A 64,360-nucleotide genomic window follows, 5' to 3' on the forward strand; every position below is an offset into this window, starting at 1 on the left:
TGTGTAGCCGTGATGGTCTCTTCTCGGCGGAGTCCGGGAAGTGAACACGGTTTGAGTTATGCTTGACGTAAGTAGTTTCAGGATCACTTCTTGATCGCTTCTAGCTTCTCGACCGATGTGTTGCTTCTCTTCGCGCTCTCACTTGCGTATGTTAGCCACCATATATGCTTAGTTCTTGCCGCAGCTCCACCATATTACCCCTTTTCCTACCTATGAGCTTAAGTAGTCTTGATCTCGCGGGTGTGAGATTGCTGAGTCCCCGTGGCTCACAGATTCTACCAAAACAGATGCAGGTGCCGAGGATACCAGCGCAGATGGCGCGACCGAGCTCAAGTGGGAGTTTGATGAGGCCCTTGGTCGTTACTATGTATCGTTTCCAGATGATCAGTAGTGGAGCCCAGTCGGGACGATCGGGGATCTAGCATTTGGGGTTGTCTTCTTTTCATTTGGATTTGACCTTAGCCGGTCTATGAGTGTATTTTGAATTATGTATGATCTTAATTATGTATTGTGTGAAGTGGCGATTGTAAGCCAACTCTCTTTATCCCATTCTTGTTCATTACATGGGATTGTGTGAAGATGACCCTTCTTGCGACAAAACCACCATGCAGTTATGCCTCTAAGTCGTGCTTTGACACGTGGGAGATATAGCCGCATCGTGGGTGTTACAACCATCTACGATTAAACTGGAGACTATTGACATATGGATCCAAATTCATGATGTGCCAGACTTATATGCTCATCTAGTCGGTCCTCTAGCAGCCAAGGTGGGTGAAGTCCTGTTTGCGGAAGCTCCGTCCCATGATTTCAAAGGGAATTTCTACCGTGTGTGGGTGCACATCAATGTCCACTAACCCCTCAGAAACACGGTATCAATGATCAGAGACGGGCAGAGACAGATCTACAAAGTAAAATATGAGAGGTTACCGGACTGGTGTGCGGTATGTGGGATGCTGGGACACCTCTATAAAGAGCATGGTAATGGAGTTCACCCTCCCTCTGCGCTAGTCTTCAAAGAACTCCGGGCTGAGTGGTTCATGAACAACCGAAGGGGCCTTGGTGAGGAAGGAGGCCGTCGTGGTGGTCGCCGTGGAGGCCGCTCTGGTGGCAGATCAAGAAGTGTGCCGGAGAGAGAGCCGGATAGCAGTTATGAAGAAACAGCAGGCCAGGTAGAGAAGACAGATGTGGACATGTATGATCCCAGTAGGAAAAGGACGAACACTACTGTCATTAATGAAACCAATAAATCGGTTGGGCAAGTGGTGGGGGCGCTGACTAATAACAGCATGACAGTGACCGGGCTGGAGCTCGCTGTTGTGCACCAGAGTTCTACTCCGATGAGCCCTCCACCGAAGAGGGAGGCAAAGCGAAACAAGACCGAAGAAGATGGCAAGACTGACAATCCAATGGCAAAGAAGAACTTGGTGGGCTCCCTGGAGGAGCGCCGCCGGGCCCAATGAGTGTGTTAAGCTAGAACTGTCGTGGTGTGGGCAACGCTGCGACAGTTCGCGAACTCCGTACTTTCGCGGAGACTTTTGCCCCTAGCCTTCTATGTATTGTAGAAACACAAATTGATAGAGTAAGGGTAGAGAATCTAGCTGCTACTCTTGGTTATGACAATGGCTACGCTGTAAGTAGTCAAGGTAGAAGTGGAGGATTAGGGATTTTCTGGAATAATACAATAAATGTTGAGATTTTGGGCTACTCTCCGTATCATATTGACTGCTCTATTCTTGAGGAGAACATGGATCCGTGGAGGATGACTTTAGTATATGGGGAGGCACAGACCCACCTACGGCATCAAACATGGGATATCATGAAAGGGATCAGCAGTTTGAGCAGCGATCCATGGTTGTGCATAGGAGATTTTAACGAAGTTCTACGTCCGGATGAACAAGAAGGAATAGGAGAAAGAAGTAATGCTCAAATCCAGGGATTCCGGGATGCTGTGGACGTTTGCATGCTCATGGATATGGGATACCAGGGACACTTTTGGACATATGAGAAAAAAGTGGCTGGAGGAAGCTATACTAGGGTAAGGCTTGATCGAGCTATGGCAACAACTGAATGGAATGAGAGGTTTCCGACGGCCTTCTTAAAACATCTGACGGCTGCCTCCTCTGACCACTGCCCTATATTGCTTAACATGCTTGATGCGCTGGTCCTGAAGATACCGAGAACTTTTAGGTATGAGGTCATGTGGGAGGCGCATGAAGACCTGGGCGACACCTTGCTGCAAAGCTGGGCAGCGGGCGGGGCGATAGCAAGAATGCAAGAGCTCTGTGATAAGCTGGGCGTGGTTGCAGCTGATCTTGGGCGGTGGAACAGGAATACTTTTGGCTCCGTGCGCAAGGAAATCAAAGGCCTTAAAACCGAGCTTGAACGGTTGAGGGCTAACCCAGCAAGGACGGGGCCGTCTCACATCGAGTTGAAGATCAACGAGAGATTAATCAAACTTTATCATAGGGAGGAACTCATGTGGAGGCAGCGGTCTAGACTGGAATGGTTATCGGCGGGGGACAGAAACACTCGCTTTTTTCATCTTCGGGCAAGCCAGAGACGTAAAAGGAATATGATTAAAGCGCTTGCGAATTCTTTGGGTGTAATCATTGATGATCCAGGAGCATTGAGAACGATGGTGTCAGATTTCTATAAGAGTCTATATACCTCCGAAGGTGCAAATGTATTGGACCAAGTCATCTCGAAGGTGCCCGCAAAGGTAACGCAGCACATGAATGATATTTTGTTGGCCCCATACAGTAATGAGGAGGTTAAGACTGCCCTTTTCCAGATGTTCCCGATGAAGGCACCGGGGCCCGATGGTTTCCCGGCTCATTTCTATCAACGACACTGGGATATCTGTGGTGAAGAGGTCACCCGTGCTGTGCTCAGGATAGTCAGAGGTGAGGAAAGTGCTGAGTGTGTGAATGACACTATTTTGGTGCTCATCCCGAAGGTTTTGAACCCAACTCAGCTTGCACAGTTTCGTCCAATAAGCTTATGCAATGTCATATACAAAATTGCTTCAAAGGTAGTTGCCAATAGACTCAAACAGATACTACCAGATATAATATCTCATGAGCAGTCAACTTTTGTTCCAGGCAGGCTAATAACTGACAACATAATATGTGCTTACGAGTGTCTTCACTTTATGAAACGGAACAAATCCAAGTCCAACAGCTTTTGCGCTTTGAAGTTGGATATGATGAAAGCCTATGATAGGCTTGAGTGGGACTACCTGCAGGCCATGATGGAGAAGTTGGGCTTTGCAAAACCTTGGGATTGACACAGTTATGAGCATGGTCCGGTCCGTCTCTTTTTCAGTTATGTTTAATGGTGAGAAGCTAGAGCAATTTGTTCCATCAAGAGGAATTCCGCAGGGAGATCCCATCTCTCCTTATCTTTTCTTAATCGCAGCAGAGGGCCTTTCGTGCCTTTTAAAATCCAGTTCTGAGTCGTCGGGTCTTGAGGGAATCAAGGTGGCTCCTACAGCTCCAATTGTGAACCACCTCCTTTTTACTGATGACAGCCTGTTGCTATTTAAGTCAAGCTCTGAGGGCGCGACAGCGGTATCAAACCTGTTGGAGACATATTGTAGTGCATCTAGCCAAAGGATCAATCATGACAAATCATCTATCTTTTTCAGCAAGGGATGCCCACAGCAGAGACGAGATAGTGTCAAGAACATTCTGCATGTGCACAATGAGTCATTAAGCGACAGATATTTGGGGATGCCCACAGATGTTGGCCAAGCCAAGATGGGGAAATTTAAGTATCTCAGAGACAGGATGTGGGAGAAGGTAAGAGGATGGATGGAGAAACTTTTATTAGCTGCAGGAAAGGAAGTTCTAATAAAATCCGTGGCTCAAGCTATACCGGTATACGCCATGGCATGCTTCCGGTTGCCAAGAGGACTTTGTGATAATATAACGTCAGTCATTCGACAATTCTGGTGGGGGAGCGAGCAGGGCAAACGAAAACCAGCTTGGGTGTCTTGGGATGTGATGATACACCCCAAATACTTGGGAGGCTTGGGATTTCGAGACATGGAGATCTTTAATCTGGCGTTGTTGGCCAGACAATCGTGGAGGCTTTTGCATGATCCATCGGCCCTAAGCGCACGCATCCTAAAAGTTGTTTACTACCTGCAAGGCTCTATTCTTGATGCTGAGTTGGGCAGCCACCCATCACAAATATGGCGGGCTATCATCGATGGGAGGGATGTTCTGAAGCAAGGTCTTATTCGAAGAATAGGCAATGGTGCGACCACTGACATATGGGAAAGCAACTGGCTCCCCAGATCGGGTCCGATGAGGCCCATCACGGCGCTAGTAGCCAGCCCTCCCAGGCTCGTCTCGGAACTGATTGACGCCACCACGCCTACTTGGAGAGAGGACCTCGTCCGCTCGGTGTTCATACCGTTTGACGCAGATGCTATCTTGGCTATCCCATTATGCACACGCAATATTGATGATTTTTGGGCTTGGAGTGCGGAACGCCGAGGTATCTTCTCAGTTCGATCGGCTTATCAGATGGTGTTAAACACCAAATTTCAGAGGGAGGATTGGATAGATGAAAATGCAGGGATCTCAGATTTGTCTTTAGAAGGACATGCATGGAATTCGTTATGGCATACTAAGGTACCTTCGAAGCAGAAAATCTTTGCATGGCGGCTAGCCCATCACTCGATGCCTTCCGCTGATGTTTTACATCACCACAACATGTCACAGACTCCCCATTGCGCTCTCTGTGGAGCTCAAGACTCATGGAGACATGCTTTGCTGGATTGCACTATGTCAGAGATGCATTTGGGCTTTGTTAGATGAGCGCTTGGTGGAACAGATTAGTCTAAACGACGATGCAAACGCGAAGAACTGGTTGTTCGCTCTGCATGAGGCTCTAACTCCAACAGGATTTGTGAGACTAATCATATCCCTCTGGGCGGTGTGGAGAGCGAGGAGAAAGGCGATTTATGAGGATATATTTACCAGCCCAATGTCAACACATCAGTTCATCGAATCTTATGTGAATGATCTCAAGGTAATTGAAACACCTCGACGAGTGGTGAGTGCCCAGCCTCAGCCTAAGCCTACGCAGTGGCTACATCCACCGGCGACTTTGGCAAAAGTAAATGTGGATGCAGCGACAAGAAGAAATCAGAAGAGGGGAGTGGTAGCCGCAGTATGCAGGGATCAGAACGGAGTATTCTTGGGTGCCTCGGCGATCAGTTTCAGGGGAGTTGATGACCCTACAACACTTGAAGCGATGGCAGTCCGGGAGGCTCTTGCCCTAGCTCAAGATCTCAATGAACCGAAGATACATGTAGCTACTGATTGCAAGGTGGTGGTGGACGACATCAAGCAACAGTGTCTGGCAAGCTACGGTGCGATTATACATGAAATATTAGAGGCAAGTAGATCTTTTACTATCTGTAATTTTGTCCACGAGTTTAGGACCTCGAATTTCGAGTCTCACAATCTAGCGAAGCATGCTCTTACATTAGGGGTGGGCCGCCATGTTTGGTGAGGACACCCCGTAAATCTTTTATTCGTCCCTGTAAACGTTGTGACGTCTTAATAAAGCTTCGTGGGATTGCCTCAAAAAAAAAACTTGGTGGTGGCGTAGAAGAAAAGGATTGCTGTGTTGGTCAGTGGCAGCGGGGCTAGCACTGCCTAGTTTTGCACATACTCTGTTGCTTGCACCTGGAAATAACATAAACTGGCATCGAGCGGTCTGCTGTTTGGAGTGACCACGGCGACAAATTTCTTGACAGGGAGTCCAATATCTCCAGCGGCACATACCCAATTCGTCCTTCTGCATTGGCAACCATCATAGTCTGTGTTCTGTCCGGTGACAATGTCACCCTGATTTTTTAGGAAGGCAAACTCCGCAAACACGAACTAGTTAGAAGCATCAGATGCTATTTTATTAAATGTGTTGTCACCTTATTACAATCTCTAGGACCTCTCCAGTAGATAACTTGCAAAATTCAGAATAAGGAAAAATTGGTGCATCTCAGAATAAAACTCCTCCCAGCGTGAGGTCCAGTCTTGTAAGTTGTAACTGAAGCTCTAGGTTCAGGGTATCATCAATTAGACTAGCATAGCAAAATTAACATAGAACCCCAATGTATATACTCGAAGGAACTCTTATCTGGTCAGTCCAACAGCTAGGTAGTGTAACCTTCCTTCCAGCTGGCCAAGCTTTCAGTTCCAAAGTGAGCTACTGGCTTAGACACGTACACATATACGGTACCATGTTGTACAAATCTGAAGCACCCACCCATTGCTTTGACAGACACATTGGCACAACTCATCTTGCGGCGGTGTTCATACAAGTCAGCACAAAGATTTGACCATGGATGAACTTCAGATGAGAGACGCACTAGTTTGTGCACAACAAGATTATTACACCCTCTCGTACATAACTACTAGTACTACTCCATAGTTTGAAAAACATCAAAAATTAACCAGAGAGGAGAGAAGTGAATATGTCTTCAAAGACTGTGCACATTTCCCTCTGTCAGTTTGGATCATAATCAGTCCATGGCTTCAGGTAACTCATATCAGCAAGAAAACACATACTCTTACCTTGTTCTTCCCTTCTTGGTTCCTCGGGGCTCTCCGGGTGTTCCTCCCGGCCATGGCAGGACAGTCCACATCTTATTTACCCGTGGACGTCCACCAAGATGATTTTTTTTTAGGGTTTCCACGGAGACGATTTGTGGTGGGCTTGGATGCGGGCTTGGATTTTACGTCTACCTGCAGCTTTCTTGGAGACAGCCCATTTGATGAAATAGACGTTCTGTGCCAGAGAGATCGTTTTTCTAATGAACTGGGCCTGAGCACCGAAAGCCCGTCGGAATCAGGCCCACGACCTTGCACCAGCTGCACCACGCCGCTGCGCTCTTAGTTAGTTTGTTTAGTACCACCTCGCCAACAAGAGGAGGCAGTGGAGGGGGAGCCTGCTATATAACGATCCTTCGGTGCACCCTTGCAACATACTTACCTGGACGGGGTCGATGGCTGATCAAGAAAAGTCGTGGCCTATGCTAGTGGTTCACATTGCACTTGGTGGATGCGTTGGGCCTACCTACCATCTCCTCAAGTGGAAGAGTGGACGTCATAATTTGTGGTAGAGGGGGTACGCGTTCGCGCGCCCCCTGCCAATTCTCTAATTTAAATTTTTTCCTTCCTACTTTAGTGGTTCTTTGTGCTGAATTCACGTTCAGTTTCAGTTACTTTATCATGGCCTTGCAGAGTCAGCTTATATGGTGTTTCAAATTGCTGACAGGTCACTCAATCCAGTGTGACAGTATAGAAATAGACTGTGATGAGACGCATATGCAGCATTACGTGAAGTTGATGTTCAAGTGGCCTTTACAGTCTACGCTTTTAACAAAATTAGCAAACCTTGCACTTTACAGGCTCCAAAATCAGTGTCAGGATTTCTTTGAAGCTCAGACAGTCACTGTAGCGACACCGCAGTGCTGAAGCACCAACAATTTTACAAGCACAGCTACATCTGAATGTACAACGTAACGATGACTAGAATATCTATGTGTAGTTTAAACTGCTAAGCATCTCTTGGTAAGGTATCCCACCATGCATTTGGGATTCAGTGTTAATTAGCATTCTCGCATCAACGACCAGTTCTGCGAATCCGAATTCCAACCGGGTTACAGTCTCCTCAATGCACCATCAAAAAAACAGTCTCCTCAATGCAGCAAAGAAGACTAAAGTTCTGCTTGGAATCGGTGTATTTTTATACACCTGTATTTGTTTTACAAGTGTATCTTACCGTCCGTGTGCAAATTCCACCTGAGAATCAAAACGACGGATTGTGGTCTGTATATTTTACAGGGGTAAAAGCGCTGTATATTTTACAGGGGTAAAAGCGCTGGAAACGACAATCCAGTCAAGGCCTAACTTGGTAGCAGAGCTAGAGAATCAGTGGCCGTTCTGGATAGAACATTATACCTGATATAGTCTTGGAAGATAGTACTGAGCAAGAAGTATAAGCAACAAGAATGTTATACCTGATATTGTGGCCACATGATTTATGCGGGACAAGTGGGTTTAGCGGGATGTCCACATATTTTGGTTGTATTTGGTCCTGTAAGATTTAAACACTTAGCGTCACACAGCGATGAACGTAAGTTTCAGAGTACTCGTTTCTGTCTTCAGAGTTCATGTGGATATCCTTTCTGTCTACAGAGCAAAACAAAATTTTAGAACACCAACTGTATACGTGCATGACTGTCGATTGCTAACATCCATGCTCCAAGAGTGCATGAACTAATTAAAAGCATCAGATGCTAGTTTATTCAACGTGTGGTCATCTTATTACAGTCTCTAGGACAATAGATAGCTTGCAAAATTCAGAAAAAGAAAATTAGGAGCTTCTCAGATTAAAACTCCTCCCGGCGTGAGGTCCTACTTGTGACTGAAGCTTCAGGTTCAGGGTATCATCAATTACACTAGCATAGCAAAATTAACAGAGAACCCCAACGTATATACCCAAAGGAGCTCTTATCTGGTCGGTCCAACAGCTGACTGGTGTAACCTTTCTTCCAGCTGACCAAGCTTTCTGTTTCAAAGTCAGCTATACTAGCTTAGGCACATATACATATACGGTACGTATTATGCAAGTGTGAAGCACCCACCCATTGCTTTGACAAACACATTAGCGCAACTCATCTTGCAGCGGTGTTCCTACAAGTTAGTACAAACAGTTGACAATGGATGAACGCAATGCACAACAAGATTACATTCTCTCGTACTACATAAACATAACCTGAAAAACATCAAAATTAACCAGAGAGGAGATAACTGAATATATCTTCTAAGACTGCGCATATCTCCCTCTGTCAGTTGGCCATGGCCGGGGCGGGGGCTCTCCGTTTTCCTTTTTTTTTCCTTTTTTTTGAGGGGAGGGGGCTCTCCGGGTGCTCCTCTCGGCCATGGCAGGACAGTCCACATCGTTTCAGCACCTTTTTTTTTTGTTTTTTTGAGAAACACGAAGATGATTTATGTGGGCTTGGATGTGAGAGATCGTTTTTCTAGTGCCAGAGAGATCGGTTTTGTAGTGAACTGGGCCTGAGCACCAAAAGTCCCATCAGAATCAGGTCCACGACCTTGCACCAGCCGCACCACGGTGCTGCGCTCTTAGCCAGTTTGTTTAGTACCACCTCGCCAGCAAGAGGAGGCAGGAGAGGGAGAGACTGCTACATAATGATCCCTGGGTGCACCCTTCAACATACTTACCTGGACGGGGTGACTGATCAAGAAGAGTCATGGCCTAGGCTAGTGGTCCACATTGCACTTGGTGGATGTGCTGGCTTACCATCTTCCCAAGTGAGAGAGTGGACGTCATAATTTGTGATAGAGGGGGTACGCGTCCGCGCGGCCCCTGCCAATTTTTAAATAAGATTTGGCTTTTATAATTGTGAGGATTTATGTGTTTGTTTGGCCCCTGCCAATTCTCTAAATTAAACATTGGGCCTTTATTATTGAAATAGTACTAGCATTGCAGCTGCTGAAGACATAAGTTGTACTAGCAGATGTCTTATTTGGCGTAATATCACAGTCGAGGTACCTAATATTACACCCAGTTTCATTCTTGCAACTCATTTTCCAGCAGGCTGTTTGGTCATCAACAGATACTCCTAGCAAGCACCATACTGCACCTAGTACCTGAATGAAGAGGAGCAGGGGATCCTAAGAAAATTGCAATACATATCAAACCATGAAAGGTTGCCTATAAAAGCATATATATACCGTACATGACTAGCTAACAAGTAAAGTAGCAGGTTGTATTGTATACAGGCCCTCCACAGGCAGCCTTTGCAACAACTCCAGTAGCTTTGACAAATTCATAAGTTAGAGGGAATATGAGATATAGTCTTGGAAGATGCTGAGCAAGAACTATAACCACTAGAATGTTACTGTTATGCCCAGCAGTAGAGTACTTGATGCCTTGATAGCTGGTATCACATCTGCACATCTGCACATTAAGTAAAGATACATAAGCAGAATAAATACATGAGAAATTGAGATGAAATGCTTCTAGGCCGCACGGAACAATACATATGCACTAGATATATAGCTATGTGTGCATGGAGAGGCCAGAGTGGCAGATCAAAACCTATGGATTATAATTAATTACTGCCGGTCTAGTACGGCAGGAAATTGTGGTAATTTATATTGTGCCCGCACGTGCCCACATATGTTTTATGCGGGACAAGTGGGTCTAGCGTGATGTCCACATATTTTGGTTATATTTGGTCCTGTAAGATTTAAACACTTAGCGTCACAGAGCGATGAACGTAGTGTTAGATCCGTCGGAATCGGTTAGGCTAGATATTCCGGTAGTTCTTACCTTCTGCTTGTGGCTCAAGGAGGTCCCGGTTCCGGCCATGGTGGGGTGGCCGGTGATGGCAGAGAGTGGTGGCGTCGGTGGGCTTCCCATCGCTTCAGCGCCTCCCTTTGGATCATATAGGGTTAGGAGTGGGGAACAGTGGCGGTGACGAACCTCGTACCCTGTGCCCCTGGTCCCCACCTCCTCTTTATAGCACTGCGCGACAGGGGCCCACCAGCCTTGCTTGGGCTGGACGCCCCCGATCAGGGCGTGGGTCAAGGGCCCAATGAGCCGTTGGGCCCATTGGTGGAGAGATCAATCTAACATTCTCCCCCTTGATCTCATCATATACTTTTAACTTTATACTTTGAAATAACTCTTTTCAAAGTACTCGTTCCATCACAGATTTGCATGTAGAGCATGTCTCATCATCACGGTCTATCCCGATAGAATCAACACCTACAACACACACCTCTGTTTTGAAATAGTTTCTTTAACCTTGGGCCCTTTTATTGTCCGGAAGTGTTAGACTATACCATAAAACCCATGTAGACTGCGTGTTCTCCGAACACACTGGGCGGTAAGCCTTTAATAAGCAGATCTGCAAAACAATTGTCTGTTGCTTATGCTTCAAGCATTTCTACATAATTCCGGACTTTCTCCTTTACAACGCATAACTCTGTGTTAGTGTGTTTGGCATCAACACTTGACTCGTTGTCATAGGAGCACAAACTTTAAAATGGTTATCGTTGTTGCAACCATTATCAACTCCGGGTACAGGTCTCCTTAACCATTTTGCCTGTCCCTCAGCCTCATATCAAGCTATAAAGTATCTTTGCATCACATTTATGATAATTGTTTCATTCTTTGGAGCTTTTCCACACAAAAATCTCCAAGTATGAAAGCTAGCGACAATTGTGGATTTCGCTATACATTTCACAAGTCCTGTCTTTGTACTCACAATCTTTTGAGATGACTTATTTCTTTCAGCATGAGGCCAATATCCTTGACTCCATTCCAGTGATCTATATCTGGACTGGACATTACCAAAACAACCCGGTTACGTGAACTGTGTCACGGTAATGTTATACTTTTGCATTCATTAAGCTTCCAACAGCTGAAGCATATGGTACCATATTCATTTGGTCTATTTCGTATTGACTTTTGGAACACTAAAGTTCCCAAAATCATTACCCTTTACTATAAGAACAGGTGTAGGTTTTCTCGCATGCATACTTTAGAAACTTTCCTTAGCATGCCCATGCGACACTCCTAATACCCCTTTTATTCTTTTCTCGGTGAATCTCGATCCTTATAACGAGAGACATTCTTTTGAACTTTGAGGACAAAAACTTCTTTTCCTCCTGCAGTCGAATTAACATCACTACTAACAAGCAGAATGTTATCCGCATGTACAAGATATAGGAAATGAAATTACCATTCTATAACTTTATACAAACACAATTGTCCTCTCATTTTCTTTAACCCAAAACAACATTTAATTACTTTAGTCCATAAAGACTTCTTCAGGCAGTATCCCCTATGTTCTTTACTTTCATCTGAAGTAACTCAGATTATAATATCTTTCATCTGATGTAACTCAGATCATAATGTGCTACCAACACTCATTGTAATCTATTAGTGTAAAATGCGCAAAAACCTTTCGATCTTAGTCGTGTTTTACACCTTTACATATTTCCTTTGGAGTCACATTGACCTTGTAGACTCTTTACAGCCTACTGTTTTGGCTCCATTGGAAATTACTCATGAGTCCCGAACATCGTCAGAATTCATCAATTTCATTTCATCTCATAGTCTCTTATCATTTAGATAAGCAGACACTTCTCAAAAACTCGATTGAGCGCTCTAGATGAGGTGGGATCAACCTCCATTTGAATTTCACTAACATAGACTTTATAGTAATCAGAAGTATCTGATTTTCTCATTCCTTGAGACCATCTGTGTCTCAGGTACTAGCACTTCTTTCATATGGGTCTGTTGTTGCTCTGTCATTGCCAAAAGGCAAATTATTGTATAGTCTTTCATTTCCAAGAGGCAATAGGTTTTACAGGAACCTTTATCATAAGATCCATGTTAAATCATTCCTCCTTTATAGAGCTAACAATGGGTGTTGTATAGGTCATACAACGTGCTCCCCCAGATACAATCTATTTGAGTCTTAGGTATCTTCATACCATGCTCCCTCAGATTACTCCATCTTCACTAAGAATGGTGTATCTTTAAACTTTATTATTTGGGTTTATTCTGTTAAAACTTTTTTCTTTATGGCACTTTAAGCACCGTCTTAGTATTCCTTAGTCTTCTTTTCTTTAGGGGTATTATTATAATCATCGTACTCCCCCGGACGATCACATTCTTCATTAATGGGTATCTCATATTTCTTTCTCCCCCTCGAAATGTGGCAAGAACTTTTCTGCCACAATTTTGAAAAACCATTCACAACTCTTGTGAATTGAGGAAACTTTGAGTATCTACTTCATTTATCTGATTACTTCATATGTAATGAAGTTATCAGTTAACTGGTATGGGAGTACTTTTTCTTTATTCCATTTCAGAAACTCAATAGAATTCTTTATCATTAGTACTTTTGCAAGTCACACTTGCATATCATTCTTATCTTTAGGTTCGTCTGTAACTTTTATTCTCTTCGGATTTATTGAGTGCTTAATGACCGTTACACATAAGATGTACGGTCGATACGAGGAAGGCATAATAGCTACTCCATACTTTTCTCCCAGAGTGGGACACATTAAAAGCACATGAGTCATCATGTTTTTCTCCTGTCATACATGATAAGTCTGAGAAAATTTCTGCCGCCATACGGGTTACGCAAGGATTTTCCCAGACTTTTCCTGCCATGCTGGTTTTATCATAATCATCTTTCCCCGCCATGCGGGTAATTCCCTGTAAGGGACATAAAGGCCAGAATTGACTCTTTTTCTGCATATTCAATCATCAAATTTAGGAATAAATCCGAATATTCTTTAATACACATGCTTAATCCGACGTTGGTCAAATTAATCACGCATATCACTTATTGCATCTCATAGAAGATGAGAATTCTTTTCCATGGAGAGTACATGAAGACATTCGTCGAGCAAGACTCTCAATTATATATCTCTTTTCTTTTGAAGTCATTCTTTAGAGAGAACATACTCCCTTACGTTGACCTTTCTTTGTCATCTCTCGGGTCACAAGTACCCAGCCATTTGCTTTCACGAATGAAGGCATGGAAAACTTTTAGTGTGAGAAAACTTAACCAATAATCAACAATAATGAGCATAAAAATAACCCCATGTTTATCTAGTTAAAAAAAATATGCACATTAAACTTTTATAACTTTATTTTATATTCTAAATCACCGTTGGGCAGAATTAGAACAAAACATCATTCTTCTACATTAATTCCATATCACCGTTGGGCGGAAATGAAAATAATGCATATAACTCATAAACAATGTGATGATAGTATAAACTTTTTTTTCATAGTATGTCTATTAAACAACTTTGTTAAGAAATAACCATCATCACCAACTTTATTACAGCGGAAACAAGAAATATACATTTCTCTTGTTCAAGAGCATTTCTTGATCTTTTATCGGTTCTCTGAAAATTTTGATACAACTTTTATCAGAGATTTAAGCTTTGAACATAAGACTCATAGAATTATAATATCGTCATCATCAACATTGGTCAGAAAATAACAATACCATAATTAAACTTTAATCAAATGTCTTTCTACTGTTATAGCAGAAGCTATCTGCATCTTATTTCACCCACAGGGGAAAAACATTGCTAAGAACAGTTCTTCCAATTAATTTTTTCCGTTGGTTCCAATTTAATTGGAGGATACAACTTTTATTTTGCAGCGGAAAACTTTACAATATTCTATTCAGAAACAATTCTATACTCTTTTACTCTCTAAGCAATTTTAACCGGTTGGTTCAAAAATGCATTAGAATATAATCTTTTTATTTAGTTCTATTCACTTTTTCAAAAAAAAGAAATTTTATTTTTATTTGCAGCAGATAAACATGAATAGAAAAATCATGGACTTTTTTATTCTTTACAAAAACTTTTCTTTGACCAAATAAAAATTCATGAACTTTATTATTTTCTTTGTAAAATTCATGAACATTTCCTTTTCTGAAAATTTTCTATTTTAATTTTCAGAAACTTTTTCTGTTTACTTTTTTTTTCTAAAACAAAATTTTCGTTGGAAAATATTTGCATAGAAAAACTATTTAAAATATGCCCAAAATCTGGAGAAATAACAACAACAAAAAATGCAGCTGGCCCCGCGCGCTGCTACGGCTTCGGCCCAGCGCCCCGCGCGTGCGCCCGCGGCGGCTGGCCTGGTCCGACTCAACTTTTGGCCCAAAAAGCCCGGGGCGAGGCTAGGGTTTCGATCTCAGCCGTTCGATTGCATCTAACGATCCAGCGAACTTTTCTCTCGAACAAAACCGAGGAGAGCCCCCGATCTGAAAACCTAGCCCCCATTCTCTCGATGCTTCTTTCCCTCTTCGTCTCTGTAGTCGCCCGCGACGTCGATGGCCCAGCCGCCGGCGACGGCGCCGAGGGCCACCGCGCCGCGCCCGGCCGCCGGCGACGGCCACCCTGCCGCGCCTCTTTTTCCCTTCCTTTCCTCCCTCCATATCTCTAGTGACAGAGAAAGAGAGCAGCGGGGTCGAGCCCTCTCTGATCCCCATCGCCGCGGACCTCTCTAGCTGCCGGCGGCTGGCCGGTGGCTAGCGAGGCTCCCCGGCGCGGTGAGGCTCCACCTTTTCCCTTTCCCCTTCTGTTTTCTTCTTTTCTTTTATCCTTAACACACCGTGGCAGAGAGAGAGAGAGAGAGCGAGAACCTGCTGCCTCCTTTGCTCCCATTCGAGTTCAACGATGGCAGAGCGAACGACAGCGGCGTCGTGGCCTTCCCCCTCGCTGGTTGCGCGTCCACCTTGCGGTGAGCGCGCCGCCGTCGAGCGGATTGGTCGCAGTGCCCTTTGCCCCTTGCGGGGTTGTTCTTCGACCGGATGGCTCGGCTTGCCGATGCCCGTTCGGATCGAGAGGGGCTGGCGCGGCCGGAGTGGCGGCGCACTTTGCCGGCGGGGGCCGAGGCCCTCTGCCGGTAAACTTTCTGCTTTTTTGTTGTTGTTTGTCTCTGCCCTGCTAGGGTTCTTTGGGAAGGGGTGGGGAGGGAGGGATTTTTTTTCTGTGTATGCACTTTGTACCGAAATTCTTAGCCTAGATGGCCTGATACCATTGTTAGATCCGTCGGGATCGGTTAGGCTAGATATTCCGGTAGTTCTTACCTTCTGCTTGTGGCTCAAGGAGGTCCCGGTTCCGGCCATGGTGGGGTGGCCGGTGATGGCAGAGAGTGGTGGCGTCGATGGGCTTCCCATCGCTTCAGCGCCTCCCTTTGGATCGGATAGAGTTAGGAGTGGGGAACAGTGGCGGTGACGAACCTCGTACCCTGTGCCCCTGGTCCCCACCTCCTCTTTATAGCACTGCGCAACAGGGGCCCACCAGCCTTGCTTGGGCTGGACGCCCCCGATCACGGCGTGGGTCAAGGGCCCAATGAGCCGTTGGGCCCATTGGTGGAGAGATATCCGTTTCTGTCTTCAGAGTTCACGTGGATATCCTTTCTGCCTTCAGAGCAAACGAAATTTTAGAACACCAACTGTATACGTGCATGACTCTGTCAATTGCTAACATCCATGCTCCAAGAGTGCACGAACTAATTAAAAGCATCAGATGCTAGTTTATTCAATGTGTGGTCACCTCATTACAATCTCTAGGACAGTAGATAACCTGAAAAATTCAGAATAAGGAAAATTGGTGCTTCTCAGAATAAAAACTCCTCCCAGCGTGAGGTTCTACTTGTAACTGAAGCTTCAGGTAAGACTAAATATATCTTCTAAGACTGTGCACATCTCCCTCTGTCAGTTTGGATCATAATCAGTCCATGGCTTCAGATAACTCATGTCGGCAATCATGTAAAAAAAAAAACTCTCGCAGACCTCGTCGATATCTCCAACCCCTGGGTACAATTGCTCCTTGTGCCACACCCGGTGCTTGCCGTCGATGAGCATCAGAAGCACCTGGCCTTCCGGCCCCAACACCCTGGTCTTACGTCTACCATCCTTGATTTCAGCTAGCTATTTTCAGTGACATGCTTACTCCTCTTGGATTTTATTCCATGATAAGTTTTTTTTTTGAGTAACATTCCATGATAAGTATGTATTGGAAGTTGAAATGCCAGCTTTCGTGGAGACAGCCCATTTGATTTTATTTTTTGAGGGGTGGAGACAGCCCATTTGATGAAATAGACATTCTGTGCCAGAGAGATCATTTTTCTAATGAAGTGGGCCTGAGCACCGGAATCAAGCCCACGACCTTGCACCAGCTGCACCAGGGCGCTCTTGGTTAGTTTGTTTAGTACCACCTCGCCAGCGAGAGGAGGCAGGGGAGGGGGAGCCTGCTATATAATGACCCCTCGGTGCAACCTTGCAACATACTTACCTGGACGGGGTCGACGGCTGATCAAGAAGAGTCGTGGCCTAGGCTAGTGGTCCATATTGCACTTGGTGGATGCGTTGGCCTACCATCTCCCCAAGTGGGAGAGTGGACGTCGTAATTTGTGGTAGAGGGGGTACGCGTTCGCGCGGCCCCTGCCAATTCTCTGAATTAAATTTTGTCCTTCCTACTTTAGTGATTCTTTGTGCTGAATTCACGTTCAGTTTCAGTTACTTTATCCTGGCCTTGCAGAGTCAGCTTATATGGTTTCAAATTGCTGACAGGTCACTCAATCCAGTGTGGCATTTTAGAAATAGACAGTGTGATGAGACGCATATGCAGCATTACCTGAAGTTGATGTTCAAGTGGCCTTTACAGTCTATACTTTCAACAAAATAGCGAACCTTGTACAGACAGACAGTCAGTTTATAGGCTCCAAAATGATACAGACTATGGCATCAATGTCAGGATTTCTTTGAAACTCAGACAGCCAGTGTAGCGGCACCCTGTGCTGAGGCACTAAGAATTTTACAAATGTACAACGTACAGATGACTATTATATAAGTGTACTTTAAATTGTTATAAGCATCTCTTGGTAAGGTATCCCACCATGCATTTGGGATTCAGTGTTAATTAGCATTCTCGCATCAACGACCAGTTCTGCGAATCCGAATTCCAACCGGGTTACAGTCTCCTCAATGGACCGTCAAAAAAACAGTCTCCTGAATGCAGCAAAGAAGACTAAAGTTCTGCTTGGAATCGGTGTATTTTTATTGTTTTACAAGTGTATCTTACCGTCCGTGTGCAAATTCCACCTGAGAATCAAAACGACGGATTGTGGTCTATATATTTTACAGGGGTAAAAGCGCTGTATATTTTACAGGGGTAAAAGCGCTGGAAACGAGAATCCAATCAAGGCCTAACTTGGTAGCAGAGCTAGAGAATCAGTGGCCGTTCTGGATAGACCATTATACCTTACTCGTAGGGTTCGACCGAGAAATCTGGCTCGTCCGGCTTCTTTAGTGTCGGCAACTCTTTTATGGCCTGAAGCCCTTTCCTGTTCCTAGCCATGACTTTACCGGCCACCATTCTTATTTCTTAGAAAGATATTCCTCATGGGTGGAGGAACATCTTCACCATCCGAGTCTTCTGATCTCATGGACGGGCTGCAGGGTTCAGGGTATCATATCATCAATTAGACTAGCATAGCAAAATTAACAGAGAACCCCAACGTATATACTCAAAGGAACTCTTATCTTGTCAGTCCAACAGCTGAGTAGTGTAACCTTCCTTCCAGCTGACCAAGCTTTCATTTCCAAAGTGAGCTATACTAGCTTAGGCACACACACATATACGCTACCTGTTATGCAAGTCTGCTTTGAAAAGCACATTGGCACAACTCATCTTGCAGCAGTGTTCCTACAAGTTAGTACAAACATTTGACCATGGATGAACTTCATATGAAAAACGCACTAGTTTGTGCACAGCAAGATTGCATTCTCTCGTACATAACTACTACTACTACACAATCTGAAAAACATCAAAATTAACCAGAGAGGAGAGAACTGAATATATCTTCTAAGACCGCGCACATCTCCCTTTGTCAGTTTGGATCATTATCAGCACATACCCTTACCTTGTTCTTCCCTTGGGTCGTCGGGGCTCTTGCAGACCTCGCCGATATCGTCAATCCCTGTGCCACACCAGGTGCTTGCCCGTCGATGGGCATCACAAGCACCTGGTCTTGTCTTCCGGCCCCAACACCCTCCGGTGGTGCTCCCCGTGCGGCCATGCCGGCCTTTCACTCCCTTTGTTTCCACCACTGTTTTTTTTTAGAAGAATTTCCACCGCTGCTTTTTTTTAGATGAATTTCCACCGCTGCTATGATGGCAGAAGTTGCAGCCTGATCCATCTAAGCCGCAGTGGATGATGGCAGAAGCTGCTATGATGGCAGAAGCTGCTATGATCTTACCAATTTTTGATGAAATAGACAAACACTATGCCAGAGCGCTTTTCTAATGAACTGGGCCTGAGCACGAGAGCCCCATCAGAATCAGGCCCACGACCTTGCACATGCATAATTGGTTTGCTACCAACATTTGGTATTGCCAATATTTGTCAAGCCAACATTTGGTAAAATCAAAAATTGCCAATATTTGGCAACTTCTTGTGAGATTGGCAATGAAAATTGGCAAGCAATCAATCTCTAGCCAAAATTTGGCAGTTAACAAAATTTGGCATGCTAACTTTTAGCATCAAACCAATTATGCTCTAAGTTAGTTTGTTTAGTACCACCTCGCCTACGGGAGGAGGCTGGGGAGGAAGAATCAGCTATATAATGAGCCCTCGGTGCACCCTTGCAACATACTTACCTGGACGGGGTCGACGGCTGATCAAGAAAAGTCGTGGCCTAGGCTAGTGATCCACATTGCACTTGGTGGATGCGCTGGCCTACCATCTCCCTAAGTGGGAAAGTGGACGTCGTAATTTATGGTAGAGGGGGTACGCGTTCGCGCGGCCCCTGCCAATTCTCTAAATCAACTTTTGGTCCTTCAGTGATCAATATTCAGTAGCTTTCTGCTAAATTCATGTAAAGTTTCAGCTACATCAACCTGGCCTTGCAGAATCAGCATGTTCCAAATTGCTAGCCGCCAAAAAATAATATGATGGCAGGTCACTCCTTCAAATTGCTAGCCGCCAAAAAATAATTTGATAGCAGGTCACTCCATCTAGTGTGTGACAGTTTACTCCAGCCCAAACAAATGGAAATAGACAGTGTGAAGGGGGATATGCAACAATTACATGATACTAGTAGGCGGAGGCGTGGCGCCATGCCGCGCCTGTGTTTAAGTCCGTTGTCGATTATTTTGTGCCTTAGTCCACTGTTACTCGATATTGAGATGATAGGGTAGATAAATATTGCAACAAAATATTTGGTAAGTTTCATTGAGTAGATCAATGGATATGGTGGCATACATGCATGGTCGATGGGCATCTTTTATCCGTATTATTCTTTTGGGTACTGATCCTTAAATATTTTCTACTTATGACAATAACCTTTTTTGTGTCTAGCTTGAACACATTCTTCGTTACAAAGGAAGCAAAACGACATACCTACATACCAAGTCCATGGCATAGAAATTCGGTTAAACTGAGCATCAAAATATTCTTCTCCATATACCAAAGAGGACCCCCGCAAAAAAAAAATACCAAAGAGGAGTAAGTGGTCATACATAATTGCCTTATCTGCTTCATTCAAACAGGATTATTTACATGATAGCAATATGTGTCATGAAGAACAGCTATACATAAACTCATTGAAGCTGGGCCAACTAAAAGAAGCCAAAAAGGAAACGACCATGGCGAGACCACTGGATGCTCTTCTCTGACCATTTCATCAGCACATCTAATAGTTTTCCCCTAGCATCAAGAAACATGAATAGCGTCAATGATTCAGACACTATTCATGAAGATATTTTTTTTCAAAAAGGGGGCTCCCCGGCCTCTGTATCAGAACGATGCATACGGCCACATTTATAAATAAAATAGGTTCAACAAGGTCTTAAAGTCTGGAAATAAAAAGAAAAGCTAGCTCACAGAGAGCCTCAACGCCAAAGACAAAAAGGCCATAGAGCCACAACCGGCTGGCAAAACAAAGATAGGAAAACTAATCGCCTATCCTATTACATGACCGCCATCCAAACCGGTTGAAAATATCCCGTGCTACCATCTCCCACCGGACAGATTCAGTAACCAAACGCTCCCTGGCCTCCGTCGGAGTGAGTAAGGACCACATACGGATCACCGCCGTAGCTCAGAATAAAACCTGCAAAAAATGAATAGTTGTTGTTCTGTTAAAAGCCAAATCATTTCTGCAGTTCCAAATTGCCCATAACAACGCACATACTCATACACGAATGTGTCTAGCTGTATCGGACTCTATCCCAACAAGCCACGTTCCAAATAACGTACCGACCGAATTCGGAGGAGTAATGTTAAAGGCAATTTGCACGGTGAGCCACAAAACTCTCGCCAACAGGCACTCAAAGAAGAGGTGCTTAATGGTCTCATCCCAATCACAGAAACTGCACCTAGTAGATCATGTCCAATTGCGCTTAACCAAGTTGTCCTTTGTTAAAATGACTTGTTTATGTACAAACCACATAAACACTTTAATCTTCAAAGGAACTTTTACTTTCCAAACATGTTTGGAACTAGAAATGACACTATAGTTAATGACATCGATATACATCGTCTTAACCAAAAATTCTCCAGACCTAGTAAGTTTCCAACACAACTGATCGGGCTGATGAGCTAACTGAACCTCCATCAGTCTACGCACCAAATGCCCACCTATCACCAACAAGCACCCTCCGAAACTGGATATTAAGGGGAATGGACTGCATAATCGTTGCAACTAGCGCATCACGTCGTTGAACAATACGATACAGGGACGGGTACTGGAGCGCCAATGGCGTATCACCAAGCCAAGTATCCTCCCAGAAACGGGTATTGTTGCCATTACCGACTATAAACTTTGTTCTATTAAAGAAGGCTGCCTTAACTCTCATAAGCCCCTTCCAAAACAGCGAATCAGTTGGTCTCACTGTCACTGTGACAAAGTCTTGGACTGCAGATACTTGTTACGAAGAATCTGCGCCCACGTTGCGTCAGTCTCAACTGATAACTTAGACAACCACTTACTGAGAAGGCATCTGTTCTTGACCTCAAGATTCTCAATACCCAGACCCCCTTGGTCCTTTGGTCTACAGATGATATCCCATTTGGCGAGTCAGTACTTTCTCTTTAGTTCATCATTCTGCCAAAAAAATCTTGATCGGTAGAAGTCCAGCCTTTTCCTAACCCCAACTGGAACTTCGAAGAAAGATAGTAGGAACATCGACATACTCGTGAGCACCGAATTGATAAGAATCAACCGGCCTCCATAAGAATGGAGCTTGCCCTTCCAGCAACTAAGTTTCTTCTCAAACCGATCTTCGATGCATTTCCACTCTCTGTTTGTTAGCTTACGATGGTGAATGGGTATACCTAGGTAAGTAAAAGGTAAAGCCCCTAATTCACTGAAGGAAATATGCCCTAGAGGCAATAATAAAGTTATTATTTATTTCCTCATATCATGATAAATGTTTATTATTCATGCTACAATTGTATTAACCGGAAACATGATACATGTGGGAATACATAGACAAACTTAATGTCACTAGTATGTCTCTACTTGACTAGCTCATTAATCAAAGATGGTTATGTTTCCTAACCATAGACATGTGTTGTCATTTGATTAAAGAGATCACATCATTAGGAGAATGATGTGATTGACTTGACCCATTCCGTTAGCCTAGCACTTGATCGTTTAGTATGTTGCTATTGCTTTCTTCATGACTTATACAAAGTTCCTACAACTATGAGATTATGCAACTCCCGTTTATCGGAGGAACACTTTGTGTGCTACCAAACGTCACAACGTAACTGGGTGATTATAAAGGAGCTCTACAGGTGTCTCCAAAGGTAGATGTTGAGTTGGCGTATTTCGAGATTAGGTTTTGTCACTCCGATTGTCGGAGAGGTATCTCTGGCCCCTCTCGGTAATGCACATCACTATAAGCCTTGCAAGCAATGTGACCAATGAGTTGGTTACGGAATGATGCATTATGTAACGAGTAAAGAGACTTGCCGGTAACAAGATTGAATTAGGTATTGGATACCGATGATCGAATCTCAGGCAAGTAACATACCGATGACAAAGGGAACAACGTATGTTGTTATGCGGTTTGACCGATAAAGATCTTCGTAGAATATGTAGGAGCCAATATGAGCATCCAGGTTCCGCTATTGGTTATTGACCAGAAACAGTTCTAGGTCATGTCTACATAGTTCTCGAACCCGTAGGGTCCGTACGCTTAACGTTACGATGACAGTTTTATTATGAGTTTATAAGTTTTGATGTACCGAAGGTTGTTCGGAGTCCCGGATGTGATCACGGACATGACGAGGAGTCTCGAAATGGTCGAGACATAAAGATTGATATATTGGTGTTGGGGAACGTTGCATGAAATAAAAAAAATTCCTACGTTCACCAAGATCCATCTATGAGTTCATCTAGCAACGAGAGAGAGAGACATGCATCTACATACCCTTGTAGATCGCGTGCGGAAGCGTTCAAGAGAACGGGGTTGAGGTAGTCGTTCTCGTCGTGATCCTATCACCGGAGATCCTAGCGCCGAACGGACGGCACCTCCGCGTTCAACACACGTACGGTCAGCGTGACGTCTCCTCCATCTTGATCCAGCAAGGGGGAAGGAGAGGTTGATGAAGATCCAACAGCACGACGGCGTGGTGGTGGATGCAGCAGGACTCCGGCAGGGCTTCACCAAGCAACTGCGGGAGGAGGAAGAGGTGTAGCAGGGGGAGGGAGGCGCCAAGACTCAGGGTGCGGCTGCCCTCCCTCCCCCCTCCTTTATATAGGCCCCCTGGGGGGGGGCGCCGGCCCTGGAGATGGGAATCTCCCAAGGGGGCGGCGGCCAGGGGGGTGGAGTGCCCCCCAAGGCAAGTGGTGCGCCCCCACCCTAGGGTTTCCAACCCTAGGCACAGGGGGGCCCAAGGGGGGGCGCACCAGCCCACTAGGGGCTGGTTCCCCTCCCACTTCAGCCCACGGGGCCCTCCGGGATAGGTGGCCCCACCTGGTGGACCCCCGGGACCCTTCCGGTGGTCCCGGTACAATACCGGGTGACCCCGAAACTTTCCCGATGGCCGAAATAGCACTTCCTATATATAACTATTTACCTCCGGACCATTCCGGAACTCCTCGTGACGTCTGGGATCTCATCTGGGACTCCGAAAAACATTCGGTTTGCTGCATACTCATATTCATACAACCCTAGTGTCACCGAACCTTAAGTGTGTAGACCCTACGGGTTCGGGAGACATGCAGACATGACCGAGACGGCTCTCCGGTCAATAACCAACAGCAGGATATGGATACCCATGTTGGCTCCCACATACTCCTCGATGATCTCATCGGATGAACCACGATGTCTAGGATTCAAGCAACCCCGTATACTATTCCCTTTGTCAGACGGTATGTTACTTGCCCGAGATTCGATCGTCGGTATCCCAATACCTCGTTCAATCTCGTTGCTGGCAAGTCACTTTACTCGTACCATAATGCATGATCCCGTGACCAGACACTTGGTCACTTTGAGCTCATTATGATGATGCACTACCGAGTGGGCCTAGTGATTACCTCTCCGTTATACGGAGTGACAAATCCCAGTCTCGATCCGTGTCAACCCAACAAACACTTTCGGAGATACCTGTAGTGCACCTTTATAGTCACCCAGTTACGTTATGACGTTTGGTACACCCAAAGCACTCCTACGGTATCCGGGAGTTACACGATCCCATGGTCTAAGGAAGATATACTTGACATTGGAAAAGCTCTAGCAAAACGAACTACACGATCTTGTGCTATGCTTAGGATTGGGTCTTGTCCATCACATCATTCTCCCAATGATGTGATCCCGTTATCAACGACATCCAATGTCCATAGTCAGGAAACCATGACTATCTGTTGATCAACGAGCTAGTCAACTAGAGGCTCACTAGGGACATGTTGTGGTCTAAGTATTCACACGTGTATTACGATTTCCGGATAATACAATTATAGCATGAATAAAAGACAACTATTATGAACAAAGAAATATAATAATAATACTTTTATTATTGCCTCTAGGGCATATTTCCAACAGTCTCCCACTTGCACTAGAGTCAATAATCTAGTTACATTGTGATGTATCGAACACCCATAGAGTTCTGGTGTTGATTATGTTTTGCTCGCAGAAGAGGTTTAGTCAACGGATCTGCGACATTCAGATCCGTGTGTACTTTGCAAATATCTATGTCTCCATCTTGAACATTTTCACGGATCGAGTTGAAACGACGCTTGATGTGCCTGGTCTTCTTGTGAAACCTGGGCTCCTTGGCAAGGGCAATAGCTCCAGTGTTGTCACAGAAGAGAGTGATTGGCCCTGACGCATTGGGTATGAATCCTAGGTCGGTGATGAACTCCTTCATCCATATTGCTTCATGCGCTGCCTCCGAGGCTGCCATGTACTTCGCTTCACATGTAGATCCCGCCACGACGCTCTGCTTGCAACTGCACCAGCTTACTGCTCCACGATTCAACACATACACGTATCCGGTTTGTGACTTAGAGTCATCCAGATCTGTGTCGAAGCTAGCGTCGACGTAACCCTTTACGACGAGCTCTTCGTCACCTCCATAAACGAGAAACACGTCCTTTGTCCTTTTCAGGTACTTTAGGATATTCTTGACCGTTGTCCAGTGTTCCTTGCCAGGATTACTTTGGTACCTACCTACCAAACTTACGGCAAGGTTTACATCTGGTCTGGTACACAGCATGGCATACATAATAGATCCTATGGCCGAGGCATAGGGGATGACACTCATCTCTTCTTTATCTTTTGCCGTGGTCGGGCATTGAGCCGAGCTCAATCTCACACCTTGCAATACAGGCAAGAACCCTTTCTTGGACTGATCCATTTTGAACTTCTTCAAAATCTTATCAAGGTATGTGCTTTGTGAAAGACCTATGAGGCGTCTCGATCTATCCCTATAGATCTTGATGCCTAATATGTAAGCAGCTTCTCCAAGGTCCTTCATTGAAAAACACTTATTCAAGTAGGCCTTAATGCTGTCCAAGAATTCTATATCATTTCCCATCAAAAGTATGTCATCTACATATAATATGAGAAATGCTACAGAACTCCCACTCACTTTCTTGTAAACGCAGGCTTCTCCATAAGTCTGCATAAACCCAAACGCTTTGATCATCTCATCAAAGCGAATGTTCCAACTCCGAGATGCTTGCACCAGCCCATAAATGGATCACTAGAGCTTATGTACTTTGTTAGCATTCTTAGGATCGACAAAACCTTCCGGCTGCATCATATACAGCTCTTCCTTAAGATAACCGTTAAGGAATGCGGTTTTGACGTCCATCTACCATATCTCATAACCATAGTATGCGGCAATTGCTAACATGATTCGGACGGACTTAAGCTTCGCTACGGGAGAGAAAGTCTCATCGTAGTCAACCCCTTGAACTTGTCGATAACCCTTAGCAACAAGTCGAGCTTTATAGATGGTGACATTACCATCCGCGTCCGTCTTCTTCTTAAAGATCCATTTGTTTTCTATCGCTCGCCGATCATCGGGCAAGTCAGTTAAAGTCCATACTTTGTTTTCGTACATGGATTCTATCTCGGATTGCATGGCTTCTAGCCATTTGTTGGAATCTGGGCCCGCCATCGCTTCTTCATAGTTCGAAGGTTCACCGTTGTCTAACAACATGATTTCTAGGACAGGGTTGCCATACTACTCTGGTGTGGAATGTGTCCTCGTGGACCTACGAAGTTCAGTAGCAACTTGATCCGAAGTACCTTGATCATCATCATTAATTTCCTCTCCAGTCGGTGTAGGCACCACAGGAACATTTTCCTGAGTTGCACTACTTTCCGGTTCAAGAGGTAGTACTTCATCGAGTTCTACTTTCCTCCCACTTACTCCTTTCGAGAGAAACTCTTTTTCCAGAAAGGATCCGTTCTTGGCAACAAAGATCTTGCCTTCGGATCTAAGGTAGAAGGTATACCCAATGGTTTCCTTAGAGTATCCTATGAAGACGCATTTTTCCGACTTGGATTCGAGCTTTTCAGGTTGAAGTTTCTTGACATAAGCATCGCATCCCCAAACTTTTAGAAACGACATCTTAGGTTTCTTCCCAAACCATAATTCATACGGTGTCGTCTCAACGGATTTAGACGGTGCCCTATTTAAAGTGAATGTAGCTGTCTCTAGAGCGTATCCAAAAATGATAGCGGTAAATCGGTAAGAGACATCATAGATCACATCATATCTAATAGAGTGGGATTACGATGTTCGGACACACCATTACGCTGAGGTGTTCCAGGCGGCGTGAGTTGTGAAACGATTCCACATTTCCTTAAGTGCGTACCAAATTTGTGACTTAAATATTCTCCTCCACGATCCGATCGTAAGAATTATCTTTCGGTCACGTTGATTCTCTACTTCATTCTGAAATTCCTTGAACTTTTCAAAGGTCTCAGACTTGTGTTTCATCAAGTAGACATACCCATATCTACTTAAGTCATCAGTGAGAGTGAGAACATAACGACATCCTCCGCGAGCCTCAACGCTCATTGGACCACACACATCAGTATGCATGATTTCCAATAAGTTGGTTACTCGCTCCATTGTTTCGGAGAACGGAGTCTTGGTCATTTTGCCCATGAGGCATGGTTCGCATGTGTCAAATGATTCATAATCGAGAGACTCTAAAAGTCCATCAGCATGGAGCTTCTTCATGCACTTGACACCAATGTGACCAAGGCGGCAGTGCCACAAGTATGTGGGACTATCGTTATCAACTTTACATCTTTTGGTATTCACACTATGAATATGTGTAACATTACGTTCGAGATTCATTAAGAATAAACCATTGACCATCGGGGCATGACCATAAAACATATCTCTCATATAAATAGAACAACCATTATTCTCGGATTTAAATGAGTAGCCATCTCGTATTAAACGAGATCCAGATACAATGTTCATGCTCAAACTTGGCACTAAATAACAATTATTGAGGTTCATAACTAATCCCGTGGGTAAATGTAGAGGTAGCGTGCCGACGGCGATCACATCAACCTTGGAACCATTCCCGACGCGCATCGTCACCTCGTCCTTCGCCAGTCTCCGCTTATTCCGCAGCTCCTGCTGTGAGTTACAAATGTGAGCAACGACACCGGTATCAAATACCCAGGAGTTACGACGAGTACTGGTAAGGTACACATCAATTACATGTATATCACATATACCTTTAGTGTTGCCGGCCTTCTTGTCCGCTAAGTATTTGGGGCAGTTCCGCTTCCAGTGACCCTTCCCTTTGCAATAAATGCACTCAGTCTCAGGCTTGGGTCCATTCTTTGACTTCTTCCCGGTAACTGGCTTACCGGGTGCGCAACATCTTTGCCGTCCTTCTTGAAGTTCTTCTTACCCTTGCCCTTCTTGAACTTAGTGGTCTTATTGACCATCAACACTTGATGTTCTTTCTTGATTTCAACCTCTGCTGACTTCAGCATTGAAAATACTTTAGGAATGTTCTTCACCATCCCCTGCATATTGTAGTTCATTACAAAGCTCTTGTAGCTCGGTGGGAGCGATTGAAGGATTCTGTCAATGACCGCCTCGTCCGGGAGGTTGATCTCTAGCTGGGACAGACGGTTGTGTAACCCAGACATTTTGAGTATGTGCTCACTGACAGAACTATTTTCCTCCATCTTACAACTATAGAACTTGTCGGAGACTTCATATCTCTCGACCCGGGCATGAGCTTGAAAAACCATTTTCAGCTCCTCGAACATCTCATATGCTCCGTGTTGCTCAAAACGCTTTTGGAGCCCCGGTTCTAAGCTGTAAAGCATGTCGCACTGAACGAGGGAGTAATCATCAGCACGTGACTGCCAAGCGTTCATAACGTCTTGGTTCTCTGGGATGGGTGCTTCACCTAGCGGTCCTTCTAGGACATATGCTTTCTTGGCTGCTTTGAGGATGATCCTCAGGTTCCGGACCCAGTCCGAATAGTTGCTGCCGTCATCTTTCAGCTTGGTTTTCTCTAGGAACGCGTTGAAGTTCATGTTGACATGAGCGTTGGCGATTTGATCTACAAGACATATTTTGCAAAGATTTTAGACTAAGTTCATGATAATTAAGTTCATCTAATCAAATTATTTAATGAACTCCCACTCAGGTTGACATCCCTCTAGTCATCTAAGTGTTACACGACCCGAGTCGACTAGGCCGTGTCCGATCATCACGTGAGATGGACTAGTCATCATCGGTGAACATCTCCATGTTGATCGTATCTTCCATACGACTCATGTTCGACCTTTCGGTCTCTTGTGTTCCGAGGCCATGTCTGTACATGCTAGGCTCGTCAAGTTAACCCTAAGTGTTTTGCATGTGTAAAACTGTCTTACACCCGTTGTATGTGAACGTAAGGATCTATCACACCCGATCATCACGTGATGCTTCGAAATGACGAACTTTAGCAACGGTGCACAGTTAGGGGGAACACTTTCTTGAAATTATTATAAGGGATCATCTTATTTACTACCGCCGTTCTAAGTAAACAAGATGCATAAAACATAATAAACATCACATGCAATTATATAAAGTAGTGACATGATATGGCCAATATCATATAGCTCCTTCGATCTCCATCTTCGGGGCTCCATGATCATCTTCGTCACCGGCATGACACCATGATCTCCATCATCATGATCTCCATCATCGTGCCTCCATGAAGTTGCTCGCCAACTATTACTTCTACTACTATAGCTAACGGTTTAGCAATAATGTAAAGTAATTACATGGCGTTAAATCATTGACACGCAGGTCATACAATAATTAAGACAACTCCTATGGCTCCTGCCGGTTGTCATACTCATCGACATGCAAGTCGTGATTCCTATTACAAGAACATGATCTCATACATCACAATATATCATTCATCATTCATCACAACTTCTGGCCATATCACATCACATGACAATTGCTGCAAAAACAAGTTAGACGTCCTCTAATTGTTGTTGCATCTTTTACGTGGTTGCAATTGGGTTCTAGCAAGAACGTTTTCTTACCTACGAATAACCACAACGTGATTTTGCCAACTTCTATTTACCCTTCATAAGGACCCTTTTCATCGAAACCGCTCCAACTAAAGTAGGAGAGACAGACACCCGCTAGCCACCTTATGCAACTAGTGCATGTCAGTCGGTGGAACCTGTCTCACGTAAGCGTACGTGTAAGGTCGGTCCGGGCCGCTTCATCCCACAATACCGCTGAAGCAAAAAAAGACTAGTAGTGGCAAGCAAGTTGACAAGATCTACGCCCACAACAAATTTGTGTTCTACTCGTGCAATAGAGAACTACGCATAGACCTAGCTCATGATGCCACTGTTTGGGAACGTTTCATGAAATAAAAACATTTCCTACATTCACCAAGATCCATTTATGAGTTCATCTAGCAACGAGAGAGAGAGGTGCATCTACATACCCTTGTAGATCACGTGCGGAAGCGTTCAAGAGAACGGGGTTGAGGTAGTCGTTCTCGTCGTGATCCTATCACCGGAGATCCTAGCACCGAACGAACGGCACCTCCGCGTTCACCACACGTACGGTCAGCGTGACGTCTCCTCCGTCTTGATCCAGCAAGGGGGAAGGAGAGGTTGATGAAGATCCAGCAGCACGACGGCGTGGTGGTGGATGCAGCGGGACTCCGGCAGGGCTTCGCCAAGCAACTGCGGGAGGAGGAAGAGGTGTAGCAGGGGGAGGGAGGCACCAAGACTCAGGGTGCGGCTGCCCTCCCTCCCCCTCCTTTATATAGGCCCCCTGGGGGGGCGGCCCTGGAGATGGGAATCTCCCAAGGGGGCGGCGGTCAGGGGGGGTGGAGTGCCCCCCAAGGCAAGTGGTGCGCCCCCACCCTAGGCGCAGGAGGGCCCAAGGGGGGGCGCACCAGCCCACTAGGGGCTAGTTCCCCTCCCACTTCAGCCCACGGGGCCCTCCGGGATAGGTGGCCCCACCCGGTGGACCCCCGGGACCCTTCCAGTGGTCCCGGTACAATACCGGGTGACCCCGAAACTTTCCCGATGGCCGAAACAGCACTTCCTATATATAATTCTTTACCTCCGGACCATTTCGAAACTCCTCGTGACGTCCGAGATCTCACCCGGGACTCCGAACAACATTCGTTTTGCTGCATACTCATATTCATACAACCCTAGCGTCACCGAACCTTAAGTGTGTAGACCCTACGGGTTCGGGAGACATGCAGACATGACCGAGACGGCTCTCCGGTCAATAACCAACAGCGGGATCTGGATACCCATGTTGGCTCCCACATGCTCCTCGATGATTTCATCGGATGAACCACGATGTCGAGGATTCAAGCAACACCGTATACTATTCCCTTTGTCAGACAGTATGTTACTTGCCCGAGATTCGATCGTCGGTATCCCAATACCTCGTTCAATCTCGTTGCCGGCAAGTCACTTTACTCGTACCGTAATGCATGATCCCGTGACCAGACACTTGGTCACTTTGAGCTCATTATGATGATGCACTACCGAGTGGGCCTAGTGATTACCTCTCTGTTATACGGAGTGACAAATCCCAGTCTCGATCCGTGTCAACCCAACAGACACTTTTGGAGATACCTGTAGTGCACCTTTATAGTCACCCAGTTACGTTGTGACGTTTGGTACACCCAAAGCACTCCTACGGTATCCGGGAGTTACACGATCTCATGGTCTAAGGAAGATATACTTGACATTGGAAAAGCTCTAGCAAAATGAACTACACGATCTTGTGCTATGCTTAGGATTGGGTCTTGTCCATCACATCATTCTCCCAATGATGTGATCCCGTTATCAACGACATCCAATGTCCATAGTCAGGAAACCATGACTATCTGTTGATCAACGAGCTAGTCAACTAGAGGCTCACTAGGGACATGTTGTGGTCTAAGTATTCACACGTGTATTACGATTTCCGGATAATACAATTATAGCATGAATAAAAGACAACTATCATGAACAAAGAAATATAATAATAATCCTTTTATTATTGCCTCTAGGGCATATTTCCAACAATTGTAAGCCTATATTTAGATATCGGAATCGTTCCGGGTGAAATCGGGATTTTACCGGAGTACCGGGGGGTTACCGGAACCCCCCCGGGGGTTAATGGGCCTACATGGGCCATAAGGGAGAAGAGGAGGGCCGGCCAGGGCAGGCCGCGCCCCCCTCCCCCCTAGTCCGAATAGGACAAGGAAGGGGGGGCGGCGCCCCCCTTTCCTCTTTCCCCCTTCCCCCTTCCTTCTCCAACAAGGCAAGAGGGGGGAGTCCTACTCCCGGTGGGAGTAGGACTACTCCAGGCGCACCCCTAGGGGGCCGGTCGCACCTCCCCCTCCCTCCTTTATATACGAGGGCAGGGGAACACCCCTAGACACACAAGTTAATCTTCGTGATTGTTCCTTAGCCATGTGTGGTGCCCCCCTCCACCATATTCCACCTCGGTCATATCGTTGCGGTGCTTAGGTGAAGCCCTACGTCGGTAGAACATCATCATCTTCACCACGCCATCGTGCTGACGGAACTCATCCCCGACACCCTGCTGGATCGGAGTCCGGGGATCGTCATCGAGCTGAATGTGTGCTGAACTCGGAGGTGCCGTACGTTCGGTGCTTGAATCAGTCGGATCATGAACGTACGACTACATCAACCGCGTTGTCATAACGCTTCCGCTTTCGGTCTATGAGGGTACGTGGACACACTCTCCTCTCTCGTTGCTATGCATCACCATGATCTTGCGTGTGCGTAGGAAAATTTTGAAATTACTACGTTCCCCAACAGTGGTATCAGAGCCTAGGATTTATGCGTTTATGTTATATGCATGAGTAGAACACAAGTGAGTTGTGGGCGATACAAGTCATACTGCTTACCAGTATGTCATACTTTGGTTCGGCGGTATTGTTGGTGAAGGAAATCTGCCCTAGAGGCAATAATAAAGTTATTATTTATTTCCTTATTTCATGATAAATGTTTATTATTCATGCTAGAATTGTATTAACCGGAAACATAATACATGTGTGAATACATAGACAAACATAGTGTCACTAGTATGCCTCTACTTGACTAGCTCGTGAATCAAAGATGGTTAAGTTTCCTAGCCATGGACAAAAGAGTTGTCATTTGATTAACGGGATCACATCATTAGGAGAATGATGTGATTGACATGACCCATTCCGTTAGCCTAGCACTTGATCGTTTAGTATGTTGCTATTGCTTTCTTCATGACTTATACATGTTCCTGTAACTATGAGATTATGCAACTCCCGTTTACCGGAGGAACACTTTGGGTGCTACCAAACATCACAACATATCTGGGTGATTATAAAGGAGTACTACAGGTGTCTCCAAAGGTACATGTTGGGTTAGCGTATTTCGAGATTAGGTTTTGTCACTCCGATTGTCGGAGAGGTATCTCTGGGCCCTCTCGGTAATGCACATCACTATAAGCCTTGCAAGCAATGTAGCTAATGAGTTAGTTACAGAATGATGCATTACGTAATGAGTAAAGAGACTTGCCGGTAACGAGATTGAACTAGGTATTGGATACCGACGATCGAATCTCGGGCAAGTAACATACCGATGACAAAGGGAACAAAGTATGTTGTTATGCGGTTTGACCGATAAAGATCTTCGTAGAATATGTAGGAGCCAATATGGGCATCCAGGTTCCGCTATTGGTTATTGACCAAGAATAGTTCTAGGTCATGTCTACATAGTTTTCGAACCCGTAGGGTCCGCACGCTTAAGGTTTTGATGACAGTTATATTATGAGTTTATGATTTTTGATGTACCAAAGGAGTTCGGAGTCCCGGATGAGATCGGGGACATGACGAGGAGTCTCGAAATGGTCGAGACGTAAAAATCGATATATTGGACGACTATATTCGGAGTTCGGAAAGGTTCCGAGTGATTCGGGTATTTTTCGGAGTACCGGGGAGTTACGGGAATACGGGGAAGAGTATTGGGCCATAATGGGCCTTAGTGGGAAGGAGCCAGGAGGTGGCGCGCGCCCCTCCCAAGCCCAGTCCGAATTGGACAAAGGGTTTGGGGCGCGGCCCCCCTCTCCCTTCCTTCTCCACTTCCCTCCTTTCCCCCCTTCTCCTAGTTGGACTAGGAAAGAAGGAGTCCTACTCCCGGTGGGAGTAGGACTCCCCTTGGCGCGCCCTCCTCCTAGGGCCGGCCTCCTCCTCCCTTGCTCCTTTATATACGGGGGCAGGGGGCACCCCATGACACACAAGTTGATCTACGGATCGTTCCTTAGCCGTGTGCGGTGCCCTCCTCCACCATATTCCACCTCGGTCATATCATCGCGGAGTTTAGGCGAAGCCCTGTGTCGGTAGAACATCATCATCGTTACCACGCCGTCGTGCTGACGGAACTCATCCCTGAAGCTTTGCTGGATCGGAGTCCGGGGATCGTCATTGAGCTGAACATGTGCTGAACTCGGAGGTGCCGTACGTTCGGTGCTTGGATCGGTCGGATCGTGAAGACGTACGACTACATCAACCGCGTTGTGCTAATGCTTCCGCTTACGGTCTATGAGGGTACATGGACAACACTCTCCCCTCTCGTTGCCATGCCATCACCATGATCTTGTGTGTGCGTAGGAAATTTTTTGAAATTACTATGTTCCCCTACAGTTGGATGATGCGGCCCAGACCGACATTACGCGTACGCTTACGCGAGACTGGTTTTACCGTCGTGCTTCGCACACAGGTGACTAGCGGGTGTCTGTTTCTCCAACTTTAGTTGAACCGAGTGTGACTACGCCCGGTCCTTGCGAAGGTTAAAACAGCACCAACTTGACGAACTATCGTTGTGGTTTTGATGCGTAGGTAAGAATGGTTCTTGCTCAGCCCGTAGCAGCCACATAAAATTTGCAACAACAAAGTAGAGGACGTCTAACTTGTTTTTGCAGGACATGTTGTGATGTGATATGGTCAAGATGTGATGCTATATTTTATTGTATGAGATGATCATATTTTGTAACCGAAGTTATCGACAACTGGCAGGAGCCATATGGTTGTCGCTTTATTGTATGAAATGCAAACGCCCTGTAATTGTTTTACTTTATCACTAAGCGGTAGCGATAGTCGTAGAAGCAATAGATGGCGTAACGACAACGATGCTACGATGGAGATCAAGGTGTCGTGCCGGTGACGATGGTGATCATGACGGTGCTTCGGAGATGGAGATCACAAGCACAAGATGATGATGTCCATATCATATCACTTATATTGATTGCATGTGATGTTTATCCTTTATGCATCTTATCTTGCTTTGATTGACGGTAGCATTTTAAGATGATCTCTCACTAAATTATCAAGAAGTGTTCTCCCTGAGTATGCACCATTGCGAAAGTTCTTCGTGCTGAGACACCACGTGATGATCGGGTGTGATAGGCTCTACGTTCAAATACAACGGGTGCAAAACCATTGCACACGTGGAATACTCAGGTTAAACTTGAGGAGCCTAGCATATACAGATATGGCCTCGAAACACGGAGACCGAAAGGTGAACGTGAATCATATAGTAGATATGATCAACATAGTGATGTTCACCATTGAAACTACTCCATCTCACGTGATGATCGGACATGGTTTAGTTGATTTGGATCACGTGATCACTTAGATGACTAGAGAGATGTCTGTCTAAGTGGGAGTTCTTAAGTAATATGATTAATTGAACTTAAATTTATCATGAACTTAGTACCTGATAGTATTTTGCTTGTCTATCTTTGTTGTAAATAGATGGCTCGTGCTATTGTTTCATTGAATTTTAATGCGTTCCTTGAGAAAGCTAAGTTGAAAGATGATGGTAGCAATTACACGGACTAGGTCCGTAACCTGAGGATTATCCTCATTGCTGCACAGAAGAATTACATCCTGGAAGCACCGCTGGGTGCCAGGCCTGCTGCAGATGCAACTGACGATGTTAAGAACGTCTGGCAGAGCAAAGTTGATGACTACTCAATAGTTCAGTGTGCCATGATTTACGGCTTGGAACCGGGTCTTCAACGACGTTTTAAACGTCATGGAGCATATGAGATGTTCCAGGAGTTGAAGTTAATATTTCAAGCAAATGCCTGGATTGAGAGATATGAAGTCTCCAATAAGTTCTATAGCTGTAAGATGGAGGAGAATAGTTCTGTCAGTGAACACATACTCAAAATGTCTGGGTATAATAATCACTTGATTCAACTGGGAGTTACTCTTCCTGATGATAGTGTCATTGACAGAATTCTTCAATCACTGCCACCAAGCTACAAGAGCTTCGTGATGAACTATAATATGCAAGGGATGGACAAGACTATTCCCGAGCTCTTCGCAATGCTAAAGGCTGTGGATGTAGAAATCAAGAAGGAGCATCAAGTGTTGATGGTCAATAAGACCACCAGTTTTAAGAAAAAGGGCAAAGGGAAGAAGAAGGGGAACTTCAAGAAGAACAGCAAACAAGTTGTTGCTCAAGAGAAGAAACCCAAGTCTGGACCTAAGCCTGAGACTGAGTGCTTCTACTGCAAGTAGACTGGACACTGGAAGCGGAACTGCCCCAAGTATTTGGCGGATAACAAGGATGGCAAAGTGAACAAAGGTATATGTGATATACATGTTATTGATGTGTACCTTACTAATGCTCGCAGTAGTACCTGGGTATTTGATACTGGTTCTGTTGCTAATATTTGCAACTCAAAACAGGGACTACGGATTAGGCGAAGATTGGCTAAGGACGAGGTGACGATGCGCGTGGGAAATGGTTCCAAAGTCGATATGATCGCGGTCGGCACGCTACCTCTACATCTACCATCGGGATTAGTTTTAGACCTAAATAATTGTTATTTGGTGCCAGCGTTGAGCATGAACATTATATCTGGATCTTGTTTGATGCAAGACGGTTATTCATTTAAATCAGAGAATAATGGTTGTTCTATTTATATGAGTAATATCTTTTATGGTCATGCACACTTACAGTGTGGTCTATTTTTTTTAAATCTCGATAGTAGTGATACACATATTCATAATGTTGAAACCAAAAGATGCAGAGTTGATAATGATAGTGCGACTTATTTGTGTCACTGCCGTTTAGGTCATATCGGTGTAAAGCGCATGAAGAAACTCCATACTGATGGACTTTTGGAATCACTTGATTATGAATCACTTGGTACTTGCGAACCGTGCCTCATGGGCAAGATGACTAAAATGTTCTCCGGAACTATGGAGCGAGCAACTGATTTGTTGGAAATCATACATACTGATGTATGTGGTCCAATGAATATTGAGGCTCGCGGCGGGTATCGTTATTTTCTCACCTTCACAGATGATTTGAGCATATATGGGTATATCTACTTGATGAAATACAGGTCTGAAACATTTGAAAAGTTCAAAGAATTTCAGAGTGAAGTGGAAAATCATCGTAACAAGAAAATAAAATTTCTATGATCTGATCGTGGAGGAGAATATTTGAGTTACAGTTTGGTTTACATTTGAAACAATGCGGAATAGTTTCGCAACTCACGCCACCCGGAACACCACAACGAAATGGTGTGTCTGAACATTGTAATCGTACTTTACTGGATATGGTATGATCTATGATGTCTCTTACTGATTTACCGCTATCGTTTTGGGGTTATGCTTTAGAGACGGCCGTATTCACGTTAAATAGGAAACCATCAAAATCCGTTGAGACGACGCCTTATGAACTGTGGTTTGGCAAGAAACCAAAGTTGTCGTTTCTTAAAGTTTGGGGCTGCGACGTGAAGAAACTTCAACCAGATAAGCTCGAACCCAAATCAGAAAAATGTGTCTTCATTGGATACCCAAAAGAGACTATTGGGTACACCTTCTATCACAGATCTGAGGGCAAGATTTTCGTTGCTAAATTCGGATCCTTTTTGGAGAAGGAGTTTCTCTTGAAAGAAGTGAGTGGGAGGAAAGTAGAACTTGATGAGGTAACTATACCTGCTCCCTTATTGGAAAGTAGTTCATCACAAGAACCGGTTCCTGTGACAACTACACCAATTAGTGAAGAAGCTAATGATATTGATCATGAAACTTCAGATCAAGTTTCTACTGAACCTCGTAGGTCTACTAGAGTAAGATTCGCACCAGAGTGGTACGGTAATCCTATTCTGGAAGTCATGTTACTTGACCATGGCGAACCTACGAACTATGAGGAAGCGATGATGAGCCCAGATTCCACAAAATGGCTTGAAGCCATGAAATCAGAGATATGATCCATGTATGAGAACAAAATATGGACTTTTGTTGACTTGCCCGATGATCGGCAAGCCATTGAGAATAAATGGATCTTCAAGAAGAAGACTGATGCTGATGGTAATATAACTATCTACAAAGCTCGACTTGTTGCAAAAGGTTTTCGACAAGTTCAAGGGGTTGACTACGATGAGACTTTCTCACCCGTAGCGATGCTTAAGTCTGTCCGAATAATGTTAGCAATTGCCGCATTTTATGATTATGAAATTTGGCAAATGGATGTAAAAACTGCATTCCTGAATGGTTTTCTGGAAGAAGAGTTGTATATGATGCAACCGGAAGGTTTTATCGATCCAAAAGGTGCTAACAAAGTGTGCAAGCTCCAGCGATCCATTTATGGACTGGTGCAAGCATCTCGGAGTTGGAATATACGCTTTGATAGTGTGATCAAAGCATATGGTTTTATACAGACTTTTCGAGAAGCCTGTATTTACAAGAAAGTGAGTGGGAGCTCGGTAGCATTTCTGATATTATATGTAGATGACATATTGTTAATTGGAAATGATATAGAATTTCTGGATAGCATAAAGGGATACTTGAATAAAAGTTTTTCAATGAAAGACCTCGGTGAAGCTGCTTACATATTAGGCATCAAGATCTATAGAGATAGATCAAGACGCTTAATTGGACTTTCACAAAGCACATACCTTGATAAAGTTTTGAAAAAGTTCAAAATGGATCAGGCTAAGAAAGGGTTCTTTCCTGTATTGCAAGGTGTGAAGTTGAGTCAGACTCAATGCCCGACCACAGCAGAAGATAGAGAGAAAATGAAAGATGTTCCCTATGCTTCAGCCATAGGCTCTATCATGTATGCAACGCTGTGTACCAGACCTGATGTATGCTTAGCAATAAGTTTAGCAGGGAGGTACCAAAGTAATCCAGGAGTGGATCACTGGACAGCGGTCAAGAACATCCTGAAATACCTGAAAAGGACTAAGGATATGTTTCTCATTTATGGAGGTGACAAAGAGCTAGTCGTAAATGGTTACGTCGATGCAAGCTTTGACACTGATCCGGACGATTCTAAATCGCAAACCGGATACGTGTTTTTATTAAATGGTGGAGCTGTAAGTTGTTGCAGTTCTAAACAAAGCGTCGTGGCAGGATCTACATGTGAAGCGGAATACATAGCTGCTTCGGAAGTAGCAAATTAAGGAGTCTAGATGAAGGAGTTCATTTCCGATCTAGGTGTCATACCTAGTGCATCAGGACCAATGAAGATTTTTTGTGACAATACTGGTGCAATTGCCTTGGCAAAGGAATCCAGATTTCACAAGAGGACCAAGCACATCAAGAGACGCTTCAATTCCATCCAGGACCAAGTCCAGGTGGGAGACATAGAGATTTGCAAGATACATACGGATCTGAATGTAGCATACCAGTTGACAACACCAAGACTCCATCGGTGTTAGAATCATTACTGTGTAATCTAGATTATTGACTCTAGTGCAAGTGGGACACTGAAGGAAGTATGCCCTAGAGGCAATAATAAAGTTATTATTTATTTCTTCATATCATGATAAATGTTTATTATTCATGCTAGAATTGTATTAACCAGAAACATGATACATGTGTGAATACATAGACAAACTTAATGTCACTAGTATGCCTCTACTTGACTGGCTCATTAATCAAAGATGGTCATGTTTCCTAACCATAGACATGTGTTGTCATTTGATTAAAGAGATCACATCATTAGGAGAATGATGTGATTGACTTGACCGATTCTGTTAGCCTAGCACTTGATCGTTTAGTATGTTGCTATTGCTTTCTTCATGACTTATACAAAGTTCCTACAACTATGAGATTATGAAACTCCCATTTACCGGAGGAACACTTTGTGTGCTACCAAACGTCACAACGTAACTGGGTGATTATAAAGGAGCTCTACAAGTGTCTCCAAAGGTAGATGTTGAGTTGGCGTATTTCGAGATTAGGTTTTGTCACTCCGATTGTCGGAGAGGTATCTCTGGGCCCTCTCGGTAATGCACATCACTATAAGCCTTGCAAGTAATGTGACCAATGAGTTGGTTACGGAATGACGCATTACATAACGAGTAAAGAGACTTGCCGGTAACGATATTGAACTAGGTATTGGATACTGACAATCGAATCTCGGGCAAGTAACATACCGATGACAAAGGGAACAACATATGTTGTTATGCGGTTTGACCGATAAAGATCTTCGTAGAATATGTAGGAGCCAATATGAGCATCTAGGGTCCGCTATTGGTTATTGATCAGAAATAGTTCTAGGTCATGTCTACATAGTTCTCGAACCCGTAGGGTCCGCACGCTTAACGTTACGATGACAGTTTTATTATGAGTTTATAAGTTTTGATGTACCGAAGGTTGTTCGGAGTCCCGGATGTGATCACGGACATGACGAGGAGTCTCGAAATTGTTGAGACATAGAGATTGATATGTTGGAAGCCTATATTTGGATATCGGAATCGTTCCGGGTGAAATCGGGATTTTACCGGAGTACCGGGGGTTACCGGAACCCCCCCGGGGGTTAATGGGCCTACATGGGCCATAAGGGAGAAGAGGAGGGCCGGCCAGGGCAGGCCGCGCGCCCCCTCCCCATAGTACGAATAGGATAAGGAGGGGGGGTGCCCCCCTTTCCTCTTTCCCCCTTCCCCATTCCTTCTCCAACAAGGCAAGAGGGGGGGAGTCCTACTCCCGGTGGGAGTAGGACTCCTCCAGGCGCACCCCTAGGGGGCCGGCCGCACCTTCCCCTTCCTCCTTTATATACGGGGGCAGGGGGCACCTCTAGACACACAAGTTGATCTTCGTGATCGTTCCTTAGCCATGTGCGGTGCCCCCCTCCACCATATTCCACCTCGGCATATTGTTGTGGTGCTTAGGCGAAGCCCTGCGTCGGTAGAACATCGTCATCGTCACCACGCCGCCGTGCTGACGGAACTCATCCCCGACACCCTGCTGGATCGGAGTCCGGGGATCGTCATCGAGCTGAACATGTGCTGAACTCGGAGGTGACGTACGTTCAGTGCTTGGATTGGTCGGATCGTGAAGACGTACGACTACATCAACCGCGTCGTCATAACGCTTCCGCTTTCGGTCTACGAGGGTACGTGGACACACTCTCCCCTCTCGTTGCTATGCATCACCATGATCTTGCGTGTGCATAGGAAAATTTTGAAATTACTACGTTCCCCAACATTCACATCCAAACAATTGCTTATAAGCCTCTTGTTCCTCCTTGGCTCTACCAAAGCAGAACAACTCGCTTTTATGAAAGTTAATCTTTAATCTGGTCAATTGTTCAAATAAGCATAACACCAGCTTCATATTTCTTGCTTTTGCCAAGTCATGCTCCATAAAGATGATTGTATCATCAGCGTACTGCAGAATGGACACACCCCCATCAACTAGATGAGGCACCAAGCCACCCACCTGACCGGCCTCCTTTGCCCTTCCTATGAGAATTGCCAACATGTCAACCACAATGTTGTACACAATAGGAGACATTGGATCACCTTGCCTTAGGCCTTTGTGTGTCTGGAAATAATGACCTATATCGTCATTCACTTTAATTCCAACACTCCCTTTTTTGCGTGAAGGATTCTACCTGGCGTCGCCAAGCTTCATCAAAACCCTTCATGCGAAAGGCCTGTTGAAGCAAGGGCCATTTGACTTTGTAGTATGCTTTCTCGAAATCCACTTTGAAAACAACCCCATCTACCTTTTTCGTGTGGATCTCATGGAGCGTTTCATGAAGGACCACAACCCCTTCAAGGATGTTCCTGTCCGACATGAAAGCAGTTTGGGTAGGCTGCACCACAGCATGCGCGATCTGTGTGAGCCTATTAGTCCCGACCTTGGTAAAGATTTTGAAACTTACATTAATAAGATAAATGGGCCTGAATTGCTCAATTCTCACAGCCTCTGTTTTCTTAGGAAGAAGGGTTATCGTTCCAAAATTCAGCTGAAAAAGCTAAAGCTGCCCAGAGAAGAGATCATTGAACAAAGGCAACAAATTCCCTTTAATAATATGCCAACACTTTTTATAAAACTCCGCTAGAAATCCATCGGGGCTCGGTGCCTTGTTATTTTTCATTTGCGATATGGCCTCAAACACCTCTTTCTCAGAAAAAGGAGCCGCTAGAATGTCATTCTCCACCGCTGTGAGTTGAGGAACATCCTCAACCCTAGACTCATCCAGAGACACACAGTTATCCTCTGGAGGACCAAACAGCTGCTTGTAATACTTTGTAATGTACAATTTTAGGTTTTCCTGCCCTAAAATTGTTCCTTCATCTTGCTCAAGCTGAAAGATCCTCTTCTTTCTATGTTTACCATTAGTGATCATGTGAAAGAATTGAGTGTTCGCATCCCCCTGGACTACTCGCCAGACCTTGGCCCGCAACGCCCACTTCAATTCCTCTTCTCGAAGAAGTTCTTTCAGCCTCATCTCCGCGTCAAGCTTGGCATAAAGCTCCGCGGCCGGCAGCACCATGGTTTCTGCTTTTACATCTAGGGACTGAATAAGGGAAAGGATCCTTTCCTTTTTGGCCTTATAAATCCCGCTAAGATGCTTAGCCCACCCACGCAGGAAACTTCTCAAATGCCTAATCTTATTCTGCCAGCGCTGAAGCGCAGTCTTCCCTCCTGAATCCTTAGCCCACTCTCTGGCTACAAGATCAAAGAAACCTTCTCGTTCAAACCAAGCCAGCTCAAAGGAGAACGAGTTTTTGTTTCCCAGGGGGGTGGCCTCACCAGAGTCCACAAATAACGGCGTGTGATCAGAAATTCCACGGGACAAAGCCTGAACTGTTACTAACGGAAACTCCTGTTCCCAATCGACACTAGCCAACACTCGATCCAACTTCTCATACATCGGATTTGGCAGCGCGTTAGCCTAGGTGAAATTTCTACCCGAGAGCTCAATCTCTCTCAGGTCAAGACTTTCAATGATAGTATTAAACATGAACGACCATCTGCCATCAAAGTTATCATTGTTCTTATCCTCACGCTGTCTAATGATATTAAAATCACCCCCCACCAGGATAGGAAGCTACTCGCAGCCGCAAATCCTAACGAGATCAGCCAAGAACTCGGGCTTGAGTTCGGGCTGTGCGGCACCATATACCGCAACCAAAGCCCAATTAAACCCATCGTCCTTCAAATGTACCCGAAACTTGACTGCAAAGTCACCCATTACCACACTTCGAACCTCGAGCGCTTCACATCGAACGCCGAGTAAGATCCCACCCGATCTCCTTCTCGGTGGTAGGCAATGCCAATCAAAATCAATACCTCCCGATAAAGTATTTAGAAATTGTGGCGCAAAATTATCTCTACCGGTCTCTGATAGAGCGATAAAATCTAAACGATGCTCGACAGACGCCTCAGCAAGAAACCTTCTTGTAGCCAAGTCCTTTAGACCTCTGCTATTCCAAAAGATTCCTTTCATAGTTCATCATGGAATTTTTTTGCCGTACGAATCCTAGCACTCCTACGCACTGCAGACACCGGGTACACCTTCCGTTTCCACTTGCGTTTGGAGACAATTTGACCCTGTAACCGGTCCTCACAACCAGTCTCAGAAGGTCTAGCCATAACCATCTCAGAAGTATCATCCTCCTCTTCCGCCTCGGGTATGGGAGGAATAAGATCCGCACAAAAATTATCGAGCACCCTGACCCCCAAAGCATCAACCTCAGAATCACTCATGGGCTTAACCGCCGCTATATTACGAATCATCTCTAAGGCCCGCTCAGCCTCTAGATCCAAAAGATCATTAACATAATTAGAGATTTCAGTAACATTATTACCTAGTGAAACTCCTAATTGATTTGCATTTTCAACAATCTCATCATTAGAAAAATGCAGAATGGAATTAGAAGTATTAACCGGCATACCAGTAGTGACCTCAATGTCACGGAGCTTAGCCGCCCTCATGGCGCACCATTGCTGAATGTCATCCACATCTGGCTGAGTCTGGAGACGGCCACTCACCCGTCGCCCCTCAGACATCGGATCCTGAATCCCTCCAAACGCTATAACCTCCTCCCGAGAGATCCTGGTCGGGGTAGGGCCTCCTGCCTCACCCCATCTGCTAGGTCGGTCCGCCTGCACGGACTCCCCAGCAGACAAACCAGGAAGTGGAAAGGCACTCACCATGGCCTCAGACGTCTGGGCGCCCCACAGGGCGGAGCCGGTGGTGAACGGGGGGAAGGGAGTGCATGGGCCACCTGCCCGAACTCCCCACCTAGCACCGGAGAGGCCACCACCATAGGCGCCTCAGGAGAAGAGGGCTCCGAGGCCACCTGCCCCGAGCCTCCTCCCGATGGCACAGTCGCCACCAGCAGAGAGGTAGACGCGACGGGAGAGGAGGTGTCCGAGGCCACCTGCCCCAGACCCCCTCCCAACGTAGAGAAGGACACGGGTGCCACCTGCCCCGAATCTCCTACCTCAGCAGGAGAAGAGCAACTCAAGGCCGCCTGCCCCGGGACCCCTCCCGACAAACCGACCACAAACACCCGCGCCACGTCCTGAGGAGGGACAGCCTGCTGAGCACGAGAGGGAGTGGCCACCTACCGACTCACCTCCTCCTCTCCCTAGACCGAGACCGACGAAGCCCCAGGAACCCCAGGAATAGTACACACCGTATCCTCAAAAACCAAAGCAGGCAACGCGAGCTCAAAAGTCTCCTCGGACTCCACCCGATCACTCCACAGTCTCGGGGATGCAGAAGCGGGTTTGAAGGACCCAAATCTCAGAGTTGCCGTAGGCACCGAGGAGAGTGGATCCGCCCCATCCCCGGTCGTCGCAGACTCGGACCCCGGTCCTTTGGACAGCTGTCGTCCAGAGTCATCGACCGGCGGCTCCTTTGCTCCCACGCTGCCATCACCCTCGTGCATATCCACATCAGACCCGTGAGCCGCCGCAGCCAAAAGGCTCTCATCCTCAAATTCAATAACCAAATTATAAATCCTGCCTCGATAAGCCCACTTAACAACTTTATATCCAGGTGTACGAGGTCGATGTCGGAAAAAATTCAGGTGTTGTGACATCTTTATATCCAAGAAAGTACGTAGCAAATACTGTGCCTCGTTTGTCTTTGAGCTGGTTGTTGTTCGTACCGAACATGAACGACTGATAGGGGGATCACTTCTTGGTGGCGTCGAAGAAAAGGATTGTTGTGTTGGTCAGTGGCAGCGGGGCTAGCAATGCCCAGTTTTGCACATACTCTGTTGCTTGCACCTGGAAATAACATAAACTGGCATCGAGCGATCTGCTGTTTGGAGTGACCACGGCGACAAATTTCTTGACAGGGAGTCCAATATCTCCAGCGGCACATACCCAATTCGTCCTTCTGCATTGGCAACCATCATAGTCTGTGTTCTGTCCGGTGACAATGTCACCCTGATTTTTTAGGAAAGCAAACTCCGCAAACACGAACTAAATAGAAGCATCAGATGCTAGTTTATTAAATGTGTTGTCACCTTATTACAATCTCTAGGACCTCTCCAGTATATAACTTGCAAAATTCAGAATAAGGAAAATTGGTGCATCTCAGAATAAAACTCCTCCCAGCGTGAGGTCCAGTCTTGTAAGTTGTAACTGAAGCTCTAGGTTCAGGGTATCATCAATTAGACTAGCATAGCAAAATTAACATAGAACCCCAATGTATATACTCGAAGGAACTCTTATCTGGTCAGTCCAACAGCTGAGTAATGTAACCTTTTTTTTTTCATGGTAATACGTGTCTCATTTATAGCATAAGGATCATAGTACAAGCCACGTTTCCTTTCAGCTGGCCAAGCTTTCAGTTCCAAAGTGAGCTACTGGCTTAGACACGTACACATATACGGTACCATGTTGTACAAATCTGAAGCACCCACCCATTGCTTTGACAGACACATTGGCACAACTCATCTTGCGGCGGTGTTCCTACAAGTCAGCACAAAGATTTGACCATGGATGAACTTCATATGAAAAACACACTAGTTTTTTCTCTCTTTTTTTTGCGGGTAAAAACGCACTAGTTTGTGGACAACAAGATTGCATTCTCTCATACATAACTACTCTCTCCGTCCCATAATGTAAGACGTTTTTGAAACTTGTCAAAAACGTCTTACATTATGGGAAGGAGGGAGTACTACTACTACATAATCTGAAAAACATCAAAATTAACCAGAGAGGAGAGAACTGAATATATCTTCTAAGACTGCGCACATCTCCCTCTGTCAGTTTGGATCATTATCAGCACATACTCTTGCCTTGTTCTTCCCTTCTTGGGTCCTCGGGGCTCTTGCAGACCTAGTCGATATCGCCGATCCCTTGATGCAATTGCTCCTTGTGCCACACCTGGCGCTTGCCGTCGATGGGCATAACAAAGCACGTCGTCTTCCGGCCCCAATACACTCCGGTGGTGCTCCCCCGCACGGCCATGCAGATGAGTTTGGTCCTTTCACTGCCTTCGTTTCCGCAGCTGCTATGACTGCAGAGTTGCCGCAGTGGATCAGAAGAACCCGTGATGCGGGGCAGTGGGTGGCCACAAGCTTGTGTTTTTAGAAGTCTCCACATGCAATTTAATTAGAACTCTCCCGTCCTCCTCCCATGTATATATTCCTAGACTAAAAAAATTATATATTCCTTAATTAATTCTAAAAAAGTATATAATCCTTAATTAAAGCTACTCGGTTGTTCTGAAAGAAGTACTCACTCATTTCGAAAATATAAGGCAGGTTGACTTTTTTTGTTTTGCTCTTTGACATAATTTTTTTTGCAGGGACTGTTTGACATAATTTTAACTATGATTTTCACTTGTAGCATGTCTACATAATTAGTATAAAGATATATAAAATAAAACTATTTTGCACGACAAATATGTGATACTATTTATACATGCTAGATTCATATAGTTTTGTATATATGTTAGTGATCAAAGTTATGCATTAAAGATGGTGGAAAGTCAAGCGTTTTATATTTTGGGAAGTAAGGAGTATTCGCTAGTATGCATCCACAGTAATTTTTTAACTGCATGTGTACCCGTGAAAAAAAATCTTTCAGCTGCATGTGATTATCATTGGCTCCAACTCGTTAATTATGGGATCATCATCTCGTACTCTCTTCTCCGCAAAAAAATATCATCTCGTACTCTTCTTTCCATATTTTTTTTGCGGGAACTCTTTATATTTACTAGTAGAATGCCCGTGCGTTGCCACGGGCTTCTCAAATATTTTGCTGAAGTTATATAAAGGTAAATATTTTGATAACAAGGCATCTCCAATGTCCACGAATTTGGTTTTTTTGGGGGCAGACATGATTGATTCGATGACTATAATATCTCTACGGGGACAAACATAGTCTGCCGGCATGATAGAAAAATGAGCCAATTAGTATAAAAATGCCTAATTAAGTGAACACGGAAGGCAATATGATGAAGGAAAGATCGATGATAACATTGAAAAAAAATACCTTGTGCGATAAACATTAAATTGACATCTTTTTTTTATGAGATATCACTGCTTCCATATCATTATGTTGTAAAAACACGATGAATTGTCGGTCCCTTGCGGTGATGTCGCTTCGGAGCCCCTGGAAATGGATTCTTTTTGTGCATCTCCACTTAATATCCATATTTGTGTCTCCTACATTCTGAAAATTTTTATAAAATAATGCACCCTTTGTATTAGCATGCATAACATACATAGATCTCATCGTATTTCAGTCCGATCTGCCATCGTTACGTCAGTGCATATGTCAGTTGATTTCTTGAAACATCATCCGAGTCCATCACTCTTTATCTATGTTGAACAAAGGTGGAACATATAAAATATAATAATATTTTATACTGCATTATACTCCCTCCGTTCCTAAATATAAGTCTTTCTAGAGATTCCACTATAAACCACATACGGATGTATATAGATGCATTTTAGAGTTTAGATTCATTCATTTTGCTCCGTATGTGGTCCATAATGAAATCTCTTCAAAGACTTACATTTAGGAACGGAGGGAGTATAAACTTGTATAATATATAATAAAACCAAAAGTGGGACTAACACAGATATTTTTATTTGCAGTTTTTTTTCACCCTACAACCTTATCCAGATCTCTCCCCATCACAGACAGACCTAGCCAAATGGGCCGGTCCGCCACGGCACGGTCCGGCTGAGTTAAACGGGCCACCCCTCCCCAGTCGATGCTCAGAAAAAAAAAACATCTCCCCACCCACTCTCTCCCCCTCGCAGCCGCTCACTCTCTCCCCCTCCTTTCCCCGGCGATGGTGTCCGTCGATCTCCCCTTCCTCTCCCCACCGTGCCGACCGCCTCCTCCTCTTCTCCTCCCTAAACACGCGCCACCAGCAGATCAACATCTCACGCCGCCGGCCCTATCCCATTCCACCCTCCGCTGCCACCTTCCCCACCCCGAGCTCGAATCTAGGCCACCGACCGTCTTCCCTGTACCCAGCTGCCCTCATCAGCTCCGGTCTCGTCCACGACGTGCTGCTCCAACCATTGGTACGCGGCAGTGGGGGTTCGGTCCAGGAGACGGCTGCTGCAGTCCTGATGGCGTCGCCTCTGCAGTGGCTCCATTCCGGCGGCATCAGGGGAGCACACGAGTGTCCACGAGCAGCAAGCAGAGCCGGCCAAGGAAGCAAGGACGCGGGCAAATGATGCAGCAGCGCCGTCCTTGAGGAGATGCCGCCCGTGGATACAACAGCCGTGGGCGTGGAAGATGATTTTGGATCCTGTGAGCCGCCGCCGCTGCCGCACAGGTAGTCAACGATGGCGTGTTGCTGTTCCATGTCCAAGAAGTCGCCCACGAGGCGTCGTCGTGGCATTGCCAGCTCCAGCTTGCCCCTGCCATCGTCTCTGCCGTCGGCACTTGCACGCACGCTCCTTGGTGAGGCTCTTCATGTTAACTTTGTTCTGTTTGTAACATGGCCCGTAGCATATTTCTATACCCACAATGTTTTGCATCATCCGAACAAACGATGGTAAATTGATTCCTATGTATTGTAACATCCTGATTACAAGTTCTGTTAGATTAGTTTTTCTGTTGGAATAAAATTGTTCTGTTGTAGCAGAACAATGACATCACTATGATTCAGTTTTTAGGGGATGGTCGAATGGGAGTATATAACATGCAGGAGTACTGTATTTTTTATTACTTAAACATGGAGTATATATCATCAAGGTAGTACAGCAAAGATAGAGTATAAACATGATTAAATGCTATACAGTAGGTAAGTGAATTTACATGATTAAACAGAATCCAAGTGACTGGTTTTCCCTGAGTATGGCCACTAACTTTCTGACGACATCCTGGTCTAATTGCTTGGTGGCAGCCTTGCGATGGGTTAGGCCTGGGTCGTCGTCGTAGAAGTACAACTGTAGATGCTCTGGACGGGATGTTGGCCCGAAGGAATGAACGTTGTGGTAGATGGTGCCATGTGCCCGGAATTTGTACACCCCAGACTTCATGTTTGTGTAGCTTTCATCGAGGCTGACGCCGAGGGTTGTGAAGGAGAAGTGGCCGTTGAAGAATCGTATGTTCTCCCGAAAATGCCTAGAGTCCGCATCAGTGCTAGACCAAAGCCTCATGAGCTCCGGGATGGGTTCCGGTTGCTTCAGCTGGATCTGCCCACTGCGACAGCAGAATCCCGGGGCCTCGGACTCAAATTTCTTGGCCTTGCAGTGGGCGCAGTTCGCGGCGTGCTTCAGGATGTGTGTGTTGTCTGGCAGGTTTGAGTACACATAGTCTAGTGGATCATGGTCGACATAGTTATTGTGACTTGAGTCTTCCAATTCGCCGTGCTCCATGCCATCAGCATCTGAGCCTGCAAACAATGTTTATAATAAGGGTGATACCCCCAACATGTGGATCACGCTCAAGCGGGTGTACATACCTTCACCAGCAAACAGGTAATATTCATCGTCAAAGAGGTCATCAAGATTGGCATTATCATTCATGAGACCATTGAGGTAAGCGTCCATGTCGTCTGCCCAGGTGCCAAACAACACAAATGAGGGTTCAGTCTCAAGGGACGATCGAAGAGTAAGGATGGGGGTGTTACCTTCACTTCTGATTGTGTACTCCGGCATGCTAGATGATGTTGAGGCATTGTTTGCTTCAACTATGGTAGGTTGTCCCGTTGAGTTAATCTCCGATGTGGAGATGGTCTTGACGGTTCGGGTATTCGCCCTACCTGCAAAGCTTGCATTACGACGATCTAGCAGAGCCTTCCTCTCACCACATGGCACCTGCAAACATGATTTTCGCTTGCCAATTTTGTCCTGATGCTTATTCACCGCCATACTTCCCTTGCAAGCTCGCTCTCTCGTCCTACGCTGAGCTCTGGACCCATGACTCTGCTCGGGGGAGCCATAATCCGCTTTTGTTACTGGATCACTGGTTTGCTGGTCGGCATTTGGTAGGTGCTCATTGATTTTGTCAAGGTTGCCATCTACGTCACCATCACCTAGGGTTCTGCTTAGGTATGCACCTATAACATTATCGAATCATTATAAATAACCGATGAATGACTACAAAATGAAAGATGATCATTGATGGGATAACTACCATCGGTTTCGGTGTTGCGAATGTATGTGGGGGCCGACTTGTCGGTTGTGGCACGATCTATCTGTTCAATGTCGGATTGTTGTGCGATGGTTGGAAGTGTGAGAGTCGGACAATGTGCGTGAGGGTTGAAAGTGTGAGAGTTGGACAATGCGCTAGCTAGATCTGGACATGGCATTGCAATCGATTCAGCACAAAGGGTGTTTTTCCTCCTAGCATAGTCTGCCTTTCTCTTCACACTTGACTTCCCCTGCTCATTAGGGGTCCTGCAGTTTCGTTGTTCCTTTCGTCGCTCACGCTGCACTTGATTATTTTTTTGGAGGTTGATCATACCCTCTTCCTTTTTCTTCTGATAAGATGCTCGTCTCCGTGCGTTTCTCTGCTCCCTTTGTTCTTCTTTCTCACGTTGCCACCCAGCTAGTACATTGTCACCAATGAACCCATCAATGGGAGTACTCGAAGCAGGCAACGTTGCATCAGCATGTGACAAGGATGTATAGCTGGAGCTAGTTGGGTTGGCTGGTTGAACAATAAAATTGGAACATAACCATATCATCCATGTTCAGCAAGCACGAAGCTGCAAAATGAAGTCATTCTATCCAACGATTACATACTTTATGAACTGAAAAATTAAACACATGTACCTGATATGCTATGGGAAGATTGATCAGCACTTGTTATATCACCAAGAGGGGTCGGGAAACACACTGAAATTCTGCTTGGAGGTTGGTCATATCCTCATATTTTTTCTTTGGATAAGATGCTCGCCTCCGCGTGTTGTTCTGCTTCTTTTTATCTCCTGTGAAGTTATTGTTGCTTTCTTTATCGCATTGCACCGTAGCTACCATTACCTAATTTACGCTACAATTATACCAAGAATAAATTCTAGATCCGTACATGGTATCTCATGCGAAGGCTAATGAACATTAGTGATATCGCCAAGAGGGGGTCGAGAAACATTCTGGTTTTCACCTTGAAGCTTGATCGCATTCTCTTCCTTTTTCTTTTGATAATTTTCTCGCCTTCGCGCGTTTCTCCACTCCCTTTGGTCTTCTGTCAAGTTATTACTGCATTCTTTATGATGCTTTCTGGTAGACCGCTTGTCATCATTCAGGAGTAGAGATGTTATCTGGGAAGCAGTTGGGGTAGACGCTGGTGCAAAATCTAAACCATCATGACCATGGGCATTTGGGCAGTCATTGTTTTGCCTACATTTTGGACCTACAGGAACAGAACAAAAGCTAGTGGTTAGGCTCATAGAAGAATATGAACACCCATAAGCAGAAGAAGGGAAGGTGTGTCCCATTGCGACAGTGTCCATTGGATGTTTTTGTTTAATATGGATCTTTATTTGGTTTCTTTTAGTGGCAATGAACATCACATATATTTTCTTGTCTTCTGATTGAGCTCTTTGCAATTATTCCTCCCTATATCCTTTTATATTACCATGTAAACCAGCTTATATCATTTTGTCCCTCTGTTTTTGGTAATGGTATGTTTTCCATGATTGCTGTCATTATTGTTGTCCTACATGTGTCTGTGCGTTGGGATTATATGAAGAAAAGTTGCAGCTGAATCATTATTATGGCAGAAGGGAAATCTACTGAATCACAGTCACATTTCCTAATACCCAATGACTCCAGTTCATCGTTTGTCAAACTTTCATCACTACAAAAAGAAACATAACCACTCAATAGCAAAAAATATCATGGATATAATAAGTTACAACATATAGGGCGATTATTATAGCACTTTTAGGAAAACTACCATCCAAAAGTATACTATTGATACTCTTAATATGAGTGTGGCATGGTTTAGTTTTTTTGTCAGGCATGGCTACCCAAACATTTCTGATATTGGAGAAGAAAATATTAGTCACACCTTGAACAATAATAACAACAAAATTGTACTAAAGAACATCATGTGTGCCCATAAAAGAACGTGTTCTGAGAAATTTGATAACACATGCATTATGTTTATATATGACCCCAGCCACAAGCTTTAATTTTACTTTACTACTACTTTTCAACTACAATTGATGCTCTTTATTACTGGAATTCAGTTTACACCCTAATGCTTATTCCCATTAGTAATCTGCTTGATAATTGTCACTTCAGCCATGCATTTTCTCCATATGACTGCAGGAGCCATGCTCAGATTTGTGTTCCCAGGTTTATGACTCGCATTTTCTCCATATGACTTGCATTCCCAGGTTTATGGAGATTTGCGATGCTCAGAGGGACTAATATTGCTAATGAAAAAAAACCACTTGATAATGCATGTTATTTACAAAAGGTACATACCTGGAGTCATTGGGTAATACTCATAAATGTTGTGACTCGGTGCGGGAACGATTTCTGGTATGGATTCGTCGATATTTTTACCCTCATTATGGAATGTAACACGGTAGTTATATGAAATGTCTTGTTTGTACCAGAATGAAGGTCAACAAGACGGGGTACAGGTATACCTGGACTTCCTTGGGGATGTAGATCAACAAGACGGGGTAGAGGTACATCCGATGCCTTTATTTGTTCCAGTGCCTTGCTATTTGAAGTTATCATACTTACTTTTTGTTATGATGAGTGACCTATCACAATTGTAGGTCAACATGAGAAGATGAAATAAAAACCATTTTATAATGCAAGTTATTTACAAAAGCCCCAAACATGGAGTCATTGGGTCGTACTCATCAATGTTGTGACTTGGTGCGGGAACGATTTCTGGGATGGATTCGTCGACGGAATTACCCTCAATATGGCCTGTAAAATGATTTCTCATGTTGTGTTTACATCAGAATAAAGGTCAACAAGACAGGGCAGAGGTATACTTGGACTTCGTTGGGGATGTAGATCAACGAGGGGGTAGAGGTACATCCGATGCCTTTCTCTGTTCCGGTGCCTTGCTATTACAATTTCCCATACTTCGTTGGGGATGTAGATCAACAAGAGGGGGTAGAGGTAAATTTCAATGTCAACGTACAGGAGGACAAAACCGGATGATAATTAGTATATGTTTGGTAAATATTTATCCATGTGCTTCCTTTGAACCTGCTGATTTTCGTGCTTCCTTTCGTAAAGCTTCCTTTGGTACGTGCTTATAGGAAAAACTGAAACCTGGTCGAGCTGGGAACATTTATAAAGAAAAGGTGTAAATCAGCTTCGTGTATAATTCAGAGAAGCATCAACTTGTATGTATGTGCTGTATGTGCTGCCGGCGGAAGCATCAAATTGTATGTATGTGCTGCCGGTGGATCTGTAAAATTCTGAAACCTTCAAGTGTCTTATTGTATGTATGTGTTGTATTATTGAATCGGGCCTTGTTGAATGGACGAAGGGTTTAGGGTTTAGGGGAACCTGATTTAGGCGGACCTGATCCGGCGCAGCCTTCGTGAGATCGGCGGCACCCTCACTGGCAGATGCGTGCGTGGGGTTGTGCGGCGGGCTCCACGGATTGGCTGCGGCGGAGGCATCAGTGGGATTGTGCGGCGACGACGAGACACGACACTGTCATCTATGTGCATGATCTGCGCCGGCCTCCATGGGATCGACGACAGAAGGGATCGATGGTGGCGGCGAAGGGATCGATGGCAGCTGGGGTGGTTCACGTCGTTGTAGGAAAATTTCGAGGGCATCCTAATTGTGGGAGGGGGCCGGCCTCCTGGTCCATTTTTTTTGTGTGGGATAGGAGGAGTCGGAAAAACCATACGAGGTGGGAGGAGGACGAAAACAAACCTGCGAAGGTGGGAGGTGGGACGAAAATAAACCGTACCAGGCTACCAACTCGTCCATTATGAGTCCATTAGGAGTAGAGATTATTTGCAACATCCTCCACCTGAGCCCACGAGGCCTGACCACCGTGGATGCATGCATCTACCCAACTCGTCCATTATTCTGCGAGAGGAAGATAGCCCGGAGGTAATTAATGAAACAATCCTTGTTTTAATTCCAAAGGTGAAAGATCCAACTAACTTATCCCAGTTCAGGCCAATTAGCTTGTGCAACGTCTTATACAAGATTGCTTCCAAAGTGTTATCTAACAGATTGAAACAGATCTTACCTGACATTATCTCAGAGGAGCAGTCTGCCTTCGTTCCGGGACGGCTTATCACAGATAACATTATAACAGCCTATGAGTGCTTACATTTTATGAAGCGAAATAAAGCCCAAAAGAACAGATATTGTGCAGTCAAGTTGGACATGATGAAAGCATACGACCGAGTCGAGTGGACTTACCTTGAAGCAATAATGACCAAGATGAGTTTTGCCCCTTCTTGGGTGGCTACAATCATGCGCATGGTATCATCGGTAAAGTTTTCAGTTCTTTTCAATGGTACTAAGCTTGAGGAGTTTCTCCCATCTAGGGGAATCCGTCAGGGAGATCCTATTTCTCCATACCTGTTTTTGCTGGCAGCGGAGGGCCTTTCGTGCCTCTTAAAAACCCAAGATGAATCATCGAGCCTCAGTGGAATTCGAGTTGCTCTGTCGGCACCGCCGGTGAGCCACTTGCTTTTTGCAGATGATAGCCTGCTGTTTGTCAAAGCCAGTTCTTATGGAGCAAATCAGTTGTCTTCCTTGATGGAAAGTTATTGCAATGCCTCGGGCCAAAGGATCAATTATGCAAAGTCCTCTGTGTTCTTTAGTAAAGGCTGCCCCTCCACTCTTAAGGCCGAAGTTCAGAGTGCTCTAAATATTTCAAAGGAGTCACTATCAGATCGATACCTTGGGATGCCAACGGATGTGGGTACTTGCAAGAATGGAGCCTTCAAATTCCTGAAAGATAGAGTCTGGAATAAAGTTAAGGGGTGGATGGAAAAACTTTTGTCAACAGGTGGCAAAGAGGTGTTGATAAAATCAGAGGCGCAGTCCGTCCCGGTTTATTCCATGTCATGCTTCAAACTGCCGCGCGGACTGTGTGAACATATCAACTCACTGGTCCGGAAATTTTGGTGGGGGAGTAAAGAGGGAAAAAGGAAGCCAAGTTGGGTCTCGTGGAGCACGATGACCAAGCCAAAGTATTGTGGAGGTCTTGGATTCAGGGATATCGAGCTTTTTAACTTAGCTCTCCTTGCAAGGCAAGCATGGAGATTATTAATGGATCCAGACTCGCTTAGTGCACGTGTACTGAGGGCCAAATACCATCCAGGGGCTGATATTTTGAATGCTGAGCTTGGATCGGCTCCCTCACAAATCTGGCGGGCTATAATCGAGGGTCGCGATGTTCTCAAACAGGGCATCATAAAACGTATTGGAGATGGACTCACGACACATATATGGGATCATAATTGGCTCCCGAGACCAGCAAATATGAGACCTATAACTAGCCTCCTCGCCAACCCGCCACAATGGGTTAGTGACCTTATTTTGCCCGGCGCTGAATGGGACCGAGCGGCAGTTTCACAGATCTTCTTACCCACAGATGCACAAGCGATCATGTCTATACCCCTGTGTACCAGACAAATCGAGGATTTCTGGGCTTGGGTACACGAGAAGAATGGGGTTTTTACGGTTCGCTCGGCTTACCGAATGCTGGTTGAAACTAAGATGCGAAGAGAAGCCTGGCTCGACGGGAGAGGACATTCGTCAGATACCTCCAGAGACGCTAAATCTTGGGATAGAATATGGAAAGTTGATATTCCATCAAAAGTCAAAATTTTTTTGTGGCGGCTAGCTCAACAGTCTGTTCCCACAGCTAATGTTTTACATCATCGGGACATGTCAACCTCGACGAGATGCGGTCTGTGTAGATCTGAAGATTCATGGCAACACTCATTACTTCATTGCACGGTAGCTCGGTGTGTTTGGGCGCTACAAGATCATGATCTGGTGGAGACCTTAAATAGCACCCGGGAGCCTGACGCACGTCGATGGCTATTCTCCCTGTTGGATACACTTTCTTCTGCGGAATTCATCCAGGTTGCAGCTACCCTATGGGCTCTGTGGTATGCACGTCGGCAGGCTCTCCATGAGAATATCTTCCAAAGTCCACTATCCACGCACAACTTTATCATGAGATATATCAGAGAGTTGGAAGACTGCAAACCCAAGAAGATTGGTTCGATTACTGCTAGAAGCACCGAACAATTAAGGCAAAACTGGATTCCACCACCGCCGGGTCTCTCCAAGATCAGGGTAGACGGTGCGGTCTCCAGAGATAATCTGTATGGCTCCTTCAGCGCAGTCTGCAGAGATTCTTCGGGTCAGTTCCTGGGAGCTTCAGCAATCAAAATACATGGCATCACTAAGCCTGCAACCCTAGAAGCGCTAGCTTGCTGGGAGGCGCTTGCGCTAGCCTCAGACTTGGCTTTGACCGATTTCATAGTTGCTTCTGACTGCCAAGGTGTGGTAAATGATATCAAGCATGGCACGGGAGGGACTTATGCAAGCACAGTCAAGGAGATTGTTGACACATCAAGAGATTTTCATCAATGTACCTTTATCTTCGAAGGTAGAACATGTTGGGGAACGTAGTAATTTCAAAAAAATTCCTACGCACACGCAAGATCATGGTGATGGCATAGCAACGAGAGGGGAGAGTGTTGTCCACGTACCCTCGTAGACCGTAAGCGGAAGTGTTAGCACAACGCGGTTGATGTAGTCGTACGTCTTCATGATCCGACCGATCCAAGCACCGAACGTACGGCACCTCCGAATTCAGCACACGTTCAGCTCGATGACGATCCCCGGACTTCGATCCAGCAAAGTGTCGGGCATGAGTTCCGTCAGCACGACGGTGTGGTGACGATGATGATGTTCTACCGGCGCAGGGCTTCGCCTAAGCTTCACGATGATATGACCGAGGTGGAATATGGTGGAGGGGGGCACCGCACACGGCTAAGGAACGATCCGTAGATCAACTTCTGTGTCTATGGGTGCCCCCCCGCCCCCGTATATAAAGGAGCCAGGGGGGAGGAGGCGGCCGGCCAAGGAGGGCGCGCCAAGGGGGGAGTCCTACTCCCACCGGGAGTAGGACTCCCTTCTTTCCTAGTTGGAATAGGAGAAGGGGGGAAAGAGGAGGAAGAGGGGAAGGAAAGGGGGGGCGCCGCCCCCCTTCCCTTGTCCTATTCGGACTAGGAAGGGGAGGGGCGCGCGGCCCCCTCCTGCCTCCTTCCCTCTTCTCCCTCGAGGCCCATGTAGGCCCAATAACCCCCCGGGGGGGTTCCGGTAACCTCCCGGTGCTCCGGTAAAATGCCGATTTCACCCGGAATGATTCCGATGTCCAAATATAGGCTTCCAATATATCAATCTTTATGTCTTGACCATTTCAAGACTCCTCGTTACGTCCGTGATCACATCCGGGACACCGAACAAACTTCGGTACATCAAAACTTATAAACTCATAATAAAACTGTCATTGTAACGTTAAGCGTGCGGACCCTACGGGTTCGAGAACTATGTAGACATGACCTAGAACTATTCTCGGTCAATAACCAATAGCGGAACCTGGATGCTCATATTGGTTCCTACATATTCTACGAAGATCTTTATCGGTCAAACCGCATAACAACATACGTTGTTCCCTTTGTCATCGGTATGTTACTTGCCCGAGATTTGATCGTCGGTATCCAATACCTAGTTCAATCTCGTTACCGGCAAGTCTCTTTACTCGTTCTATAATGCATCATCCCGTAACCAACTCATTTGGTCACATTGCTTGCAAGGCTTATAGTGATGTGCATTACCGAGAGGGCCCGGAGATACCTCTCCGACAATCGGAGTGACAAAACCTAATCTCGAAATACGCCAACTCAACATGTACCTTCGGAGACACCTGTAGTACTCCTTTATAATCACCCAGTTACGTTGTGACGTTTGGTAGTACCCAAAGTGTTCCTCTGGTAAACGGGAGTTGCATAATTCTCATAGTTACAGGAACATGTATAAGTCATGAAGAAAGCAATAGCAATATACTAAACGATCAAGTGCTAGGCTAACGGAATGGGTCATGTCAATCACATCATTCTCCTAATGATGTGATCCCATTAATCAAATGACAACACATGTCTATGGTTAGGAAACATAACCATCTTTGATTAACGAGATAGTCTAGTAGAGGCATACTAGTGACTATATGTTTGTCTATGTATTCACACATGTATCATGTTTCCGGTTAATACAATTCTAGCATGAATAATAAACATTTATCATGATATGAGGAAATAAATAATAACTTTATTATTGCCTCTAGGGCATATTTCCTTCAGTCTCCCACTTGCACTAGAGTCAATAATCTAGATTACATAGTAATGATTCTAACACCCATGGAGTCTTGGTGCTGATCATGTTTTGCTCGTGAGAGTGGCTTAGTCAACGGGTCTGCAACATTCAGATCCGTATGTATCTTGAAAATCTCTATGTCTCCCACTTGGACTTGGTCCCGAATGGAATTGAAGCGTCTCTTGATGTGCTTGGTCCTCTTGTGAAATCTGGATTCCTTTGCCAAGGCAATTGCACCAGTATTGTCACAAAAGATTTTCATTGGTCCCGATGCACTAGGTATGACACCTAGATCGAAAATGAACTCCTTCATCCAGACTCCTTCATTTGCTGCTTCCGAAGCAGCTATGTACTCCGCTTCACATGTAGATCCCGCCACGACGCTTTGTTTAGAACTGCACCAACTTACAGCTCCACCGTTTAATAAAAACACGTATCCGGTTTGCGATTTAGAATAGTCTGAATCAGTGTCAAAGCTTGCATCGACGTAACCATTTACGACTAGCTCTTTGTTACCTCCATATACGAGAAACATATCCTTAGTCCTTTTCAGGTATTTCAGGATGTTCTTGACCGCTGTCCAGTGATCCACTCCTGGATTACTTTGGTACCTTCCTGCCAAGCTTATTGCTAAGCATACGTCAGGTCTGGTACACAGCATTGCATACATGATAGAGCCTATGGCTGAAGCATAGGGAACATCTTTCATTTTCTCTCTATCTTCTGATGTGGTCGGGCATTGAGTCTGACTTAACTTCACACCTTGTAGTACGGGCAAGAACCCTTTCTTTGCCTGATCCATTTTGAACTTTTTCAAAATTTTATCAAGGTATGTGCTTTGTGAAAGTCCTATTAAGCGTCTTGATCTATCTCTATAGATCTTGATGCCCAATATATAAGCAGCTTCACCGAGGTCTTTCATTGAAAAACTTTTATTCAAGTATTCCTTTATGCTATCCAGAAATTCTATATCATTTCCAATTAATAATGTGTCATCTACATATAATATCAGAAATGCTACAGAGCTCCCACTCACTTTCTTGTAAATACAGGCTTCTCCAAAAGTCTGTATAAAACCATGTGCTTTGATCACACTATCAAAGCGTTTATTCCAACTCCGAGATGCTTGCACCAGTCCATAAATAGAACGCTGGAGCTTGCACACTTTGTTAGCACCTTTTGGATCTACAAAACCTTCTGGCTGCATCATATACAACTCTTCTTCCAGAAATCCATTCAAGAATGCAGTTTTGACATCCATTTGCCAAATTTCATAATTATGAAATGCAGCAATAGCTAACATGATTCGGACAGACTTAAGCATCGCTACGGGTGAGAAAGTCTCATCATAGTCAACCCCTTGAACTTGTCGAAAACCTTTTGCAACAAGTCGAGCTTTATAGACAGTTATATTTCCATCAGCGTCAGTCTTCTTCTTAAAAATCAATTTATTCTCAATGGCTTGCCGATCATCGGGCAAGTCAACCAAAGTCCATACTTTGTTTTCATACATGGATCCCATCTCAGATTTCATGGCCTCTAGCCATTTTGCGGAATCTGGGCTCATCATCGCTTCCTCATAGTTCGTAGGTTCATCATGGTCAAGCAACATGACTTCTAGAATTGGATTACCGTACCACTCTGGTGCGGATCTTATTCTGGTAGACCTACGAGGTTCAGTAGAAACTTGATCTGAAGTTTCATGATCAATATCATTAGCTTCCTCACTAATTGGAGTAGTTGTCACAGGAACCGGTTCTTGTGATGAACTACTTTCCAATAAGGGAGTGGATACAGTTATCTCATCAAGCTCTACTTTCCTCCCACTCACTTCTTTCGAGAGAAACTCCTTCTCTAGAAAGGATCCAATTTTAGCAACGAAAATCTTGCCCTCAGATCTGTGATAGAAGGTGTACCCAATAGTCTCTTTTGGGTATCCTATGAAGACACATTTCTCCGATTTGGGTTCGAGCTTATCTGGTTGAAGTTTCTTCACATAAGCATCGCAGCCCCAAACTTTAAGAAATGACAACTTTGGTTTCTTGCCAAACCATAGTTCATAAGGCGTCGTCTTAACGGATTTTGATGGTGCCCTATTTAACGTGAATGCGGCCGTCTCTAAAGCATAACCCCAAAACGATAGCGGTAAATCAGTAAGAGACATCATAGATCGCACCATATCTAGTAAAGTACGATTACGACGTTCGGACACACCATTTCGTTGTGGTGTTCCAGGTGGCGTGAGTTGCGAAACTATTCCGTGTTGTTTCAAGTGTAGACCAAACTCGTAACTCAAATATTCTCCTCCACGATCAGATCATAGAAATTTTATTTTCCTGTTACGATGATTTTCTACTTCACTCTGAAATTCTTTGAACTTTTCAAATGTTTCAGACTTGTGTTTCAACAAGTAGATATACCCATATCTGCTCAAATCATCTGTGAAGGTGAGAAAATAACGATATCTGCCGCGAGCCTCAACATTCATTGGACCACAAACATCAGTATGTATGATTTCCAACAAGTCAGTTGCTCGCTCCATAGTTCCGGAGAACGGCATTTTAGTCATCTTGCCCATGAGGCACGGTTCGCGAGTATCAAGTGATTCATAATCAAGTGATTCCAAAATCCCATCAGTATGGAGTTTCTTCATGCGCTTTACACCGATATGACCTAAACGGCAGTGCCACAAATAAGTTGCACTATCATTATTAACTCTGCATCTTTTGGTTTCAACACTATGAATATGTGTATCACTGCTATCGAGATTTAATAAAAATAGACCACTCTTCAAGGGTGCATGACCATAAAAGATATTACTCATATAAATAGAACAACCATTATTCTTTGATTTAAATGAATAACCGTCTCGCATCAAACAAGATCCAGATATAATGTTCATGCTTAACGCTGGCACCAAATAACAATTATTTAGGTCTAAAACTAATCCCGATGGTAGATGTAGAGGTAGCGTGCCGACCGCGATCACATCGACTTTGGAACCATTTCCCACGCGCATCGTCACCTCGTCCTTAGCCAATCTTCGCTTAATCCGTAGTCCCTGTTTTGAGTTGCAAATATTAGCAACAGAAACAGTATGAAATACCCAGGTGCTACTGCGAGCATTAGTAAGGTACACATCAATAACATGTATATCACATATACCTTTGTTCACTTTGCCATCCTTCTTATCCGCCAAATACTTGGGGCAGTTCCGCTTCTAGTGTCCAGTCTGCTTGTAGTGGAAGCAGTCAGTTTCAGGCTTAGGTCCAGACTTGGGTTTCTTCTCTTGAGCAGCAACTTGCTTGTTGTTCTTTTTGAAGTTCCCCTTTTTCTTCCCTTTGCCCTTTTTCTTGAAACTGGTGGTTTTGTTAACCATCAACACTTGATGCTCCTTCTTGATTTCTACCTCCGCGGCTTTTAGCATTGCGAAGAGCTCGGGAATAGTCTTGTTCATCCCTTGCATATTATAGTTCATCACGAAGCTCTTGTAGCTTGGTGGCAGTGATTGAAGAATTCTGTCAATGACACTATCATCAGGAAGATTAACTCCCAGTTGAATCAAGTGATTATTATACCCAGACATTTTGAGTATGTGTTCACTGACAGAACTATTCTCTTCCATCTTGCAGCTGTAGAACTTATTGGAGACTTCATATCTCTCAATCCGGGCATTTGCTTGAAATATTAACTTCAACTCCTGGAATATCTCATATGCCCCATGACGTTCAAAACGTCGTTGAAGACCCGGTTCTAAGCCGTAAAGCATGGCACACTGAACTATCGAGTAGTCATCAGCTTTGCTCTGCCAGACGTTCTTAACGTCGTCAGTTGCATCAGCAGCAGGCCTGGCACCCAGCGGTGCTTCCAGGACGTAACTTTTCTGTGCAGCAATGAGGATAATCCTCAGGTTACGGACCCAGTCCGTGTAATTGCTACCATCATCTTTCAACTTTGCTTTCTCAAGGAACGCATTAAAATTTAACGGAACAACAGCACGAGCCATCTATCTACAAGCAAACATAGACAAGCAAAATACTATCAGATACTAAGTTTCATGATAAATTTATGTTCAATTAATCATATTACTTTAGAACTCCCACTTAGACAGACATCTCTCTAGTCATCTAAGTGATCACGTGATCCAAATCAACTAAACCATGTCCGATCATCACGTGAGATGGAGTAGTTTCAATGGTGAACATCACTATGTTGATCATATCTACTATATGATTCACGCTCGACCTTTCGGTCTCCGTGTTCCGAGGCCATATCTGTATATGCTAGGCTCGTCAAGTATGACCTGAGTATTCCGCGTGTTCAACTGTTTTGCACCCATTGTATTTGAACGTAGAGCCTATCACACCCGATCATCACGTGGTGTCTCAGCACGAAGAACTTTCGCAACGGTGCATACTCAGGGAGAACACTTCTTGATTATTAGTGAGAGATCATCTTAAAATGCTACCGTCAATCAAAGAAAGATAAGATGCATAAAGGATAAACATCACATGCAATCAATATAAGTGATATGATATGGCCATCATCATCTTGTGCTTGTGATCTCCATCTTCGAAGCACCGTCGTGGTCACCATCGTCACCGGCGCGACACCTTGATCTTCATCGTAGCATCGTTGTCGTTACACCATCTATTGCTTCTACGACTATCGCTACCGCTTAGAGATAAAGTAAAGCAATTACAGGGCGTTTTGCATTTCATACAATAAAGCGACAACCATATGGCTCCTGCCAGTTGCCGATAACTTCGGTTACAAAACATGATCATCTCATACAATAAAATAAAGCATCACGTCTTGACCATATCACATCACAACATGCCCTGCAAAAACAAGTTAGACGTCCTCTACTTTGTTGTTGCAAATTTTACGTGGCTGCTACGGGCTTTAGCAAGAACCGTTCTTACCTACGCATAAAAACCACAACGATAGTTCGTCAAGTTGGTGTTGTTTTAACCTTCACAAGGACCGGGCGTAGCCACACTCGATTCAGCTAAAGTGAGAGAGACAGACACCTGCCAGCCACCTTTAAGCACGAGTGCTCGCAACGGTGAAACCAGTCTCGCGTAAGCGTACGCGTAATGTCGGTCCGGGCCGCTTCATCTCACAATACCGCTGAACCAAAGTATGACATGCTGGTAACCAGTATGACTTGTATCGCCCACAACTCACTTGTGTTCTACTCGTGCATATAACATCAACGCATAAAACCTAGGCTCGGATGCCACTGTTGGGGAACGTAGTAATTTCAAAAAAATTCCTACGCACACGCAAGATCATGGTGATGGCATAGCAACGAGAGGGGAGAGTGTTGTCCATGTACCCTCGTAGACTATAAGCGGAAGCGTTAGCACAACGCGGTTGATGTAGTCGTACGTCTTCACGATCCGACCGATCCAAGCACCGAACGTACTGCACCTCCGAGTTCAGCACACGTTCAGCTCGATGACGATCCCCGGACTCCGATCCAGCAAAGTGTCGGGGATGAGTTCCGTCAGCACGACGGCGTGGCGACGATGATGATGTTCTACCGGCGCAGGGCTTCGCCTAAGCTTCGTGACGATATCACCAAGGTGGAATATGGTGGAGGGGGGCACCGCACACGGCTAAGGAACGATCCGTAGATCAACTTGTGTGTCTATGGGTGCCCCCCCCCC

The 64,360-nt window shown here is 45.0% G+C and overlaps 1 long non-coding RNA gene and 4 other non-coding genes across 5 annotated transcripts; all 5 read left to right on the forward strand.

Annotated features, from left to right (window-relative positions):
* The first annotated feature begins 7,000 nt into the window (after positions 1 to 7,000).
* On the forward strand, positions 7,001 to 7,166 carry LOC119326856. Its single transcript, XR_005158221.1, has one exon. It is a non-coding gene; the product is annotated as a U1 spliceosomal RNA (small nuclear RNA).
* A 2,092-nt stretch (positions 7,167 to 9,258) lies between these two features.
* Positions 9,259 to 9,415, forward strand: LOC119326858. Its single transcript, XR_005158223.1, has one exon. It is a non-coding gene; the product is annotated as a U1 spliceosomal RNA (small nuclear RNA).
* A 7,475-nt stretch (positions 9,416 to 16,890) lies between these two features.
* Positions 16,891 to 17,051, forward strand: LOC119326835. Its single transcript, XR_005158201.1, has one exon. It is a non-coding gene; the product is annotated as a U1 spliceosomal RNA (small nuclear RNA).
* Positions 17,052 to 19,256: 2,205 nt separating this feature from the next.
* Positions 19,257 to 19,417, forward strand: LOC119326841. Its single transcript, XR_005158206.1, has one exon. It is a non-coding gene; the product is annotated as a U1 spliceosomal RNA (small nuclear RNA).
* Positions 19,418 to 52,017: 32,600 nt separating this feature from the next.
* On the forward strand, positions 52,018 to 53,464 carry LOC119320176. Its single transcript, XR_005154837.1, has 3 exons — positions 52,018 to 52,829; positions 52,907 to 52,981; positions 53,075 to 53,464. It is a non-coding gene; the product is annotated as an uncharacterized LOC119320176 (long non-coding RNA).
* The last annotated feature ends 10,896 nt before the right edge of the window (positions 53,465 to 64,360 follow it).

This window comes from Triticum dicoccoides, chromosome 6B (assembly GCF_002162155.2).
Source record: "Triticum dicoccoides isolate Atlit2015 ecotype Zavitan chromosome 6B, WEW_v2.0, whole genome shotgun sequence".
Classification (NCBI taxonomy): domain Eukaryota; kingdom Viridiplantae; phylum Streptophyta; class Magnoliopsida; order Poales; family Poaceae; genus Triticum; species Triticum dicoccoides.